This window comes from Neltuma alba, unplaced genomic scaffold (assembly GCF_004799145.2).
Source record: "Neltuma alba isolate B1F8T4 unplaced genomic scaffold, ASM479914v2 tig00010183_pilon, whole genome shotgun sequence".
In the NCBI taxonomy this organism is placed as follows: Eukaryota; Viridiplantae; Streptophyta; class Magnoliopsida; order Fabales; family Fabaceae; genus Neltuma; species Neltuma alba.
This window is the reverse complement of record NW_021635124.1, coordinates 233,858-305,946: the sequence shown is the minus strand read 5'-3', so window position 1 is coordinate 305,946 and position 72,089 is coordinate 233,858. Positions and strand designations below refer to the sequence as shown.

The 72,089-nt window shown below is 35.7% G+C and overlaps 1 protein-coding gene and 1 long non-coding RNA gene across 4 annotated transcripts; one reads left to right on the top strand and one right to left on the bottom strand.

Moving 5' to 3' along the window:
- Positions 1 to 19,911: 19,911 nt before the first annotated feature.
- LOC114754696 (uncharacterized) lies at positions 19,912 to 31,805 on the top strand. The gene is made up of 3 exons (XR_003741233.1): positions 19,912 to 19,976; positions 27,928 to 27,937; positions 31,795 to 31,805. It is a non-coding gene; the product is annotated as an uncharacterized LOC114754696 (long non-coding RNA).
- LOC114754695 (magnesium-chelatase subunit ChlD, chloroplastic) lies at positions 24,429 to 49,897 on the bottom strand. 3 transcript variants are annotated; one of them, XM_028943503.1, is made up of 15 exons: positions 49,519 to 49,895; positions 48,585 to 48,763; positions 47,882 to 47,966; positions 47,430 to 47,746; positions 47,222 to 47,345; positions 46,631 to 46,723; positions 45,616 to 45,711; positions 36,606 to 36,740; positions 36,121 to 36,321; positions 34,658 to 34,813; positions 34,201 to 34,308; positions 26,254 to 26,388; positions 25,587 to 25,745; positions 25,003 to 25,123; positions 24,429 to 24,692 (listed from the first exon to the last, which is right to left on the bottom strand). In XM_028943503.1, the coding sequence occupies exons 1-15, from the start codon at positions 49,777 to 49,779 to the stop codon at positions 24,607 to 24,609; spliced, it is 2,256 nt and encodes a 751-aa protein (XP_028799336.1). In that variant the 5' UTR covers positions 49,780 to 49,895; the 3' UTR covers positions 24,429 to 24,606. The 3 variants fall into 3 exon arrangements, 2 of the variants coding, with proteins under 2 accessions (XP_028799336.1, XP_028799337.1); XM_028943504.1 differs by lacking the exon at positions 45,616 to 45,711 and having other exon boundaries at positions 49,519 to 49,896; XR_003741232.1 differs by lacking the exon at positions 24,429 to 24,692 and having other exon boundaries at positions 25,587 to 25,720; positions 49,519 to 49,897.
- Positions 49,898 to 72,089: the final 22,192 nt, after the last annotated feature.

Here is a 72,089-nt window from a genome sequence, read left to right as displayed (position 1 = left end):
TTCATAATCTCTTATAATTTCTTGGGATATCATAGGAATTTTTTGGGATTTTATTCTCCTTAAAAATATTTATTTGGAATTTTCCAAATAAAGGACCTTAAACTAGCTTAAATCGCCCTTAAATTCCTTTGTAATTTCTAAGGGCAATTTGGTCATAAAATCAGTTTTATAATCCCATATAATTCTCAAGGAACATTGTCCTTATTTTTTCCTTAATTTTTTTAGGCTTGGAAATATTTTTCTGTAATTATTCTTGACCAATTTTCCTTAATTAGTCAAACTTTTCATAATTGGCTTAAAAAATTATAATAATTATTTTCCATCAAAATTCTTCTATTTCTCCTTGTCATTTTTTACCCTTAATTATTTAGGAATATCCCTATTCCTAAATGTCATATTACTCGATGTGACAGCCACTCTATATGGACAATGCCTATGAGTCATGGACCAGTTTAAAGAAAGCATTCTTAGATAAATACTTTCCCTCTACAAAGATTTCTGTCGCCCGTAAGGAAATTTCAACAGCGAAGCAAGAGCCATTTGAGACATTTTTTGAATTTTGGAGTCGCTTTCAAGAGATGCTTACCTAGTGCCCCAACCATCAGATTCTTGAGGAGCACTTGGTGCAATATTTTTACAATGGGTTGTCAACATATGATGCACAAGTTTGGGTGCCGCTGCTAATGGGTTCATGGAAAATATGGAACCAAGGGCTGCATGGGAGTTAATAAGGACCTTTGCTCTTAATAGACAACATGTGAGCGCAAGAGATTCAAGAGACCCCAAATCTGAAAGAGACCCCCTCTTGGTCAAGTTAGCACAAGACATGTCTAAACTTGCCAATACTATTGAGAGTCTCCTTTGAAGTAATTAAATTTTTGTTGATCGAGAGGCTTTGTGAATGTGTCTACTATCTGGTACTCAGTGGAAATGAATTATACTTTAACATCTTTCTTTTGAACACAGCCCTGAATGAAATGATGTTGAACATCAATGTGCTTGGTTCAGACATGATGAACTAGATTTTTGGACAAGCTTATGGTGCTCATGTTGTCATATAGGATTGGTATCTCCTTCAAGTTGATTTCCAAATCTTGTAGTTCTTGCTTTAACCACAAAATTTGGGCACAACAACTGGTAGTGGCAACATATTCTGATTCTATAGAGGATATTGCCACAGTATTCTACTTCTTGCTTGACCACAAGACAAGGCATCCTCCGAGGAATTGACATTGTCTACTGGTACTCTTTCTATCTATCGTATAGCCTCCATGATCAGCATCTGAGTACCTATTACATATTCTACTCCTTTCTTTGGATACCATATTCTTAAATTTAGCGTTCTGACAAGATATCTAAGAATTCTCTTAACGGATTCTTCATGTAATTCCTTAGGAGCTAATTGGTATCTTGTATATATTCCTACACTGAATTGAATATCGGGTCTGCTTGCTATGAGGTAGAGTAGTGATCCAATCATTCTTCTATACTTGGTCAAATTCACGTCCTTCCCTTTCTCGTCTGCGTCTAGTGAGATGGTTGAGCTCATAGGAGTCTTTACACTTTTTGCATTCTCCAAGCCATATTTCATTAGTAACTCCTTGAGATACTTTGTCTGGGATATGAATATACCATTTTTCTTCTACTTGATTTGCAATCCAAGGAAGAAGTTTAATTCTCCCATCATTGACATCTCAAATTCTCCCTACATCAACTTAGCAAACTCTTGGTAAAGATCCTCATTAGTAGCTTTGAATATAATATCATCCACATAAATGTGAACAATTAACAAATCCTTTCTACTTCTTTTGATAAAAAGTATAGCATCTACTTTGCCTCTTACAAAACCTTTTTCTATCAGGAAATTGCTAAGTTGTTTGTACCAAGCTCTAGGAGCTTGTTTTCAGTTTGTAAACATAATCAGGGAAATTACAATCTTCAAAACCAGGAGTTGTTCGATAAAAACTTCTTCCAGAGCATAACCATTTAAAAATACACTTTTAACATCCATTTGGTATAATTGAAAATCTTTCATGCAAGCAAAGGCTAAGAGTACTTGTATGGCTTCCAATCTAGCTACTAGAGCATACGTTTCCTCATAATCAATACCTTTTTCTTGATTATAGCCCTTAGCTACTAATCTAGCTTTGTTTCTAACTATTTGTGCATATTCATCAAGCTTATTTTTGAATACCACTTGGTGCCTATGACGCGATGGTCATTAAGTCTGGGTACCAATTCCCAAACTTGATTTAGCTCTCCTCCATTGCTGCTATCTAGAATTCATCAAACAAAGCTTCGTTAATATTGGTTGGTTCAATGTGTGAAATAAATACAGAAAAGCACACTTCATTGAACACTTGTCTCTGGGTTTTGACCCCTTCATTGACTTCACCAATGACTTGTTCCAGAGGATGGTTTCTATTATGCCTCCAAGCTTTAGGTTGTTCTAAGTTTTCTTGAGAAAAGGATTCATTTAAATCATCCTTGTTTTCTAAACTTTCTTCTGGAGATACTTTGTTAGAAGGTTTGTTCAATTTAGTCTCTCAAAACTTTGAACGATCTCAGTGTCATCATCTAGAGGTTTTGAAATTGACTTAGTTTCAGCAAACACGACATGTATTGACTCTTCAATAGTAAAGGTACATTTGTTGAAAACTCTATAGGCTTTACTATGGTTAGAATAACTGAGAAATAAACCTTTATCAGCTTTAGGATCAAATTTACCAAGATTCTCTTTATTGTTGTTATGAATGTAGCACTTGCTTCTGAAGATTTTTAGATGAGCCAAGTTAGGCTTCCTTCCTTTGTATACGAAGTCTTCCCAATCAATGTTTTGATGTAGGCTCTGTTGGAGATATAGCACGTCGTGCTCATTACTTCAGCCTAGAATACTTGAGAGATACCTTTTTCATTCAACATTGCTCTTGCCATTTCTGTGAGCACTCTGTTCTTTCTTTCCACAACTCTATTCTGCTGAGGAGTTCTCGATGCTGAGAAGTTATGGTTAATCCCATGCTCATCACAATAGTCTGCTAATTCATTGTTCTCAAATTCTCCTCCATGGTCAGTCCTGACTGACACAATAGAAATACCTTTTTCATTTTGGACCTTTCTGGCAAAAATGATAAATGCACCAAATGTTTCATCTTTAGAGGAAAGAAACAAAGTCCAGATGAATCTTGAATAGTCATCAACTGTCATAAGAGTATATAAGTTTCCACCAAAACTTTTAACTCTCGACGAACCAACCAAATCCAACTGAAGCATTTAGAGTGGTCTTTCGGTTGAGATTGTCTTTTTTTATTTATTTAAACAAGGGCTTTATTTGTTTGCCCTTCTGACAAGCATCGCAAAGAATATTATGTTCAAATTGAATTTTGGGCAAACTAACAACTAAATCCCTTTTTGTTAATTTTGAAAGCTAATTCATATTAACATGAGCAAGACGTTTATGTCAAAGCCAACTTTCTTCATTTTTGCTGACAAAATAGTTTTCAAAAAGTCTTGAGTTAATTTGAATAGTATAGTAGTTACCGTCCCTTGGAGCTCTCAGCTTTACATTTAATTCTTCCTTTTTCAGTAGCAAGTCATCTTTGCTTATGACTAGACATTCCTCTAAATTGAAGATCACCCAGTTGTTTTTATTAGTACTCTGGCTAACACTGTGTAGATTGTGACATATACCTTCTACGTAGAAGACATCTTCTCCTTTCATTCCTTTATCACTTCTTATTTCTCTGATTCCAGCTATTCTTCTGAATTGATTTCCACCGAAGCTTACTTTGCCTCCTTCTTTTGGTTTGAGTGACGAGAACTTCTCGGTATCGAGCATCCACTGTCAATGTACCACTTGTTTGTCCTAGATGCTTTAAGACATACCTTCAACAGAACAATCACGGTCTAGGTACCCATACCTTCTTGGGTCCTTTTTGGTTAGTATGGTTTGTCCTCAGTACATAAGTACCTTTGGGCACCCATTTTAATGTCCAGTAAGTCCCTTTCTTCTTGTGATGACAAGAAGAGGTTGTATGACCTTTATGTTTGTAATAAGAACATAATGTAAAAGGATTAGAGGAATGAACAGTATTTCTAAAAAATGTAAGATACGGCTGACCACCACTTTTCTTCTTTCCTTTCCTCTTATCTTGAGTAGGATCATATCCTATTCCTGTTTTATCTATCAAACACCGTTGGGCTCCCAGAATTACTTTGAGCATTTCACTGCCCCTAGTGAATTTTTCCAAGGTTTTTGTGAGCTCCTCAACTTTCTTTTTGTTCTACTCACATTCTGTGCATACTGGAGGTGAGGTATCTATTTGCTTCACTTGCTATTCCTCCAGAAGTTTTATCTTTTTCTTAGAGCTTACTAACTCCTTTGGAATTCTTACTAATTATGAATGTAATGCATTGTATTCAGATTGTAATTCATCATAAGAGGGTTCAAAAGTGATTACCTCATCTGTCTCTGAATCTTTATCTTCTTGAGCCACAAGACAGATGTTAGATGTTTCTTCATCATCTCTCTTTTCTTCTTCTGAAGAACTGTCTCCCCAGATTGACATCATAAAGGCCTTCTTCTTTCTGAACTTCTCTTTCTTCTTCTCTTTATCCTTTATCTTGGACAGCTGAGGACACTCTGCTTTGATGTGTCTCGGTTTTTTGCACCCAAAGCAGATGATTAGATCCTTAGTCTCATTTTGAGACGTGGACACTTTACGTTTTGATTGAAACTTCCTTCCGGCTTAGTTTCTATAGAACCTCTTGAATCTTCTAATTATAAGACCCATTTCATCATCCTCTAAATCTTCTTCGTCGTCATCTTCACTTTCTTAAGTTCTGAGAGCGATGCCCTTATAATTTTTCTCATTCATCTCCTTCTTGTATTTCTGTTTGCTCTCATACTCTGCAAGGCTTTTGAATAGTACTACAACAGAGCCAATTGATTCTCCCTTTGTTTCCTCAATGGCTGTTACTTTTAGCTCCCATTCCTTCGTGAGGCCGCTTAAGATTTTCCTCACTTGATCTTCTTAACTGTACTTCTTGCCAACTACAGTGAGGTGATTGATGAGGTGCAAGAATCTAACCTCTATGTCTCGAATGCTTTCTCCGTCCTTTATTCTGAACAACTCAAACTCTAGAGTGAGAGCGTTGATTCTGCTTTGTTTCACATTGGTTGTTCCCTCGTGGGTGATCTCCAGTGCCTCCCACATTTTCTTTGTAGTTTCCAAACTGAAAACTCAAAAATATTCTTTTTTGACTCAAGGCATAGGTTAGTATGTCAATAGCTTTATGTTTAACGTCAGTAGCCTCTTATCTTCTTCATCAAACTCCCTAGGACTCTGATGAACTTGTTAACCGTCTATCATTTTCATTGGAATATAGTTGCCATGCTCAACTACGTCCTATAATCCATACTCAGTAGCTTTGATGAAGATCTTTATCCTCATCTTCTAGAAAGTATAGTTCTCTCCATTAAAGCCAGGTGGCTTTGATGTTGAACATCTTTCAGGTAACACATTGTCTCTGAAACCTGCCATATGATCGCTCTTTAGACTGTTAAATCTTTACTGAAGAGATCAGCTTCGATACCAAATGTTAGTGGTAGCTTCACCCAAGAGGGGGTGAATTGGGTGAGTTATAAAAAATTTTAACATAATGAAAGAATAATGTAAATAAAACAGAGAAGGTTGAGTTAGAAGGTTTCACCATAGAGCAAAGACACAAGTTATACTGGTTCAATTTCAACCACTTGACCTACGTCTAGTCTGAGAAGACCTCTAAGATTTCCACTATGATCCCAAGATTAAACGGGCTCTTGGTGAGAAGGTTGAGTTAGAAGGTCTCACCACAAAGCGAAGACACAAGAGTTATACTGGTTCAATCTCAACCACTTGACCTACGTCTAGTCTGAGAACACCTCTGAGATTTCCACTATGATCCCAAGATTAAACGGGCTCTTGACGCCTCAATACAGTAATTGATTCTCAAAATCACTCCCCCTTTACTACCCCGTAAGATTACAATTCCTCTCAAGAGTCCACACTCTTGAGTTACTCTCAGAAAATGAGTAAAAGGTATATCAGACTCTCTTACAGAGTAAATGAGTAATAAACACTGAAGCTCGGTGAGAAAAACTGAGTATTAAATGCAACAGTAAATATTTCAATAGATGGTAGCTTGCATATTCAATACTTCATTCAATGCTCTTCATACCTTTTATAGTTAGAGAGGTTTAATTAACTATTAGACTGAAGAGCTTCTAGCTGTTGGAAATTTGGTTACGTGTGTTTGGCAGTTGCAACGCAGTTCGCCATTAATATTTCTGACACGGTAAGTTAGCTGCTAAATAACTGTTGAGCTTGCTTCATAATCGATAATAATACTTGAAACAAGTAAGTTCTTTTTCAGAAGGAAACTTGTAAAGATACCTAAACAAATAATAAACATTGATATTCATATAGCAATTGCAAATGCAATGAACCAATCATCAAGTGCTTTAAATGTGAAGTGATCATACTTGATCGATGTCTTGATTGATAAGTAGTTGATCGATCAAATTATCGATTAGTTATAGAGAAAACTTTAGTCACACATATATACATTTATCGATAAGCTTATAGATCAACAGACCATGAAAAACTAAATGGCCCTAAATTCACAGTACACTTTAATAGCCAATTCATTAAGACCATGAAAAACTATTAACCTTCTTAACTCTTAAACTTGTTTTTCTTTAACCTTAAATTTCACTTTCTTTTCCTAGCCTTTAAAATCATCCCCTTAGTCTTTTCTTACACAATTTTTGATGAGGAATCAAATATGAGCTTAGATTTAACAAAATCCAACTCCTTCCCCCATTTCTTGCCTTGGCCGAATAGATGCACTTAGGGTCTAAAAATTCCATTTTAAGTTCTAATACTTCCAAACTTGTTTTCTCACTTTTACCCTACACAATTTTTCATTCTAAAGACACTGGAAGCATCAAAATCATCAAAATCCAAACCTAAAGCATAGAATTCAGCTTAGGCAAACTGTTTCATTAAGTTACACTATCATGAAATTTAACCAATTTCAACATAAAACCACTTGATTCTTGTTCCTTTCAAGCTTTTAAACAATATTCTAACATCAATTTCATCTTCCCCTATACTAAACAACTTCATGCAGTATACCCTCCAAGGTTTCAAGCTTCCAAAAACCATTAAAACCCATAACCAAACTCAACAATAACAAGGGTAGTGAAAACTACATCAAAAACTATGAAAATACCTTATTTAGAGCTTGATCTTACATGGAGTCACTTGGTCTTTCTCTTCTACTTCCTCTTTCTCTCTGTAAAATTCATTTTGCAAGAGTTTTCCCATGGTTTTCATGAGCTTAGACAAAAATAAGGGGAGGGAGGGGTATCTATAGACGTTATGAATAAATCCTAGCCATTGATCTTAAAATTGCAAGATTAAATCTTGGTCATTCATTTTGCCTCTTTGTCTTGTGATGACATGTGTCCTCATGACATCTTACTTCATCTTGATTATCTCATTCTTACATCATCAAGCCACGTGTCCTTAATCTACTAACCATACACATGTTATTCATCCAACCGTACACATATCGCTCATCCAACCGTACATGTGTCTCTTGTATGTCCCTTCATTATTATGACATTAAAATAGAGAGGAAATTAATATAAAATTCTTACAAAATACAGCCCCTAGGTATTCCTCCACTTATCTTGTTATTTTGTGTCGTATCGGGTACTTTTTCAGGTCTTGACTTACCTGGGACCACTGGGACATGTTCTAGCACCATTTTCTCATCTTAAATAAGTCCACATATGGTGCCATCTCAGAAAAGCATAAAGAAAAATAGCTAGCTGCACTGGCAGGCTACCTAGCCTCACTAAGTCATGCGATAGAGATTTCACTGTATCAGATAAACAAGGTAAAAAATCCTTCCTTTAATCCCTTAGAGTACGTGTTTGGAAGTGCTACAATTCAAGTGATTCACGAAGCAAGCCCATAGATTGAAATTTTACTATTGGTTCTCGGGTTAGTGTTCACTGGTTAAATTTCAGATTTTTGGTCTAACTTTAAAAAATCATAACTAATTGTAGAAAAATCATATTGAGGTGATTCACAATTTTATTTAAAGATCCTTTAATTCTCCATAGGAAAAAAATATAAAACTGGACTTAACCATGTCCAATTTGTACAATTTATTTGTTGAATTTATTGTTTATTTGGCCAAAACTGTGCGTTTTAGTTTCTCTGCCTTAACTTTGATCAAGCATAGCTCTTAGCACACACATCTATTTTAGGTAATCTACCACTTGTTTTATAGCTCAAGATGTGTACTTTAACCGTACCAAATTAGATGGGCAGAATCTATCGTTTGTTTTATCTCCACTTTGTCACTAATTCATGGCTTCTTTAGAGATGCTTTATCTTCCTAACTTGCATTAATAATTCATAATTAATTCTTTCCTTGCATAATACCTTTCCATTCAATCTATAAACTGCTCCCATACACTATCATAATCAATTATACATGCCATCATCATGATTTAACATCACATAATATTAATAGCATATTGATATCATACATGAACATACAATTATAAAATTTAATGTGATAACTTCAATTCTTTTCCTCTTTCCTTGCTTCCACTTCATGCATCCTTTGCTTAATCATTATCATCTATTATGGTTGGTTAAGAAAGAGTGAGATTCAAGAAAATTTCAGTAGTAAACATTACTATTTATGCATGCAAGATGGATGTAAGTGTATGACATGCTTACTTGATCTAACTCATGCTTACTTATAACATATTCTCATGTTCAATGTTTCATACTAACATGCATAGCCATGGAAAATATCATTGAAACAAAGCATCATGCTAGCATCACCGTCTCATAACATCATCCAATCACCTAATGCACACCAACACACAAACATGAATATCAAGCATACAAGAAAGGCAAGTTCTCTACCTTTTATCCTTAAGCTTTCTTGTTGCTCCCTTTTGATTCCAACCATTAAGGTTGCTTGCTCAACCTTTTCCATTTATTTTCCTTGATGTCTCATGGCCCTAAATGCACCAACACATCATTCAAGGATATGAAAAGGTGTTGTGACGGATGACGAGATTTTCAAATTTAAAACTAGAATCACATGCTCATTCGAGGACTACTTCTATTCTGATACCATTCACCAGAATTCCCTTTTACTTGCTCTCTCTGGCTTCCTTCTGTCTCATCATTTTTGTCCATTCCCTCTCCTTCTTCACCAATTTTCGTGGCTTTTCCATTGATTCTTATCATTCTTGCTATAAAACAGAGTATGAGTGGTTGAATCTTCAAGTTCTCCTAGCAATGAAGTTGACCTAAACTTGTGAAGCTGAACAAGGAGTCTTTTCAAATATGATTTTCACTTTCAATTTTAAGATTCATTTGTATCAGTTGAACATTTGATTAGATTGAGAATTTTTGGAATTTTGGATCTAATTGAACATTTGGAAGTAATTTTGTTCCTTTGATTCAGTTGGACAAAGGATTCTTCTAAATCTAGTAGAGAATTCAGGTTTACTTCTCGAGTGTTCTTATAAATTAATTTTCCTTTTCTGCAGAACAAAACAATTAATCTACTGAGATAGTTGTTCTTAATCTGTGATTAGAGAGATTTGAGTAGTAGATTGGACCAGATTGTCGCTTTCAGGTTATCAAGAAAGTGATTACACTAGATAATGCAGTATAGGGTATAACCAGTCGTTCTTCTCAAGGAGCGTTTTATTGGTAATCCTAGTTTGGATTGGTTATCAAAAACATTGTTAATTTGGTTAAGGAAAAGGGGGTTTGAATTATAAAACAATGGTACAAAAGAGACAGAATGCAAAGCAGTAGATCTTTTTAGTCTTTTAAATAAATGAAGGAATGATTTGAATTAAGTGGGAAAGTATAATGAAATAGACTGTTGTTGATGAAGGTTTTGCTATCCTTGCTCTTAAATTGATATGGGAGTTTAGAAATCTTTGAGTCTGATGAAAAACCCCAAGCAATCACTTTGGTCCAAAGTTTTAATTAATGAGAACTCATTTTAATCAAAGTTAATTAACACCATTTAAAACATTGTTGAAACCACTTAGAGTGTAAATAAATGAATGATGCAAATGCCCTCAAATTATCAATCAATCACCACAAAATACCAATTAAACAAATTAATTACTAGAGATCACTGACAATCAAATGATCACAAGGATTCAAAACTGTTATATTTATATAGATAATTCAACATTAAACAACATCCAATCCAATTACATTGCAATAGTTTAAACACAAGATTTACAAATCATAGATCAAGTCTTACATAAGTGCCAAAATTCCTAAATCTAGAAATAGTCAACATAAGTTTAAGCACATATTTAGACTAAGAAACTCCCCTATTAAGTCATTAAGCTCAAGCTTCATCCTCCCTCACTAAGAGGCTAATAGTTTAGCTTCTTATGTCTTCACACGTGTCATAATCACTCTAGGTACATTCAGCCATGAGTAATGCTAAAAAAGGGTTGGAAAAAAATGGAGAAGAAGGTGGTGGAAGTCATTTAATCAGTTCAGAGTCACAAAAAATGGTGAAGAAGTGAGAAAAAAATGGAGGTTTGAGCTGTGGGATCAATAGAGACTTGAAAGAAAATGGTTGAGGCTTCTATCTTTGCAAATCTATAGAATGGAGGCTCTCTAGTTCGTGGTGGCTGCATCCTTTAACTCTGATTGCAGAATAACCTTCTCTAAAATGCACAGCTCCACTTAACACATTCAGGTCGCGACTACAAGAATTCATGTCGCGACCTCAGAAAGTGAGGTCGCGACCTCATGAAGCCATGTTATGACCTGAGAACACAGAGGCACAATCAGTCTTGACTTGTCTCCAAAATAGGCAACTTCACTTAAAAAGCATCCACGTCGCAACCTAAGAAGTCCAAGTTGCAACCTAGGAACACAGAAACATCCCAGTCTTGTGTTTTGACTCTTATAAACTTATGGATCCATCAATGCTCCATCTTAGGTCTTAAACCTTCATCCAAATGCCTAAAAACAGTAGCAAAGAGCTTTATAAAGATTAAACTGACTAAAGATCGAGAAAATTTCAGTTTGCATGAGATAGATAACCCTTTTTACCGTTAAACAGTAGAATGTAATGCATGAATCGATATAATCAAAAGGATATAATATGCATGCATAATGAGAGCAAAGGTGTTGGAAAACATCAGCAAATACTTAAGAAAACCATGTAAATATTGGGTTTTGTTAGTAGTGGATGAATCTATCCTTTTAAATTGACTCAAAAAGATTCAAAATTACAAGTTGAACAAGGAAGGGAAGATGAATTGCTAGGGAAACTACCATCTCTTGTCTGAACTTTCATTTGCATTTTAAATCCTTACTGTCATTTCCTATTTCAAACTTACTTCTTTATTTAGATTGTCCATTCAAAAAACTCACTCTCTTACCTTGTTAATTTGATAATTAAGGTGAATTGTTAAGAATCCAGACTCAACTTAAGGCTCCTTGAGAAAAATGACCTAGGCAGTGCCTTACTTTTTGCATTTTCCTAGTTTAATTTTTGATTACCTAGCAACGAGGTCCATTAAATGGTGTCGTTGCAAGGGAGCCTTACTTGTTAAGGTTCTCAGCAATTCACTGGCTTGCCAAGAAAAGGAAAAAAGTTGAAAAACTTAAAACCAAAACAAAACATAACATTAATTTTTCTGGGTTGTTTTTGCATTCTTTCGGCTACTTTATCTGGGTGGCTGTGATTGAATTTCTCTACTGCTATCTACTGAATTCATTGGTAGGTTGTCAAGGATTTAAAATAATTTGGTTGGTTGTGAATTGCTTGGATCCTTGTGATCTGACCGTGTTGTTACTCCTTGGGATCAAATGCAAGAAATTTATAACCTGATCTAAGTGATGCAGTATAACAGTGCAATCTAGGTTGTGTTTGCATGGAGCCTTTATTGATGAACTAAGCTAGACTAAATGCTATACAATGCAACAAAAGGGGTTTGGGTTTGAAGATTAAATTGAATTGTGACTAAAGTATATGTAATGAAAATAAATCTAAGCTATTATATTTTTGGATTTTTGATAAAATGATGATGGAATGAAAATGGATGATAGTAAGCCTCTTAAAAATGGATTAATGCAATCATTGTTCATAAAAGATAATGGGAGTTTACTTTTACTAAGCTTCTTAAATGACAAACCTCAAATATCATTTGGTCCAATATCTTAATTCATGAATCCAGTCCTTAAGACATTGTGAAGTCCTCTTAGTGTGTGCTTGTGATTAGTTAATGCATTAGATTCAATTAAAACCCTTTTCTTGCAAAACAACTAACATGATCATGCTGAATGAAAGGGAAGCAAGTAGTCAAAATTGAATATATATACAATCGCATATATTAAAGAACACGAATCCTCATTAACCAATCCAAAACACAATTTAATCATCTAACAGTGATTACAATCATAATCAAAGAGTTTAACAACAAATTACTATTCCTAAGACCTAGGAAATCATAAACCTATACATAAACTAAGGATAGAAACAAGAAACTCCCCTAATGAGCTTGGAACTCAAGCACCATCTTCCATCTTCAAGATAGTGTAACCCTAGACCTCCATAGCTTCTAGAAAGCTCCAATTGAAGTAGAATCATCGGCCATAGCAGCTAGGAGTAGAGGAAGACAAGATAGAATGAAGAAAAAGTAAATGAAATGGGTAGGAAAGAAGATAGAGATGAAGAGGCAAGAAGATGAGTGAACAGAGGTCTAGGAGATGAGAGAATGGAGTGTTCCTTCAAAAATAGGGCTTTTGGATGTTTAAGGAGTCAGTTTAGGTCAAATTATATGAATGACCGCTGTATTTTTGCTTTTTAATCCAAATATGGCATTGCTGATATGAGGACTTTGTTACGGTGAAAGAAAATGTTTGTCGTGGCAAAGATATCCTGAGAGGAACTCCAATAAAACTTCTGCAAAGTTGCCGAGGTGAAGCAAAATGTTTGTCGTGGTGAGCTGTTCCTGTCACACCTTACTATTATATTGACTTAAGTTCCTTTTAAAGCCATTTTATACCACATTGGATGGTCTTGGGCTCACTTTTTACCACAAAAACGCTAAATTTCGGGTTTTTACTGTTCATAAGGTAAAAATCCAGTTTTTCTGGCCCAACTTCAAAAATTCATAACTTATTCCACAAAAATCCAATTGGGGTGGTTCAAAATTCTACTTAAATCTTTTTAAGTCCTCTTTCAAGGAAAAATAATATCATTATCCAATTTCTTATGAAAAAGCATCAGGTTTTTGAGAAATGCAACACTGTCCATTTGCCAAAAACCCTTTTTACCAGATTCTAACCTTTAATTTTGAAAAATCATTATAAATCGTATACTGGGCCATTTTTAACATATTAGCTATCAAATTGAAGCTCAGGATGTTTTCTTTCATCATGAAAAATTTCGTGACTAAATGCATTCAGGAACATAATCAAAAATTCACGTGAACCAGATAGTGTCAGTGTGCTTACAGCACTGTTAGTATAATATGTACATAATCAAAATGAGTTCACGAATTTTTGTGGCTAAACCCCACAAATTAGCCTTCAATCTACAGCTTTTCCTTGGAGGATTCAGGCCCTAAAATGTTAGGTTGCATTTGTGGAATGAGATTTCATTGAAATCCCAATAGCAATTAACCAACTATAGCACCAACAAGCATCATCAACATGCACAATTATATTAACTACTATTGGTGAACTAGCATGCTTATCATTTGGCAAACTCAAACATGCAAAAGCCAAAGCAAGAAACTACAAAGAGCAGCCACATTATAATCAAGAAAGTCCAACCACATAATAGCAATTAATCATGCAATAATCAATAATGCTAAGTTAGTATTAGTAGCTAGGTTTAACTTGCTACCTTGCTCCAAAAGCTTTAGCTTTCTTTCCTTCTCCTCTTTTCCTTTACAAATATCAAAGCCTAACAATGCAATCCATCAAAAAGGGTAGCAAGAATCATTAACCAACCAAGAAAAAGCAAGAACATAAATTAAAAATGATTATTGATCCATAAAGCTCCCTCCTTTGTTCACCATTTTTGGACTTGTTTCTCTTTAACCTTCAAAATCACTTCTTGACTTATTCCTACATGGTTTTTCATGTAGATTCCAAATATGTGCTTAGATCTAGGAAAATAAAATTTCTTCTTTCAGCTACCCTTTGACCGAACCACTAGAGGACTTGAACCAAAAATCACAACTTTGCTTTAAAGCTTCCAACACTTGTTCCTTTTAGTTTACCCTACACCATTTCTTATTTTAAGCATCATGGAAGCCTTAAAACATTAAAAAAATCATCCTAGGGTTCAATCATTAGCTTGGCCGAAAAGAATATTCAAAGAAACAATCATGAAAAGTGCTTTAAAACAACCTATAATCACTTGCAACCACTAGGAACTAGCTTGTGTTGTGTCTTAACAAGTGTGATGAACAAAACTCCCTTTCCCTTTAAATAATCAGTTCGGTCAGCATCAAAAGAGAGAGGAGACAGATTTTTCAACCATAAAAGAGAAAGAAAACAAGGCAAGAACACATCTAGAGCCAAGAACTCACCTTGAACCTTGATTGTATGACCGAAGATGCAAGCTTTCTCTTGTTTTTCTCTCAAAGCTCTCTCTTTTCTCTCCCTTTCCTCCTTGGCCGAACCAACATCTGAAAATAGGGGGAGGATGAGCTTGTTTAATGATTCAAAATATCTCAACCACCATCTTTAATGAGAGTCCAAGTGTCATTACCCCCCTTAATCTTGATTTCTTTTTCTTAATTAACAAAAATCCAAAATAATTTAATTACTAAAGTCAAAATCCTCTCCATTTGAGGAGTGACACTTGGCAAGTTCAAATCCTCTCCATCAAGAGCTTGACCCATGGCTCAATATGATCCCTTTGATTTGCAAGACATTAATCTTGCTTTATCAGTATACTTTGGCTCTGAGTTTAACTTCTTTTCTATAATTATAGTAGCTTGGCCTCTGTAATTATTTTCTGTCAGATCCTTAATTTAATCTCCTTATTTTTATCTTCCCAAATTGTCCTCTTTGCCTCAAAATTAATTTCCTAACAATTAATTTCCTTCTCTTTAGGGATTTTTCCACTTTTCATTATTATTTGGAAAATCTTGGATACTTGAGGGTCTTCATTTAATTCCATAATTCCTTGGGGTCTCATAGGAATTTTCTTGGAATTTTATTCCCCTTAAAAATATTTATTTGGAATTTTCCAAATAAAATCCCTTAATTAGCCTAAATCACCCTTAAATTCTCTTATAAATTATCTAAGGGTAATTTGGTCATAAAACTAACTTTATAATTTCATATAACTCTCAAAGGATATTATCCTCATTTTTCCTTAATTTTCCAAGGCTTGGAAATTACTGAGATTATCTTCCACCAAAATTCTCCTTATTATTTTTAATCCTCAATAATTTGAGAATATTTCTTATTTCTACTTATCATAATGGTGGATGTGACAGTTCCAAAATTAGTATTCTTAGTTCTCATGTTGTGTAATCCCTGGGTTTTCAATCTTGGCACTAATTCTCAAGTGTCCTACAATAAGAAGCAACAATTTGAAATATTAATTGTTCTAGAAATCAACTAAAAATATAATTAATAACCAAATATGATAATTTTATCCTCAAAAGGATGCTAACTCAAAGCAAGGACTCTGAATCTAAATCAAACACAATTATCATAAAAAGTGCCATTAAGTATAATAACAGCCTTGAAAATGATATAAAATAACATAAAAGAATTGGGCTTAATCAATTTTCCCACACTTAAACTTTTATACTCTTAGACAAAGGCATTGATACAAATGGGAATCTATATGAATTCAAAGTAAGAAAGCAGTAGTGCCATGAACCCAACTCTCAGTACATGTTTGAATTTAAATCACAGTTAGTTGTCGGACTGATGTTTCAAATACCAATTAAAGGAGGATTTAATTGGGGTATCAAGTTAGAAATTCCCAAAAATTCTCAGAAAATCATGAAAAATAGAAATAAAGGTCAATGAATAGTATTTGAGGTCCCAGAAGAATTATTGGAAGGAAAATAAATAAATATAGAATTTTCTATATTTACAAGAATTTTTTGTTACATCGAGTAATAGTAACCAAAAATTAATTATGAAAAATATTTAGAGGCCTTAATAATTCTAAAAAAAAAATATGAAAAATTACCTTGGAGGATTATAATAATTTATAAAATTATTCTGCATTTCAATTGATGACGAGGTTAGCTTTAATAATATTTAAAGCATATTTATCATTGGTAAAGTGCTGATTTTGGAAAAAATATAGAATTTAGAGAATTCCTGAGGGAATTAAATTTAAGAAAAATCATAAAACTTTCCTACACTAAGAGAAGGGTAACAGTGCACCGAGATGAATTTTTTGAGATAGTAAAATTAACAGGATATAGAAAAAATTCATCCAGTACTATACCAACACTTAGTGTAATGTAAGGACAACCTGGGAAGTGAAAAATTTTACAAAATTTCTGAGCCCATTAGGCCCATAATTCATGCCTAATAAGGCCCAAAAGTGGAAAATATTTAATAGAAAATGAAAGGAAAATAGAGTTTCTAGAAGGCAATTAAGAAAAAGTTAATCTTGGATTAAGAAAATTAACCAAGGTTAAGGTATGATAATCTTAGTATGACATAAGCAAGATGGCATCACATGGACAAGTGGCAAGACCATAAGCTTCCTAACTTATGATTTATCCATGTGTAAAGTCATAAAAATCAATGGCTAAGATCCTTCCATCTATACCTTGTAATTTCTTCCAATTTCAAGAGTTAAGAGTTAATTGAAACACTATAAATACCCCTCCTTCCCCTCACATTTCAGCCAAGAAGAGAAACATAAGGGAGATTTTTTGCTCGAGTTTTAAAAGAGAGAACAAGTAATTCAAGAGAGAGAAAGTCCACCTAAGTTTAAGGAATCACTAAGGTAAGCTTGGAAGGAAGCTTGAAAGGAATCATTAAAGTCCACCAAGATTTAATTTAATGGTTCCAATGTGTTTAAATGATGAAATGGTGTAGGGAAGCACTAAGAAAGGAAGCTTGGAATCATTAAAATTGAAAATGAAAATTTTGATTTCCAATGGTATACTATTCGGCCAAAATGAGATCTTTAGGGAGAAATTGGATATTCATCAATCTAAGTGGATATTTGAATTCTACATGAAAAATTATGTAGGAATGTTTCAAAGGATTTAAAGAATCAAAGTTGTAAGTAATAACCCAAAAATTTAAATAAAAAAAAGGGATTAAGGGTTATTTATATAATACCTTGGATGAAATAATAATTGGTGATACCCTATTATGTTATCAATAGGCCTAGCATCAAAAGAAAAGAGGTATTGCTTAAAAGGAAGAGCTTGAAGGAAACGAACAGCTTGAAAGAAGTAGCTAGCATTTACTTTCTAAATATTACATTGCATTGTATTTATTGCTACATGTTATGCTATGTTGCTATGCCATAAGGTGGATGAATTATGATGTTATGTGAAGTATAACTCAATGCATGTAATGCCTTGACTTATACAATGTTGAGTGTAATGAATGAGAAGTATGTTAACATGGAATGTGTATTAAGTGAAAGTACGTGTAGCTAAATTCATGTGGCATAAAATGCTTTGTTTGTGTGATATTGTAAATGTGATACTGTGCTACTAAGATTCCTATAAATCTTACCCTATGTTCAACAAAAACCTAGGATCTTTATCATCACAAGGAAAGGGCAAGGAAGTGACCATTGCATGTGGAATTAAGGAATGAATTATGGCTTTAAACCTCTCTTTCTTTTTATGGAAGAATGTAAATTAATATATTGCAGATGACTTTATGTGACCACTTTATGCAATTACATGTGAAAGTACATTGTTGAAATCAATTATGTGGTTGATTGATTAGTATGCCAAGCTAGAGATTTATTTATGGATTGATAGCTAGGGATAAAATTTAACCGTTTGAGAGGAAACTTTGACCAATGAGAATCTAAGCAATTGATTGAGATAAATCACAAAACTTTCTAGATCAAAAGATATTATTTTTCTCTTTAAAATGAGTGGTGATATGTCTTGCATGAATAATCATGCAAAAAGTTATGTCTGTCCAAAGTTAGACAAAAATACTGAAAAATTAGAAAATGACCAAATAAATAGTACTTTTTGAAATTAAAACTGGGTTTGAATTTGAAAATAATTCATCTAGAACTTATTTTTACTCAAAATGTAATGCAAATGGCTTCCAATAAAACTTGGAATAACTCAATTTTAATTTTTTTTTTTAGAGTTAGTTATGAATTTTTAAAGTTTGGCCAAATTATGGGTTGCTATGAATAGTAACCCGAGAACAAAATTTTTCAAAGTCCAAATTTTTAAATTTTTAGCCATCAAATGTGATTTCATTTACTTCTAATTGGTTGGTTGTTTGGTGAAAAGTTAAGGTGTTACATTTTTGGTAATAGAGAAAAGTTCTAGCATTGGTTAGAAAGCTCTGATTTGAGGAAAAATACTAATGTTCATTCAATGGATAGTTTTTGTCATTATTGCATAAGGAAGTAGATGTGGTACATAGTGGACATAATAATGATTTAGAGGTCATTGAGATATCGAGAGGATACCCCTTTGGCTAAGAATAGGCACTAGCCTTTTTTGGAGATCTTTGTAAGGGAAACCTTTTTGGATTTATGCCAGGGAGATCCACATCGGAAGCAATCTATTTACTAAGGGGGTTAATGGAGAGATATAGAAGTAAAAGAAGAGATTTACATATGGTTTTTATTGACTTGGAAAAGGCTTATGATCGTGTGCTAAGAGAAGTATTGTGGAAGGCTTTGGAAAAGAAAGGTGTACAGGTTGCGTATATCAAAGTCATACAAGATATGTATGAGACGGTAACTACCAGTGTAAGGACGCCTGGAGGGGAGACAAAGGACTTCCCTATTAAGATTGGCCTACATCAGGGATCCTCTCTGAGTCCGTACTTGTTCAACATTGTTCTGGATGTTCTAACTGAACCTGTTCAAGAAAGAATCCCTAAGTCCATGCTCTTCGCGGATGATATAGTTCTTATGGCGGAATCAAAAGAAGAGATTAACACTAGTTTGGAGTTATAGAGAAGGACTTTGGAGTCGAAAGGTTTCCGTTTGAGCAGGAACAAAATAGAATATATGCATTGTGATTTTGGAGGGAGGCAAGGTAATAGGGATTTGGAGGTGAGGATGGGAGAGCAAATTATTCCTCAAGTATCAAAGTTTAAATACCTAGGATCCATTATACAGGAGGATGGGGAAATTGATGGAGACATTTCTCATAGAATACAAGCTGGCTGGTTAAAGTGGAGGAAAGCTACCGAAGTTATTTGCGATAAGAAGGTACCTGAGAAACTTAAAGGAAAATTTTATCGGACTGCTATAAGACCAGCTATGATGTATGGTAGTGAATGTTGGGCAATAAAGGGAAAACAAGAGCACAAAGTCGGAGTAGCAGAAATGAGGATGTTGAGATGGATGTGTGGTCATACAAGAAAAGATAGGATTCGAAATGAAAAGATCAGGACAAGAGTCGGTGTGGCACCTATCCAAGAGAAAATGGTTGAAAATCGCTTAAGATGGTTTGGACATGTGCAGAGAAGGCCTTTGGAGGCCTCGGTGAGGAGGGTGGATCAAACAAGATGGAGTCCCATAAAAAGAGGCAGGGGAAGACCGAGAAGAACGCTGAATGAGGTCATTGAATGAGACCTCCTAATCAACAACATATCTAAGGATTGGGTTGTTGACAGCACGATGGCGTTGTGTGATTCATATAGCCGACCCCACCTAGTGGGATAAGGCTTGTTGTTGTTGTTGTTGTTTGTAAGGGAAACCTTTCCCTGAGTTAGATGTACTCTAACCTTAGTGATGCATAGTACTAGATCTTTTAGATTGTAAATACGTGACTGGTTATAACCTATACAACCCTTCTTGCTGTTGTATAAAGTATGGATATATGTATAAAGTGAGTCATGATTTTTTATGGTTATTGTAATTGTCATTTGTTATATTGTTGTTGTTAATTTCTTAACAAAACTTGTAATTATGCATGCAGTATTGACAAATTCTTGGAACTATCACAACAAAAGTATTTTTTATCAAGTAGCTAGATAATGTGGATAGTACTATTTGTGATGAAAATAGGGGTGACTATGTAAGAGAAGGTGGTGGGGGATCTCATGTAAGGCTAGCAAGTACAGTAGAGATTGCGCCAACACTCATGCACGAGATGAATGCTATGAAGTGGAAGGAATTATTCTTGGGAAAGAAGCAAACTTTTGCAAATGCTACAGCTTTCAAAGAGGCACTATATAAGTTTAGTATTGCAGAAAAGTTCATGTATAAATATGTCAGAAATACTCAGGACAATGTGTATGTTAAATACAAGGTTGAAGGTTGACCTTGGCGGATAATAGGAAGAATAGCTACCAGGAGAAGTCCTTTTTTTACATGTAATAAGGCTGGTCCATGCAAATGAGTATGATTTTGTGGAGGACTGCTATAAAATAACATCCTAAGAGGAGATTTATGGTGACATCATAATTCTAATAGTGATAATTGACAAGCCAAATCCTAATGATTATATTTTGGAAATCATAATAGATCAAGCATTGTTATTTCCACCTAGAACTAGTAGACCTTCGGGAAGGCCAAGCACTACTAGGCGGGAATCCCAATTTCAAAACAGGAAGATTTACCACTGTGGACAATGCCCCGAAGCTGGGCATAGGAAAAGAATATGCAAAAGTCCAAACCCAAGTTAAACTGGATGGTCTGCATATGTGGGTTTATTTTGTAAAGGTTAATTTTTATTCTACATGTAAATATTTTGCAACTTTTCATATTTTTTTGGATGAAGGGTTATGCCATATGGTAATTCCATATTTTAGGTCAGACATAGTCAGTGAAATGTGTATTTTGATGTTAGTGACAAGAAAACATTAAGTGGAGATGGAATGTTAATATTAACTTGTCATTGATTGTATGTACTGTCACCAAGGATCTGGTTTTAGGAAATTACCATTACTGAAGTTGTTATTTGCTTTAATGCAAGTTGTTAACTATAAGAGAAGCTACAAGATAAGAGTCCAGTTATTATTCATGTTTGATGTTCTTACCTTATATTTTAAGTATGACCTTTTATGAAATGAGTTTAGAAAATTGCCATTAATGATTATTTCTCTTTACGAGAGTTGTTAAAACTTATACTGGACTTGTTAACGCTTATGCTAACGTTGTTAACTGTTTTACTGAAGTTGTAATAGTGGCCATTTTAATCTTACTTGGAAATCCTATTGTTAATAGTTATACCCAAGCTGTTAATATATATAACAAACTTGTTAATCTAGTTACTGGAGTTGTAGAATTTCCTGTGGATGATTAAACAGGACATCCCTCCAAGGTGTACGCAGGTCTGAAAATAGGTGGTTAACGACTATATCAAAGTTGTTAAATACTTAGACTAAAATTGTTAACTGCTCTACTGAAATTGTAAAAATGGGTTTTTTTTTATCTTTCTTGAAAATGCTGTTGTTACCACTTATACTAAAAATGTTAATATATATATATATATAAGAACTTGTTAATCTGCTTACTGGAGTTGTAAAATTGCCTGTGGATGATTACACAAGCCATCCCTCCAAGATGTAAGCAGGTGTGAAAATAGGTGGTTAACGGCTATACTCAAGTTATTAAATACTTAGACCGAAGTTATTAACCACTTTACTGAAATTGTAAAAATGGGTTTTTTTTTATATTTCTTGAAAATGCTGTTGTTACCACTTATACTGAAGTTGTTAACATATATATAGAACTTGTTAATCCGCTTACTGGAATTGTAAAATTCAACACTACTAATGTCTCAAATGGTAAAAACCTGTTGCTAATAGCATACAATTATTAATATTGAAATGAGTCCTTCTGCCATGTACATAAATTGAAGCAAAGTTAAATAAGATGCAACTACATCAGATTGTCACATAGACATGCACAATAAACCTCTTAATAAGAACAATGGTGGTTGTTTGCTGTGCTAAAAGAAGAGTCAAGGCTTCTTCTTGACTTGAATTCAGTGAATGATTAACTAGCCACCACATTTGATCATGCCTAAATTTAGCTACATGGTTCTACATATAAGACAAGTGCACAAGCATAATTACAAGTTTTGTTAAGAAATTAACAACAACAATATAACAAATAACAACTATAATAACCATCAAAAATTGTGACTCACATTTATGGATCATCCATTAATTTTGGTGTACCCTCCTTTGATGCTATATACATATGTGCACTACAATTATCGTACTGAAAAAGATTATCAACTTAACTTCACTATCATCAACCAAATCTACTAATGCCTTATCATCAAAGCTCATTGTATGTTTCTTGTCACAACTATTAACATCTATATCAAACCATTTCAATATCATTGACCTCAAGTCTTCATGCTTTATCCCTTATTTTATCATTTTAACTTTCACACTCCCATCGTTGTATTTTATTTCACCTTCAATATTGTTAACAAAGTTTCCACTAATATGAAAAATCAAAGCAAGTACCTTTGATGATATTGACCCAATATTATATGTCATTTTGCATTTGCAGGGAGAAATTTTATCACAATGTAATTTCTCTAGCAAAGATATTTCATAAACCCAACACAGCCACTTCCAGCATTAACAACTTCAATATATCATTTCACAACTCCACTTTATCTATTAACAAACACTTCACAATATCATTAATGTTAATATTCAACCTTCCTATCTACGTGATCATCACAGAGCTTCTTCAAATTTCCCTAAACTACTATCTGCTATCCCCACAAACAGATCATTCTAAACACTATCCCATACTAACTCTATCCCTCACTAACTAACTCGTACGTTGCAATATCTAACCATTCGCATAAGTTAAAAACAACAATACCCCAAGATGAATCGGATTACGTATTATTGCACCATCATCTCCCTTTTAAGCTGAAAAAATTAGCTTGCCCAAAACCCTAACCTTATCCAATACTAACCAACTCAATATGTTCAAATTTCTGACCATCCCCATACCTAAAAAAGGAAGAACTAACACCCCAATATGAACAATGTACGCCTTACATAATGTCGCACCTCATCTCCTCTAAACCTTCGATTTATGCAGAATCGAGAACCACCAAAATGAAAAAAATAGCCCACCACAATGATGCTAGGAGGATGAAAAGAGTCCTGATTTCAAAAAATACTTGCACTTTCAAACCACCACCTTCTCCTCACTTTGGAGCCTCAACTATCACACGTTTTCTCTCTTTCCCTTCTCGATGCGGATTAATGTGGTGCCCGCATTTTGTGTTTTATGAGGGCAATTTGGTCATTGCATTTAACATAAAAATCCCAATTTGGTCTAAAATGATCAAAACGAGATTTCCCTTATTCAGATGATGTTTTTGGGATTATAAAGTTTACCTGTCATTTTTGTCATTTTCCCAATAATATTTATAAGTTGTAGGGTTAATTTTATTCTATAACTATGAAAATGTAAAAGAAAATTTCAATTTAATTTATAGGAATTTATAATTTAATTTGAAAATTTTAAAAAAATTGACAATATTAAAAAAGAATTTGAAAATATCTTGGATTGACAAAATTTAACTTGCCATCCACTATGCTCATTAATCAGCTGATAATTTGTATATTCTCTCATTTATCTTTTATGTAATTTAGATTTGATATGGTTGGCAAAATTTATTTAGTTTTGATATGATTAGAGGTCTAGAGTTTAAATTTCAGATGTTTGATTCTAACAGCCCTATATTTTACTCAATATGTACACAACGATATCCTCGATCATGAGACAAGCAAGTTCTTTCTGTCTTTTTTTTTTTTTAATGGGGTCAACCTCGGGACAAATTTATTTGATAAGAGTTTAGTACTCATCCAGAGCTATTAGAGATTAAATTCGTTGTCCAACCCTATATGTGCAGCTATGTGAAATGGTTGTGTTTTTCCTGTCGCTTGCGGGTTCATGTCTTGATGCCTGTGGTATTTTCAATCAATAATCTAGTGCGGTTGTCACATTGTAAATGGTTGTCAATGGCTGTGGTTGCACAGCATGCTTTATAAATTTGCTGTTCTCTAAATTAGGACTTAACCTCAAAGAAAGGTCAAATTCAAACCTCATAAATTGGGGGGGGGGGGGGATACAGTAGAAGAGCCATTCTTGATTGGTATTCTCGAAATCTAACTTGGTAACACCAACCCAGAGAGAGAGAGAACGGGAGGGAAAAAGAAGCTTTAAGAAGCATAATATGTACAGTAGATTGGGCATAGCAGAACTCGGCATTATAATATGCTTCCTTCCTACAAAAGTGAACACAGATTTTCGCAACATCTACACTAGGATTATGTGAGGGAAAAATTGAGCCTGCACTAGGCACATTATTTTCAGGAATTTTTATGAATTCTTCAAGGCTAATAAAGCATCCTTTGTTGTTGCTGAGATAACAGCATCCGAAGCATTTGGCAAATAATAATACTTCCCTGCAGTAATAAGAATTTGATAAATGTCACTGTTTTCCTTGAATCAGTGTAACTTGACAGGTATATAAAGGCAAAACCCTTTTTTGATTCTCAAAAGATAGTATCATCAATAGTTCGATGCTTCACAATCTTTTTGCTTCAATATGACAAAACCCTTTATGATTTGGTCCCAACTATGGAGATTTCTCCTAATCTCAAATAATATAGTTTAAAAAAAAAATTCTAACCAATGTGATATCCAATTGACAATGGCAGCATATTTCAAGAATGAACAGATATTTTGTTTCAAACGATGTTTTATTACACAAACCTTGTGCTACTCTCGCAATCTCCTTGGCAAAACCTGTTGAGACAAACTTATTTTCTGTGTCGATGACTAGCAGTGACATTCCAGCTTTATATATCTTACCAGCCACCTCAAGGATTTCATCCTTCAATGAAGCAAACAATCAGTTCACAATGAAGATATGATTTAGACCTAAAGAGGTACACAGATTTCAGAATAAGCTACAGATTGGATAGTTTAAGAGTTCATTGAACATTTTACATATAAAATTATGCACAGAAATATCGCAAAATGTTTGGTTTTATAAGAATCAAGGAAACAGGAAATAGTCCAACGATTTACGTCAAACTAGTTGTTCATCCTCTATTGAGTATATGGGACAACTGGGGGTTGACACGATTAATGTGATTCCAATAATCGGAAAGGGAAATAGCAGTCTTAAACCTGCATAGTGAGCAGAATAAAATGATTGCTTAAAACATTTTAGATGTCAGTAAATTTCCCTCGGGAAAATAAATTTAAAAAGATTCTAGATATACAATGACAGTTGGGAAGCCTAAAGGACTTGCCATTGGCTACAAGTATCCAATTATAGAGGTGAACAGTACCTTCAATTCCTGAGCTGAAGGTCTAGGAGCATCAGCATCAGAAGCTTCAGGGTTAGTTGACCTTTTTAATGATATATTGGCTCTACCATCAGTTATCGCAACAATCATCACACGTCCAACGTCACCACTTTTCTCTGCATTTAAACCGACCCGGACAGCCTGATTTAGTTATTAAACATAGTTAGCTTAAGAATTTCAATTAACCATTATGATAAACTCTACATCCAGATATCATTTAGAGGCAATAGTCCATATCCGACAAAGCACACAAATGTAAGGTGGGCAGGTATTAAATTCAAAAAACATTATACTCTACAAAACACTACGTGACCAAAAATGAAACTTCCAACTCCTTTCTCTTCTACAAAAGACACGGCCATTCTTTCACATAGCTGCAAAAGTTTTCCATTACAGGCTCATTTGGAATAGCTTATAAGTAGCTTCTCAATTGTAATTTACGTAATACGAGGTAAATATATGACAAGAGTTGTCTCACCTTACGTGAAACATGCTTATAAATGATTTCAATCGTGATGGCAAATAGGGCCACAATGCAATTAGAAGCTGTTAACATTACTGACAAACAGTTTTAGATTGAAACACATAAGTTCAACTCCTTGTCTTTAAAATAGATGACTGTTCTAAGAAAGAGAAACAATCTGCTTACCGTGGTAAGACCATGAGCCAGGGGTGACCCTCCACCACAAGGAAGTCTCTCAAGACGTTTCCTTGCCATTGCAATTGATCTAGAAGGAGGCAGAAGAACTTCTGCAGAGTCCCCCCGGAAGGGAATAATAGACACCTGCTCAACATTACCAGTAATTATTGAAAGTGAAATTATTATTTCATCATAAGGGATTACCTACAATCAGAAACATTACATTTTTATTTGCGATATGGCACATCATCAATTGAGCCCTTGTGAATATAAATACATTATTAAGAAAACCAATTCTCATCCACAAAGGGCGCAAAAAAACCAAAAGCCAAAATAGAAGAAAACCCCATTCTCTTTTCTCAGAAAAATTCAGGTAATAAAAATTTGCCATTGTACATGCTCTGGTTGTAAATAAAGATGGCTATGCAACCCCTGAAGATTATCAAGTACCTAGGTTTACAAATCTGACCAAGAAATGAATAATTATACATTCTTGAGATCTCATTATAACAGAAATAAAGTGGAATCAGCTCAACATTATTTGGCCTACTTGCACCTGTCCATGAGTCACTCACTAATTTTGTTATCCAAATTATAGAACATACAAATTACCTTGTATATCACATGAGTTGATAACTAATTTCTCATTATTGCCGTCACTATTTCAATCTAACAGAGTTAGGTAGGAGCCTATGAATCGCAGCAGAAGGATTTTAGGCTTGAAAAATGGGCAAAGCGAGGCCCAAACTACCTTGTGCTAAGAATTCTTCACTACTTGATCATACAAGTTTAGATTCTATTCAACTTCGATTTATACTTATTAAGGATCATAAACAAATTTCTTATAATCTGATAGCTGTCACTATATCCTTCATGTTATCTTCGTTCTCTTAAGGCATTCATGATGTTATGTAGCTCTCCAACTATAGGGCAGCTTAGTTCCCCCTTGGTCCTAGAGATCCCTTGCTGCAACTAAATTCCTTAACATGTATAATGAACTATAACTAGTATTGAGAAATGAGACAACCAGAAACCAGTATTCAATTGTAAATTCCAGAAAGGGGTAGGGGTGGGCGTCAGGGGGGCGGGGGCAATTTCTATAGCATTTTAACTAGAATAGAACAGTTCCATAGACTCGTCAAACATCTCCCAGAAGAAACCAAAAGGGTGGACAGGCAAATACAAATGCTCCCACAATATGAGGCGTAAATTTCACAAGGCATATATTGTTATATAATCATAAATATTGGGCTAGAGTGATATTACTAACTCTATGAGCCACAGGGATTTATTAAATAAAGTCTTACTAAGTCCATAAGGCCTCAAGGTTAGTTAGGTAATTAGCCTTAGGATTAGTTAGTTAGTACATTACATGGCTGGCACCTATATATATTAGTCAGAAAGCTTAATGTTGTTATTGACTAATGATTGATGAATGATATCTAGGAAATTCTTCTCTCTCCCATGTCCGCGACTCTACATTGTCCCTTCTCTCTTCTCCTACTCCCTTCCTCTATTCTCTAAGACATCTACAGCATTGTATCTGTGGTATCTAGAGCCAGTTTTTCCTTGGCTCTTATGCCCACAATCGGTTCACAGTCCAGCGGTTTGAAGATGTCCAAAGCTTCGAATGATCGCTTGCAAGCCATTGAGGTAGAATTACAAGAACTACGTTAATTAAAGGTTTTACACGGTGCCGTTAAAGCTTTGACGACTCAACCTGCCAACCTCCAGCAAGATTGTGAATCTAGTACGCAACAAGGGTAGACATGAGGATCATCCTCACTATGAATGCCCAAGAACAGGTGACCAAGACTATCACCCACCCACGCGATTCACCAAAATGGATTTTCCCCATCTTCAACACAGCGATGTCATCAAGTGGTTTGCCAAATATGAGTGTTGCTTCCAACTTGATGAAACTCCAGAAGAATGGAAGGTTACCATTGCTAGCTTGCACTTGGACAACAAAGCCTATGTATGGCACTTGACGATGGAAGAAGGCTTCGAGAGTGAGCTATTGACTTGGCCAGAGTATCATGTCGTGATCAAGAAATGCTTCAGTGCAGTCTCTGAAGAACTTATGGCCAAATTAAAACGTTTAAAACAAATGAGCTCCTTGGACGACTACAACAACGCCTTCGATAACTTTTTCTACAAGCTACAGCTTCCAGTGACATGTGATTTAAGCCTTTGTTGAAGGTCTGCGACTCGACAGGTGAGAATCTTGCAACCCCAGACCATAGCTGAAGCATGAAGTAAAGCGAAGATACACAAGGTGAATTTACGCCACAACACAGAGTGGAAGCCAGCTTCCAAGAAGCCTTCTTGGGATGTGGCTGCATCAGGGGACAGGTAGTGGTCCTCGAAAGCTTCCTCTTTTATTAATGGGTCACTCTCTAATGGGCCCATGATTACTCCTTCAGCCCAAAACCATCCTGCAGTGTTCACAAAGGAGTACATCTCGAAACAAACTCAACACTCACAGAAAATGACCCCTGAAGAGGTCGACAAACATTGTGCTCAAGGTCTCTATTTTTATTGTCACCAAAAATTTACAAAAAGACATAATTGTCCCCAAAGGCAGAAACTTGAGCTACATTTGATGGAACTGGAACCTGATGGAGAAGAAGGCGTTGCTGAAGAAGAGATTGTGGGAACTTCAGAAGAAGACTCTAAGTGTTTGCAGATTTTTCTACATGCCATTCAAGGCACTGAGAGTCTTTCTGCCATGAGACTGCAAGGTTAAGTGGGTAAGCGTCCTATTTAGATCTTAATCGATGATAGAGCAACTCACGATTATCCTGACTTGCAACTAGCCAGGAAACTGGGATGGAAGGGTGGTCTAACCTTTATAGCAAAAGTTGGTGTAGCTGGAAGGAGTAGGTTGAAGGTTTATGGTTAGTGGAGAAACTTCAAATGGAGTATGAAACGTAAGGAATTTGAACAGGATCTAAGGATAATGGGCATTAAAACATATGACATTGTTCTAGGGATCAAATGGTTGAAGGGGATAGTTCATCATGCTTCATGGGACTATGACAACATGGCTATGACCTTTTGGTACAAGGATGACTTGTGTACCCTACAACCCACTTGTCAAGAAAATTGTCAATTGGGTGAATACATTAGACAACTAATTAGAAGAAGACAGCCAGCTCCTCCTATTGCAAGCTTTTGAAGGAGGAGGGGATCAAGTCTTAAAATTGCTGCATGATGAGAAGAATGATGCCAGGAATGGTGTGAGACAGTTATTAAAGGAGTTTAGGGATGTGTTTCCTGAACCTAAACCACTTCCACCATTAAGGGAAGGTCATAACCACCTTATGATTTTACAAGAAGGGTCTAACCCAGTTAATCTAAGGTCGTATTAGTACCTGGCTATCCAAAAAGACAAAATAGAAAGGCAAGTAAATGAGCTTCTGAAAAATGGAGTTATTTAAGAAAGTGCTTCTCCATTTGCCTCTCCAATATTCCTAGTAAAGAAGAAAGATGGCTCATAGAGAATGTGCATTGATTTTTGTGAGCTCAATAAGAGAACTGTCAAGAATACATGTCCTACTCCTTTAGTGGAAGAATTGTTGGATGAGCTTAAGGAGGCTAGATGGTATACAAAATTAGATTTGAGAGCAGGGGAACACCAAATTCAAATGGAGCCTAATGACACTTACAACACAGCTTTTAAGACTCATTTTGTTGGAAATTGTGCCCTAGGGACTAATCATTGTGCTATGAACATTGTTGATTTATGAATTTCTTAATTATGTTATTATATTATTTGCATGTTTACTGTGATGACTATCCTTAGATAACTCATGATTTTATCCTAAATGTCCTTGGTCGGTCATCTATATGGGAGCAGAGATGAAATAAGACCAGTATGACTTTGAAGATGTATGAGATATAAATCAAAGTCATAGGCACATGTAAGAGTACAAAGTGTTGGACCGACCCGCTATGAGAGAGCTGCATGGGTTAAGTCATAAACTTCTCTCATATACAAACCATGTCACTATACCATTTGACCTGAGATCATCATCGATTCCTATATGAGAAACGCTCAGTTTTAACCTAGTCAAAAGTCACTTTTGACCGAGTGATCATAAAGACTATGTTCAGGCTTAGTGGTTTTTCATATGGAGGAATGTGAATGGTCAAGATGGAATTTGTCCCTCACATTCGTGGAGAGATATTACTGGGCCCCTCGATGAGTGAGTCTGAGAAATGTATGGCCATACTGTAATGGAAAGGTAGTTCCATTTCTATACTCAGACTACTCAGGGATCGAGAAAGTAACGGTCAGGAATAGAAGGATGACGTTCTCCATGCCTCATACATGACCAAAATGTCGTGTGACAAAAGGGACGTGATATGGTTGTCTGAAAGGTTCATCGTTCATCGATCCTCATATGATTTGGGTAGTCGTGATGTCTTGCTAGAGACCGCTTATGACTGTGAGTCATTATAGTAAATGGCCCACTGCCAACTTCATATGGGCCTATAGGGTCGCACACAAAATAGCCCAACACGAGCTATGATGTCCAGATTCATTGAATCTAAGATATGTCCAGATTTAATGAATAATCTAGGGTGGATGTATATATATATAAATTCACGTATATATATATTATATGATATAAGAGATATTTATAAGATTTGATTTATAAGAATAAATTAAATCTATATCATTTTTTAATTGATAAGGTATAATATCTCAAATTTGATTTATTAGAATAAATCAAATATAATTCCGTCATATACAAACCGTATTTATTTAATTGATTTCTTATCAGATTACGCAATATATGATAATGTATTAATTTCGGAATTAATTTAGGATTAATTCTGAAATCCAATGTCCTTCATAAGACCGATAGCATCTTATATATTTGATATGAGGAGCTAGGGTTTCGTGTGGATGAGTGCAAAAGGTTTGCAAATAGGAAACGGCCAAAAGAGAGACGGTGAGGATGGATTCTCAAAAACCTTAGAAGGACAAGAGGCACTAGCACGTCGTTCGTGATTGAAAGCTGTTCGTGTGGATACCGGTAGAGGAAGCCGATCTGAGTTGTCGACTTCTCACGTTGAAACGGAGAGCATAGGCATCCCGAACGTCGGAATCCCCGAGCCACCAACGATTTGAATACCGCAGGTAGCACCTCTTACCACTTGACTTAAACACAATCGGTAGATCCGGGCAAGAAATTGAAAAATTTTAAAGTTATTTTTCGCTGCGTGTCTTTTAATTCCTTACATGTTTCGGTCACTATATGAATGGCTAGTGATGCCCTTTGGGCTCACCGTAACTTTATAGGCATGAACAGCATTTTCAGAAATTTTTTAAGAAAATTTGTGCTGGTCTTTTTTGATAACATTTTGGTTTACAGTTCCAGCATCTATCTTCAACTCCAACACTTGCGGAAGGTGTCACAAATATTAAGGGAGGACCACTATTTTGTTAAGGAGAACAAATGTACCTTTGCTGCAACTCAAGTGGAGTATTTGGGTGACATTATCAAAGAGGGAGGGGTCTCTACAGACCCTAAGAAGATCAAGGCAGTGCTGTATTGGCCTGAACCACAGTTAGTTAAGCAACTCCAAGCCTTTTTGGGGCTGGCTGGATATTATAGAAGGTTTATTACGGGTTATAGTGAGTTGGTGAGGCCCCTAACCAATTTATTAAAGAAGCACAACTTTAAATAGACACCTGAAACAACTACCACCTTCAAGAAATTAAAGGAAACATTAGTGGCAGCACCTGTTCTTACTCTTCAGATTTTCCAAAGGCTTTTGTAGTGGAAACTGATGCTTGTGGTACATGGATTGGTGCAGTCTTGATGCAAGGAGGACAACCACTTGCATTTTTCAGCAAAGCTTTGGCTCCTAGACACCAAAATCTCTCAATCTATGAAAAGGACTTACTAGCGGCAGTGCAAGCAGTAGAACATTGGCATCAATAACTGGAAGGAAGGCTTTTTGTTATTAGAATGGACCAGCAAAGTTTGAAATATTTGCTGGACCAGAAGTTGAAAACCTCTTTTCAAATGCATTGGGTGTCTAAATTGATGGAGTACAACTATGAGATCCACTATAAGAAGGGGAACAACAATAATGTTGCTGATGCTCTCTCTAGAATGCCTAAGATGGAACTTTTCCAAATTACATTGTCTACCTATTCTGATCAGCTTTTGCAAGATATTAAAGCAAGTTGGGAAGAAGATCCTACTTTAAATAAGGCCGTTATTAACCTCCAACAACAAGGTACAGCGGCCAAATTCTCTTATGAAGGAGAATTATTGAGGAAAAATGGCACTGGTGGTGGGAAATAACACAGCTGTTAAGACTAAAATTCTAGAATGCCTTCACTCAAAACTTATCAAAGGGTCAAGACACTTTTTTGGTGGAAGAATTTGTTTGAAGAGGTCAAGAAATTTATTAAGCATTGTGACACACGCAAGGTGTAAATATGATACAGCAGCCTATCCGAGGTTATTGCAGCCTCTTCCTATTCCTAGCAAGGTTTGGGAGAGTATAACTATGGATTTTATTAAGGGATTGCCAAGATCTAATGGGAAGGATACTATTTGGGCGATGACAGATAGATTAAGCAAGTATGCTGATTTTTTCCCCCCTTATCTCACCCATTTTCAGCTTCAAGTTTGGCTCAACACTTTTTAGATTACGTGTATAGGTTGCATGGTGCTCCTGTTGAGGTTGTTAAGTGACCGTGATCCCTTGTTTGTTAGTAACTTTCGACAAGAGTTCTTAAAAACTTTGGAGTGGACCAAAAGCTTACTTCTTCATACCATCCACAATCTGATGGGCAATCAGAGGTATTAAATAGGTGCTTAGAAACCTATTTGAGATGTATGTGGTGGGAAAAACCAAAGGAACAGAGCAAATGGCTATCTTTGGCTGAATGGTGATACAATACTACTTATCATTCTTCTACTAAAGTAACTCCCTATGAGCTTCTCTATGGAGAAAAACCTCCTTTACATGTGCCTTATTTACCAGGAAGTGCAGCTGTGAGAGCTTTAGACAGGTCTTTTACAGCAAGGGAGGAGGCTTTATTAATTGCCTAACATCATTTGCATCATGCTGTGAACCTTATGAAGCAAAAGGCGGATGCCCACAGAACAGATAAGGAATTTCAAGGGGGGCAGTGGGTTTTCCTAAAGTTACAGTCCTATAAACAGATTTTCCTAGCCTCCAGGAGCTCACGAAAATTGGCCCCAAGATTTTTTGGTCCTTATAGGGTGCTGCAAAGAATTGGTCCTGTGGAGTATATGTTGGAATTACCTCCAAATTCTAGGATACACTCTACTTTTCATCTCTCCCTACTTAAATTGTATGCTCATCCTAATGTGAAACAGCGCCATCCTCCTCTAGACTGGCCAGAACCACCTCCTACTCGTGAGCCAGAAATAATATTGAACAAGAGAATTGGTAGGAAGGGAAGAATTGTTACAGAAGTATTGGTACAGTGGAAGCTAGTAGGGTTCTGCTATATCAACTACAGGCACAGTTTCCCTCTTTCCTGATTCAAGACCCTTGAAGCCAAGGGCAGTTTTTTTTTTTTTTTTTTTTGGGGGGGGGGGGGGGGTTGGATATTGTTATATAATCATAAATATTGGGCTAGGAGTGTTATTACTAACTCTATGAGCCACAGGGATTTGTTAAATAAAGGCTTACTAAGTCCACAAGGCCTTAAGGGTGGTTGGGTAACTAGCCTTAGGATTAGTTAGTTAACAGTCAGATCGCCTAATGTTGTTATTGACTGATGATTAATGAATGATATCCAGGAAATCCTTTTCTCTCTCATGTCTCTGACTCTGGATTCTCCCTTCTCTTTTCTTCTGCTCCCTTCCTCTATTCTCTAAGACTTCTACGGCATTGTATCATATATAATTATAGATATTCCTCAGATACTGAATAAATGGGTGGCCTAATCACCTGATCTCTGCTTGTATAGCTTTCTGCCAGTAACTTAAGTGCGGCACCTTTGGCATTCTGCATCCTGTTCAATGCCATGCTTCCACTTGCGTCAACCACAAATATAACCTGAGATTATTGATATTTCAATTCAAAGACACTGGCATATAAACACAAACAACATAGCTAATAGGAAACATAAAAACAATCTGAATTTTGAAGAATAAATCAAATTTGAGGTTCAATTTGTATTCTGGGCCAACGTCATCAAGTACTAAGAACTCCATCGTTAGGTTGTTAGCTCTGGTTGGATACTGTCATCGTAATACAAATATTATTGTCAAAACTGGTTCCATGGAAAAGAAAATTATATTGACCCAGTTACTCCTAACAATTTGCAGATCAGTGACATCAGTAATGTGCTGTTTTCAGATTGATGAATTTCCAAATAAAGTAATGATTGAGAGCGCATGCATACCAAAGCTCCTGCTTTTCGTGCCATTCTCTTTGCTCTCATATCAGTTTTCTCAACAAATACTTTCCTACTATTTTGGGAGTCCCTCGCCCTCCGTAACTTCTGATATGGTGCAGCTGCTCTAAGGGTAGCATCAACTGCTAATCTCTTTACAGGGCCCTGCAAAAAATGATGGTACTTGGATACAGTAGCAAGTAGAATTTGTACTTGTATTTGAAACAAACTTTTTTATACAGAGACCTAACTTATCACTCAGGGATGTGAATATAATCAAATTGAAGTATAATGGTTAATGAAGGAAATAAGTACAAACTAATCAAGAAATTTAACTCTGGATTGGAGATATAGGGAGAGCAAAGGCTAGGAAGAAGGGGAAAGGAAAATTAAAAATGAATATATATATATATAATATAAAAACACTTAATGACAATGTGTATAAAAAACTAAAAAAGAATGCCAAGTAGTTAGTCTGATACTACAAACACAAACTTTGAACGCGCTACAGATAACTATTTCCTTAGCCTCATTCTTAATAGAACTTCATAGGCAAGTCTTTCTTACCCTCTGAGAATTTTGTGAAATCTTAATCCATATGAACATTTCAGCCTGTCATAATTGCAAGGGCTTTTATGGTAAAGTATATATTATTTTCTGCTAGAACCTGTAGGATATCCAATGTGTATCTCACTCAATCAATCTATATGCAAGATAGTTCAGGTGGCTGACTGAGTAAACCAAAGATCCCATTCAGATTACCTTTTTCTTCTTACTATTTCATTAGACGGTCATCAAGTCTCTTTGAATGGAACATTGTTGCATAACGATAGAAGGAATAAAGAAAATTGGGAAACAGGAAGAAGAAGAATGAAATAAGAGAAGAAGAGTGAACACAGAAGTGAGGGAGAGAGACGGGAGAGCCAGAGAAAATAGGGGACCACTGTCCGTTAGCCAAATCATATTACATTTAGCCCCTAATCCCTTTATTTATAGCCATTGGCTACCTAACTAACCTGACTACTCTTGTATCTTTTACAAATCAGAAACCACGTGGTAAAGGAAACAATGAAGCAAAAGTTAGTCATAACCAAGAGTGGTAAAGAAACTAAACATATCATGGATGAATTGAGGATGGCGTCAACATTGTGGGCTCCCAAACTCTGTATATTTATTACTAACACAAATATAATTTACTTTACTTTTGTCTGTGCCACGAGGAATTATTTCACAACTTAAAAGATTTTTCTAAATTTCTAATACCTCTAAATAGGCCAAGTTTTTTCAAGATTTTTCTAAATTTTTAATAACTCCAAATAGGCCAAGTTTTTTCAACCTACACCCTACTAATTTCTTAATATTTCATAACGTGAGTATATGACTGAATGGTACTTGTCACGATTTAGAAGCCAATGAGACATACTTGAGCTTATATCTAAAAATATTTACATGTGAGAAGTACCACTACCAACCTTTGGAAGCATTGGCTTAATGTATCGACCTCTATCCTCTGAAAATATGACATTTTTTGCTCTTCCAGCCCTCCCACGTCGTCTCTGTGCTTGTTGGGCAAAAAAGAGAAGTTTTTCATCCGCCAAGCCCCCTTCCGCATCAAAGATAAACTCCTCAGGAATTTGCTCTTGCTGCTGTTCATTCTCTTCATCATTTTCATCCTGTTTGGAGAAAATAGACCAAAATTAAAAAGGCATAGAGATTATAATAGATGTGAAAGCATCATTTTCATGAGGAAAAAAGAGATTTCTTAGAAACCAAAATATGTTATAAACACATTCATATGCACACATTCCTTTTGAAATACAGGAGATACAGTGGACTTGACATAACCAACATTTGGAGTTAAAGGTGAACTATACTATGCATTGACAACAACGGTTCCATACCAAAGAGGAAATTACAGTCAATATGAACATTAACTTGAAATAAAATACAGTTGAACCTCTTGTTCTTCCTCTTCATTCTGCTCCTCCCCAGATTCCTGGTTTTGTGGAGGAGGAGGAGGGGGAGGCGGCTGATTTTGTTGCTCTGGAGGGTTCTCATTAAGAATTGAACGAGGCAGAATTACCAGCTCTACCTGTATCAGAAAATATATGATGCACAAATAATCAGATAGGATGTTTATCAACAAATGATGAACAAAAATGTAGCTTATATTTTATGATCAATAAGATTTTGCAGAGGAAGACTGGTGCTAATAATTTGATTTTTCATTATGAAGAAACTAATCTGATAATGGAACTTAGCACTTGTTTCTGAAATTCAATTCAATCCACGATCCCAAGATATTAGACACTATCTAGAGAAGCACAATTGCTAAGAACTTTTCGTTTGCAAACCTATAAATGGAGCCCTTCATTTTGCTTTAGATGAAATTTATGAACAATTTTTTTTTTTGGGGGGGGGGGGGGGAACCAATGCTCCTTGTCTTGGTATCATGGTGATAAATCCAATCATGGAATACAGAACATTACAGTGGACTCAGTGACATTCAAAGTTAGGTCAACCCATGATTCTATTATATGCATTATCTAGGACACGAACAACTAATTAATACTTTTATACAAATGCAAAAAGGACCGTTCAGCTGTTGTTCTTTACACAGAAAGTTGAATAAAAGAACACCTTAGAATTTTCATTTTTCTATAAGAATTAGATCATATAAATATATATGTATCATGTATCAATTTAAAGCATAAAAGTATTATCGGCCCAATGAAGGAAAGAAATCAGATAAAATGAAGATGTAAAAGGATTAAAGAATAAAATAAATTCTAAAGTATTTATCAAGAGGTTTGAGTTTTTCATGCAACGTCCATAAATAGTACAAGTGGAGACCATAAACAGCTTAGCAAGTACCAAAGAACATTCTCTATAGCCTTACCCTAAAACTTATTGAGATGCAGTGAGCACAAATAGCCATTTTAATGTGGTAATAAGTCCCTGCAATTTGGTCTTTGACTTTACATTCACTTTCTTTTCTTTTTTTTTGGGTCCAGGACGGGCGTCCTCTTATCTTGATGGGGAGTCAGGAGCATTAATCCTTTACAGTTAGGATTGATTATTGTTGGTCAATACATAGAAGGCTGATTAATTGAAAACCCTACAAACTAATGTCTTAGTCCCTTTCGTCAGTCTGCCTTAAACCATTTTTTAGCATCACCACTTATGTTTTAGATAATTAATTTCATTGGAAATCACGTTTAACTCATGACTAGTGTTAAAAACCAAACCAAACCAGTCAGATAATTGATAAACTAGTCACAAGTCCATCCGAAATAATAGCCAAACTACAGAAATATTGAATTGGTGTTGAACCAGTAAAACCGATGGGTCAATTGGCTGAACAGATCATGTATTTTATATATATATATATATATATATATATTATTCATTATAAACTATGATTTATGCATATCTATACCTAATAAGCATTGGAAAAAGAAAAAATGAGCAAATAGGCAAGACATATGCGTGTGCGTGCACACACATGTATTCTAAGATTATAAATTAAAAACAACATACAATATTGAAACCTTGCATCATATAATTATGTATTTTAAATTTTAAAAACATGACAAATTCACTCAATTTTTAAATTATAATTTTACTTCTTATTTTTCCTCACTTTATTTTCTTTTACTTTTAACATATTTTTATTGTTTTCTTTTATTTTTATTATTTATAATAGTTGGTATATATTTAAAAATACATTAATTTAATTAGGACTTATTCAACTACGGTCAAACATTGAACCTTTACTCAATGCCTTGAGCAGTTTGTTCTTCAGTATCTAGCACATGACCATTCTCGGGCTTTACTATCTTCCCCATTTTGAGGCATTAATTCCTTTATTTGTTTGTATTGGTGACCATGCTTTCATGAGCTTAATCTTGTGTTTTGTTGCAAGTCTTTCTCCTGCTCCTTTTCTTTTGTCAGCTGTTCTAGAGCTGGTTTCACTATCTTTCTAGTCTTATTGTCTGCTTTGTTGCATTAAGTTAGGAGGCTAAAAGACTTGCTTTATTGTACCCCATTCTATTGTATAAACTAGGATAAAGCCCAGGAACTCACTAGTCTGATATTTTTATCCAAATTGCACAAGGTATTTGTAGTTAATATGAAAATAATTATTTTCCCTCATTAATAGGCAGATTTTAGGGGATTAGAGTAGATTTAAATCTTCCTGCTATCTCTCCCTATCCCGAATATCTCTCTCTGTATAATCACATCCAAATCTCCTAGATACACCTTAGTCGTATACAAATTCTGTATAACGCCTACAAAATAAAGCAATCAAATTATAAAGTTCATTAAACTTCTAGATGGTGTCAAAGCCCTATTGGTTCTGACCTAATAATTCTCCAAATTCATATTTGCCCGTTCTGTTCCCATACTCGAACGAGTCAACAATGATGGAATCTCTAAAGTCATCCTCCACGTCACACCCATCTAATGTTGCACTTCCTTCAAGTTTGACTGCTAGCAATGACCTATCACCAATCATGATCGTCTCTGAGAAACTTACTGTTACCAGAAAGAGAGAAAAAGGACAAAGTATATTCATTCGACAATTTGAGACTGAGTATGGGTACAGCATATAATCCCCTTTTTCCCGGCCACGTCATCCACACACTCTCTTTCCTCTAACTAACTCACAGGCAGTGCACACCTGAATAGTATTATTTACCGTAGTACCCTCTATAGGAATTAACATATATCAAATACTCCCCCCCTTAGAGAAGATCCTTGTCCACAAGGATGGTGTTGGAAGGAGGTGCCGAGGTGTCAAAGTCTGGGAATTGTTGCTGGATAGCAGAGAGATCTTCCCATGTAGCGTCCTCTGGTTGAGAATATTTCCAGCGCACCAGAACTTGCGTGACAGGAAGGTTATGCCTCTTGACGATTTTCCTCCCTAAGAGCTCCTCAGGTTCCAACATGAAGTGACCATCAGCATCCATTGGAGGAAGGGATGGAGCTAAAGTACCAGAAGGCCCCACATGTTTCTTAAGAAGGGAGACATGAAATACCGGATGCACCCTAGTCTCTGGTGGTAAATTCAATTCATAAGCAACATTCCCTATTCTCTTCAGAACCTTAAATGGTCCAAAATAGCGAGTAGCAAGTTTATGAAGAGAAGAGTTGTTCAGCAATTTCTTCTAAAGGGGTGTAACTTGAGATAAACCATATCTCCCACAGAAAAATGGCATTCAGTTCTGTGTTTATTAGCCTGCTGTATCATTCTATGTTGTGCCTTGAGCAAATGCTGTTTGAGAAGTTGTAGAACCAGCTCACGTGACAAACAAGTTCGATCAACCAACTCATTGGAAGAGTCGCCAGCTATGTAAGGTAAATGCACAGGAGGTGCCACCCCATAAACGGCTTCAAAAGGAGACATACCAATTGCAGAATGATATGTAGTGTTGTACCATAATTCAGCTAAAGGAAGCCATTTGACCCACTGTTTGGGAAAATCGCCAATCATACAACGAAGATAACACTCCAAGCAACGATTGAGGACTTCTGTTTGCCCATCCATTTGAGGATGATATGCAGAAGAATAGTGGAGTTTAACTCCATACAGTTTAAAAAGTTCCTTCCAGAATTTCCCACAAAAAATAGGATCCCCGTCCGAAACAATAGATTTTGGGAACCCATGTAATTTAACAATATTATCCATGAATACCCGGGCCACATCTACTGCTGTGAAGGGATGTTTAAGAGCTACGAAATGGGCTGCCTTAGAGAGCCGGTCCACTACCACCAATATAACAGTTTTAGAGTAAGATTTTGGAAGGCCCCCAATGAAATCCATGGATAATTCAGACCAGATGTGATCAGGGATAGGAAGAGGTTGAAGAAGTCCCGGGGAGGCTATCAATTCTAGTTTGAAACGCTGACACACAGTACATGCACGAACAAAATTACGGACGTCCTTCTCCATTCCTTTCCAATAGAAAAAAGAAGCAAGTCTTTTGAAGGTAGGATGAATGCCAGAATGCCCCCCAATGCTGTCAGCATGAAAAAATTGCAACAATTGAGTCCTAAGCTCACAATCAGACCCCACAACCAGTTTGCCATTGCGCTTAAGTAACTGATGCTGCCAAGTATACTTCGAATGAGTTGCTGGATCTTGTTCCAGTGTTTTAATCAAGTTCTGTAACTTATCATCAGTCAACCAGGAGTCACGGACTCTTTCATAGAGAGGAGAAACAGGAATAGACAAGGCCAAGCAGGAACCCTCGGAGCGTCGAGAGAGGGCATCTGCAGCTACATTGTCACTGCCCTTCCTATATACTATCTCATAGTGCAAGCCCCATAATTTATGGAGCCATTTAAATTGCTCCTGGCTAAGATCCCGCTGCTCCAGTAGATGTTTCAAGGGCAAGTGATCGGTCTTAATAGTGAATTTGCGTCCCCATAAATAGGACCTCCATTGTTTAACAGCAAATATAATTGCAAGGATTTCTCGCTCATAAGCTGAAAGGGGTTTCTTGTTGGAAGGAAGAGCCTTGCTAGCATAAGCCAAAGGGTGGCCATTTTGTGAGAGGATAGCACCTAACCCATAACCTGAGGCATCTGTTTCAATGACAAAAGTATCATCAAAATTGGGTAAAGCAAGGACCGGAGGGGACATCATAGCCTTCTTAAGAGTGTGGAAAGCCTGATTAGCAACCTCTGACCAGGCAAATTTCTCATTTTTCTTCAACAGTTCAGTTAAGGGCCTACAAATGGACCCGTAGTGTCTAATAAAACGCCTATAGTATCCTGTAAGCCCAAGGAAGCCACGTAACTCTCGAATAGAAGTAGGCACTGGCCATGAAGAAATGGCATCCAGCTTACGTGGATCAGCTTGAACACCCTGGGCAGAAATAAGATGACCCAAATAGTGAATTTGCGTGGCAGCAAAGGTGCACTTAGATGATTTAGCGAATAGTTTATGTTGTCGCAAGGTCAGTAGAGTGATTTCCAAGTGCTGTAAGTGAGTGGTCCAATCCTTGCTATACACTAGTATGTCATCAAAGAAAACCAGTATGAACTTGCGCAAGTAGACTTTGAAAACAGAATTCATGAGCCCCTGAAAAGTGGCCGGAGCATTAGTCAACCCAAAAGGCATGACCAAAAATTCATAAAGCCCCTCATGAGTCCTAAAAGCAGTTTTTGGAATATCCTCCTCCCTCATTCGTATCTGATGATACCCAGCCCTTAAATCCAATTTAGAAAAATAGGCAGCCCCTGTCAACTCATCTAATAATTCATCAATAATAGGGATGGGAAATTTATTCTTTACTGTAGCCTCATTCAGTTTCCTGTAATCAACACAGAATCTCCATGTTCCCTCCTTCTTTTGCACCAATACTACTGGGGCTGCAAAAGCACTAGAGCTCTCTCGGATAATGCCATTTTCTAGCATTTGTTGAATCTGATTCTCAATCTCAGTTTTCTGAATGGGTCCGTACCTATAAGGTCGACAACTAATTGGTCTGTCAATGACAAGTGGAATAGAATGATCGAATTTACGGGAAGGAGGCAAGCAATTAGGCTCTTCAAAGACATCAGCAAAATTATCTAAAAGCTGTTGTAGAGCCGACTGTTGCTCTGCAGAGAGTGGAGAGGCTGAATCTAATCCAACTTGCAATTGAGATGGAATATGTATAAGGTAGAGATGGCTGGCCACAACCATTTCCTTAATAGTCATAACTTCTGTTGTCATCTTCTGTTCTGTAGACCCAAGACCTCGTAAGGTAAGTAGTTGACCATTCCATTTGAATTCAAATAATTTTAACTCCATATCCATTGAAAAACGGCCCAAAGTCCTCAGCCACTGAGTTCCCAAAATAGCATCATAACCCCCAATTTTCATCACTAGAAAATCAGAGGTGAAGGACGAACCCCCCATCTCCCAATTCAAATCAGTACATTGTTTAGTGAGGCAAACCTGTCGAGAATCAGCCACGGTGAGTCTGACAGCAGGGCGTTCTTGAATTCTAAGCTTAAGCCGTTTAGCAACAGATGCGTCAACTATATTGTGGGTGCTGCCAGTGTCGATGAGTATAATGATCTGCTGATTTTTTATGCGACCCAGCAATTTCACTGTGGAAGTGTTCTCTCGGCCTTCAATAGCATTAATCGTGCCATCAGCTTCACCTTGTGCATCGCCGATTGCGTCTTCAAAATGGTCCTCGTCTTCATCAATAATGAGAGTAAAAACATGGGAGTCCTTGCAGCGGTGGGTGCTAGTGTAACGCTCAGGGCACCAGTAACATAGCCCTTTGCGTCGCCGATCGTCCATTTCTTTCTTCGAGAGCTGTCTGTCTGGTGGGCTTAGTGTGGGACGCAGCCGATGAATATGGTGCCGGAGAAGAGGCATTGAGCGAGGTCGAAGTGTTGGGTCTAATGGTCAACTGGGCCGAAGGTGGGCCTGCCGCTGAGCCCAACGCTGGAGGAGGACGCGAGCCAACTTCTCCGAAGCGTGCAGCTAATCCCGTCGGCGGAAGAGATGACTTGCGATCACGGCTCAGGGCGTTAGCATGTAGAGCACGGATGGACGCTTCTTGCAGTCGCGCAGAACTCATCGCACTGGCTAAGGTGGGAGGCTCAAAATTAAGAACGAACTGATGAATATCAGGACGTAACCCGCCGATGAATAGTTTAATGGCGATTTCCTCTGGAATATCAACTTCAGATAACAACTCATCAAATTTCTTTTCATATTCAGCGACGAGACCATCAGCTTGTTGAAGCTTTTTAAGAGCAATGAGAGGATGCTCTTCCAGCACGTCCGTAAACTTAAGCTCCATTTGCTTAAAGTAGTCATCCCAGCGGACTTCCGAGAACGAACGGTGGCGCATAAACGTTTGATGCCAACGCAGAGCATGGCCCTCCAGGTGGATGCTTAGAAGACGGAGTCGGTGTTCTAGAGGTGTGGCATCAACTTCGAAGAACTGGAGACAGCGATATGCCCACCCCTTAAAATCAGTACCGTCGAATTTCGGAAACTCCACACGACTCTGTTTAGTGGGAACCGAATAAGAAGAAGCAGAGGCTTGCAGTTCGTGGAAGGAGCCGAAGTTGGTAACACGAGGGGGAGTAATGGGGTGGGAGCTTCGGTCAGGACCGTTAGGATCAGCTGAAGGTTGTTTACCCGAGGAGCACAGGGACGAAATCTTCGTGGACATCTCCTTAATGAGGTCCTTGAGACGAGACGTTGTCTGCTCCAGGCGAGAAGTAGTGAGGCGGAGGTCGTCGATCGACTGGGAGTTGTGATCCAGGCGAGTCGACACTGAGGCAATGGAAGCTTGGTGCAACTCCAGACGGTGTTCTAGATCGCCAATGCGTTCTGAAGATCGCGTGTCCGGCGGTGGCGATATTGGCCGGACAAGAAGCTCTGATACCTTATTGTTACCAAAAAGAGAGAAAAAGGACAAAGTATATTCATTCGACAATTTGAGACTGAGTATGGGTACAGCATATAATCCCCTTTTTCCCGGCCACGTCATCCACACACTCTCTTTCCTCTAACTAACTCACAGGCAGTGCACACCTGAATAGTATTATTTACCGTAGTACCCTCTATAGGAATTAACATATATCACTTACAGGTAGCAACTATCGGGAACAGGCTCAGGCGGTACGCTTGGCCGTTAGCAAGCATAGGAAGCTGGGTTATCTTACCAGTGCATCGAAAGCTCCATCTGACCCCACATCCCCTACTACGACTAAGTGCGTCAGGGAAAACTCCATGGTGTCCTCTTAGTTGATCAACGCCATGTCTCCACATCTCAAACAGAGCTCCACTACGAAGGATATTTGGGAAGTTGTACGAGACTCTTACGCTGATGGTGAAGACCTCTCTCGTCTATATGCTCTTAAAACCAAAATTTGGACTATTAAACAAGGTGCTCGGAGTGTGGCCTTTGGTAAGAACTAGACTTGTGGTCTTCTTCTATTGATGCTGCACTTTACCATCAAGGTGTTGAAAAAGAACGTGTCTTAGTTTCTTGCGGGTGTTAGTCCAAAGTTCGATGATGTTCGCAGCCACATCTTGCGTCGCCCATCCCTTCCTTCTACCCGTGAAGCTTTCTCCGACATTTGGAGGGAGGCAACTCCTCACCAGGTGATGTTACCTAATCCTACTCCTTCTATTTCCAGTATAGCATAGCAAAACCAAGCACATTGATGTTGACCAACACTTCATTCGTGAAAAAGTGGAAGATGGGATTATATGCTTATCCTACATAACCTCAAAACAGCAACTAGCAGACATCCTCCCCAAAGGGCTACTAAAAGATCTTTTTGAAATTTTCATAAGCAAGTGAACATAATTAGTATCTATGACCCAACTTGAGGGGAAGTGTAGTTAATATGAAAATAATTATTTTCCCTCATTAATAGGCAGATTTTGGGGAATTAGAGTAGATTTAAATCTTCCTATTATCTCTCCCTATCCCGAATATCTCTCTCTGTATAATCATATCCAAATCTCCTGGATACAACTCAGATATGTATAAATTCTGTACAGTACATATGAAATAAAGCAATCCGATTATGAAGTTTATTAAACTTCTAGAGTATTATAACCAAACCATGGGCAAACTCTCTTCCATTCAATTCAACCAAGTGGAAGGTATAACTCGTGACAGCCATTAAGACCAGAATGCTCCCTTGAGCATGAGTCAATATTTTACTATTTCACCATCTCAATCTCAATCACCCATTCTTCTCACAATCCCATTCCTTTAGTCATTATGAGATACTAACTAAAGTGACTCTTAGAATTGTCATTTCATTAGGCCATAAAATCCCTAATTCTAATTTTGCAACCAAGATAATCCCTATTGTGTCTATAAATACCAATGTAGTCTGCCTCATTGAACACAATAGAAGAATTCTGATTACTTTGTCTCGGTATCAAAGCATTGAACCAAACTGCAGGATATAAAATTTGAACATACAGCTTTTTTCAGGTCCTCGATGTTAACTTGTTCACGTCCCTCTAAAGCAGCCAAGCACTTTGCAACACGGGCAGCATATAGCTCAGCTCTGTGTCCCTGTAGTCCAAACATAAGTTCAACTGTACGTGAAAGAAATCCACAGAATAAGGCTTTCAAGCTGGCTTGGTCCCTACTAATGCAATGATAAATCACTTGTTACGTATCCTGAATATAGAATATGGATAATGACTAAACAAACAGGTCATAATCTTTTAAGCAGTAAATCAAACTTTCCTTGGTATCATCCTTCTTAAATTACACGTTACAACAGCAGGTCACTAACTTCTGTCTTTGTTATGCTGCCTAGTTTCCATTTAGTGCTCCATCTGCCTCACTCCTCTCCAACTACAGGTTTACCGTTTATGTTATGTGGCAGGCATGAATGTTATGACATTATATATGTATTTCTATATAATTTGCTCAAAGAACCGCCCCGTTAAAGATGCAAAACATAGGACGCATTCTATTCATGCATATACATCATAAAGAGGGGAAGAGGGCATATCTGGAAATGGCATCTTTTCTCACATTGAATATTCTTGCCCAAGAACACTATGCATGAGAAGACGTCTGTTGGGATCCCAAAATTACAAGTGTTTCAAACAAGGGTGTCTCATCCTATACTTAGATGAAGTTTAAATTTCAGAATTACTACTGCAACTAAAACTTGGGAGGACTTTTACATCTGCATAAGTACACAATAATGAAGCATTGGTCAGTTTAATTATCTTTTTTTAATGCAAAGCATTTGTGAGTTTAATAACTTGATAAAACGGAGTAGAACTAGTTTTGCCACAGTTAAAAAGAATAATAAGAGAACAACAAAATGCATGCAATATATTTTAGATTTTAATAGCAGCTATAACTTGAGGTTCTCTGCAGCGGCAGATCATGTGCATCAGAATAAAAGAATCAGTACATATACATGCATGCACAAGTGCACAATGAAATTTATGCAAAGTTGTAGGGTAATAACCTGGCAACCACCTCGTAGAGCTTCCATAACAAGGTACTTTAATTGGTCTCTCCCAATAGTAACATCCTTTAGATACTCTCTAGCCAAAATGATCTGCACCATGAAATATTAACCAAATGAAACGTTTATCAGGTTATTCTGTCCAGCAAGGCTATAACTGAACATAAAATACACCTCAGAAACATCTGAAACAAGAGAAAGCAAGAGAGGAAAAGAATGCACACAGGACTTAGGTTGAAGCACACTTTGCTTGTGGTCCACTACTCTATTACATACAAGATGAGAGGAACAAATTAACAATTTCAGATTTGGATCCCAGCATGCAATATTTATCAAACTCCCTACTATATCATATCCAAGATGAGAGAATCAAATTAACAATTTCAGATTTGGGTCCCAGCATGCAATATTTATCAATGTCATTATGACCTTCCCCATTTGCCTAGTGCACTACTTCTGTCATGCCATATACAAGTGAAAATCTCTCCTACTTGGGTAGACAAGAACTCTAAAGGGTGTTTACACCTAATAATGAAAACAGATAAGTCCTAACTTTCTTCTCTTCATTTTACCTCCCAAAGGAAGAGGTACCTGAGTTTTTGCATTTTCTGTTTCTTCTTCTACCATTTTAAATATCTCATTACTGTTTTCCTGAAACTGTGTAGCAATCCCAACAGCTGCAACACGGTCTTCAAAGCTCATTGGAAGACTTGCACTGCAGAGAGGTTCACAATTTCGAATAAGAAAGATAATCAATTATTTTATAACTCATTATATTAGCAAGACATAAGGCCATTACTTCAAGTTAATTGCAATGCGATCTAGTAAATGTTCCCGCACATCACCCTCTTCTGGGTTGTAAGTGGCAATCAAAAGTGGCCTGCACGGGTGTCGGAAACTTACTCCCTCTCTTTCAACAGCATTAACTCCTTCAGTCAATGCATTGAGGAGCAAATTACTAATACCCTCGTCCAAAAGATTAATTTCATCAACGTATAAAACACCTCTATGAGCTTCTGCCAACAGGCCAGGTTGGAAAACGGTTGTTCCTGTTTTCACAGACTCCTCAACATCAACTGATCCAATGAGTCTGTCTTCTGTGACTCCAAGAGGAATCTGCAGCATGAATGAATCATGGATTTCATTTTAGGAAAAGAAGAATTTCATTAGTGATAAGAACAAGAAGAAAAGTCTTTGAATTTTTATCTATTATTTGCAATTGCAGTGGAAGGCTTCTTCCCAGAATAGTACCTGAACAAAGGGAGACTTGACAATCTGAGTTTTAATATTACCAGCAGAATCATATTCCACACGTTGAGAAAGTCCATTTTCCCATCTACAATTAGTAACCTCTTCATTAGCATCACATGCTTTCTAAACAATTTTTTGGTAACTTGGAAAATAAAAAAATGTTAGATTTACACAAAAAGTTAAAAATAGATTGAAAAAAAAAAACAAATTGAATTGCCAGTCAGGTCACGTATGCTTTAATCTCACCCAAAACTAAAAATTCTATCAAGATTTTCCAAAATACTCAGTCAGTATTGAATTGTCCACCCTAAACAAGTCATTGAGGTTCTTTCTGGCCACAATATCAACCTTTCTGAGGCCGATTTGAAACACATTAATTTTCAAGAAAGGATTGCAGGAGAATCAGCTTGGATTGCAAGCTGGGTTTCTATCTTGGAACTAACTTATTTGGGAGTCTCTTTGGGTAGGCAGGGCCATATCAGCTGCTTCATCTTTTTACGACCTTGGACTACAAAAGACTATGAAAAGACTTGAGAAATGGAAACTGATTAGCTTCCTCTAAGTGGGAAAGTCAATTTTTAACAAGTGCCCTTGTATAATAAGATGGAGAATATATGTAGGATTTCATGCAATGGAGATTTGAACAACTCTCCTTGGATTTCTCTCTCTCTCTCTCAAGATGTATGTACACCAGCGGTCTTACTCTTCTGGGTAGGATGGATCTGCATTTGCTATTGATCCAGCTACTACTTCAATGGGCGGTAGTATTGCGTGCAATCCACGTGCCATTACAGTTTTGGCAGTTCCTCGCCTTCCTGATATGGCAATACCTCCAATCCCACGGTCAATGGCTCCAAGCAAAAGAGCAGTCTTTATAGCATCCTGCAAACTTATTGGAATTAGTAGATTTCATTCTTCAAGAAAATAATAATTGATGTCAAAGAGAAGACAGGAATAGCACAATACTTATGTATTGATAATTAAACTTGAATTTATAACAAAAAATAATTAAACTCAAATATCATGCTTATATCATATCAATGTTTGATAGATTAATCATGTTTATTAGAAGTTATAAGGATTTTAGGTGTGATGAAAATAACAAACAGGGAAAAAAAGAAAAAACAATCCAATATCTGAATAATTACCACTAAAACTTTTTTCTCCCCCCGCCCCCAACTATTATTTCCTACAAAAAAATTTTTTTTTTTTGGGGAAAATCATACAGCTAGATACCATTTGATGCACCATGTATCTCTTAAAAAAATACAACTTATAAGAGTATGAGATTCAAGCGGTCGAGTAACAAAACGACTAAAGGGAAATAACATAACAAGTGAGAGCAGGAAAAGCTGTTAGTTGAAGAGTAACAGATTCAATGAGAGTTCTTAGGAAATTAGAGCCAGCAGAAAGTAGGAGGATACTATATAGATGTATTATGATCAATGTACTAGTGGATTGAAATAATAGACACTTTAGACAATTTCTTGATACCAAGGAACTCTTAAAAAGAACGCGTTTTATTAGAATCAATAAGCATAAACTATTTTCCCGAATAAAACATGCAAATTATGAACCGACACTTACAAAAAAAATTTCAAGTAAGCACACAACAGATAAAGAATCAAATCTAATACTTGGCCCACAACAGCAGCGAGGGGGAAGTACTGTTTTCCATAAGTGCTATCTGGCTTCTCAGAGGTCATTACAGCTCCATTACCAGATTCAACAACTGAATTCGACAAAGCATTGATGAATGACGAATGTTTTCTATTTCGTTTAGGTCTGAGAGGAGCAAAACATGAAGAGAAATTCGGATGCGCTCTAAATGTGACAAGCAGAGAAAAGGATTGAAGGTGAGGGAAGTTCACACAAGTCGAAGTGAAAGTGAAAGCCATTTCAGGGTCAGAGGACCATGGGAGGGTCAGGTTCTTCTTTTCTTATCCGTTGCTGGATTTCAAAGATCAGCAAGGAACATTGTCGCCTACTCGGCTCCCAAATTCTCACATATTGCTGGCCGAAGAAATTGTCCCGCATCCGGGGTATAGCACATTCACGCGCGAAATAGGCGCGTACAGCACAAGCCATGACAAAGGAAGAACGGCTCACCATCGAAGGATAAGGGTGTGCGATATTTTTAATATTTACAAATTTTTTGATTCCTATAATAGTATTTGTCAGGCCAAAATGATTGGTTTTAAATTTTAAAGATCAAAACCAAAAATAAAATCAAGTTTTAGAAATTAAAGATAATATTATAACTGGAGGTGAGCAAAACCAAACCGAAACCAAAAACTGAACCGAACCGAACCCAATTCGATTTTTTCCGTTCAGTTTTTTCATTTTTTTCAGTTTTTATTGGTTTTTATTTTCAGTTATTTTCGGTGTTCGATTTTTGGTTCGGTATGTATAAAAAAATTTTGGTTTAAACCGAATAACCGAAATAATTCAAAACGATATTGTATTTGCATAAGATGTTGCTCCCCAATCCTCATATTGTGCGGTGCGTGCAATGGAAAGAGATAGGCTTGTCTTCTTTGCTTTGGGCTTGGGCCCTCTTTGCAAACCCAAAAAAAAAAAAAAGATAATGAGAGCTTCATGAGAAAAAATTGACGGACATTTTTTGACCAATGAATGGACATGGACCGTGGACGGATGGGTCATGAACGGATTCATAAAATTGAAATAAGAACTTTTTTAAAATAATTCTTTTTGACTTGGTTTTTTAAAATAATTGAAAGTTCACAAAATTGAAAATCCCCAATTCATTCGATCAGATCAAGAAACTCAGCCCTAACCCTTCTCTGATTTCTGAGTCATTCTCAAGTCTCCACCCTCGGTCTCTCACCTCCTCACACCTTCTCCGTTCGATAGACTACACTGAACCCTTATCTCCTCACCTTCTGTTCACGTTGTGCTCTCTTCGCCGTTCAGTCCTGTCTTCCGTTTAGTCAAGGTTGAGCTTCTTTAGTTCCTATTCAGTCTTGTTGTCCAGTGTTCAATCAAGGTTGAGCATCTCCACTCGATCTACTACTCCATTCTAGTAAGTAAACTTGTATATTACTCACAGATTAAAGATTTTATTATTGTTCTTTATGATTTTACAGTTGTGACTCTGTCGACACTTCTTGTGGCTTTGTCTTTTTTTTTTTTAATGAAAGGTATGTATATATTAATCGAAATCATATAACTTTACAAAAGCCGAATAGATTTCCTTTTTGTAGCAAGGTTATCCTCCTTGTAATGATTCCTTTATTTGGAGTTCAAACATTTTTTTTATGCCCAAAATAATAGGAAATACTATGTCAAATTTGTCTTGAGCTTCAATTTTTCCAGTGGACAGGTTTGCAACAAAAAGGCCCAATAAAAGCGCCCAATAACCGAACAGTACCGAATAATCGAACCGAAATAATTTGGTTTGTTCGATTCGATTATTTAATGCATTTCGGTTTCAGTTCAGTCTTTAAAATATACAATGTTTGGTTTTTCAGTTTTTTTGATGTTCACCGAAAACCGTTTGCTCACCCCTAATTATGCTCACCCCTAATTATAACCGTTGTTATATTTAATAAAAAGGTTTTTGAGTTTCAAATTAACAATTATCATGTAATAATTCTTAATAAACTAGTAAGAAGTCTGAGATAGAAAAAATTAAATATAAACATATTTTGAAAATGAGTTAAGGTGTAAATTTATTTAGAAAGGTTTTACTCAAAAGTGCTAAGCACTTGAGAGCTTTTTTAGGTGTAAATTTTTCTCAAAAATTTAAAATCACAGCAATATTGTCTATTAGGTATTATTTGGTATGAGGAAAATAGAGGGGAGAGAAGGGGAAGCAAAATTTTAAAGAGCTCTATTTTAAAAATTAGAGAAGTAGAGTTTTAAAATTTTAATAAAGAGAAAAAATAATATAAAGGAATAATAAAAATTAATTAAAAAATTTTAACCCTACTTCTTTAATTTTTTAAATTGAGCTTATTAAAATTTTCCTCCCTCCCCTCCTCTCATTTTCCCTCATACCAAACGGACTTAGCGTCAAAAATATTAACAATCGATATCACTATTTTAACAATTAATGTTAATTTTTCAATAATAAGGAGCAGTATTGCTACAATTTTAAATTTCAAAAGCAAATTCACACCTAAAAAAATTTCCAACTGTTCAATGTTCCTAAATGAAAATTTATGAGGCAAGTTTGGATTATAAGCCTTTACAAATTTCATGTTTATAAGCTTTTTTTAAGAAAAAGCAAAAATTAATGTTTATAAGTCAAGTTTGCGTTAATACAAGCCTAAAATATCAATATTTATATATTAAATTTACTATATGAAGTTCAAAGGTCATCATGTCATGTCACTATCTATTAAACTCCAAACTCAACTCTTCTTGTCCATCATTTTCTTGGAAAGTTGCTATCTTCCTCCTCCTAATCATGGTGAAGCGCTAGAGGATAACCCCGATGGGTCCTCCTATTCCTCTCCCTCTTGAGTTACTCAACAAAGTAGCAAATATTGAACATCACATCTGAAGGATTGCCTCTTATATGTAAATGCTTAACAACGAGCTTAACCTCATACTCTATGCACAAGACGTCAAGAATGACTTGATAGAGGATCTTTCTTCTTCCTCCTCCTTTCCCACTTACCCTCTCCCTAGTCTTCCTTCTCCTCCTTCAAAAATTTGCAGTACCTATTTAAGCTACCATAATTATTTCTAGAATTGAATCCTGATTAGCTCATTATTTAGCCATTAAAATACTAGAATTAAATTCCTATATTGTAGTGGAGTCAACTTTGGTCCCCACCTTTTAGAAATTCCAATTAATGAAGGTATGATACCAATTACGAAGACAAAATAGTGATTTAAAGTCTCTATTTCTAATTGCTACACTTATATTTATTTATAGTTTTTTGGTTATGTATATGAGACGTAAATGCAAGTGTATGAATGTGATTATATGCAATGAGATCCTCCTAAGAGTTATGACTTCTCCATCATTGCCAAATAAATTTAAGGAGTTATAAGTGTTCAGATAGGAATATGCATTGGATCAACAATAGATAAACCAAAAATCCTTAAGATATTATCAACCAAAAAATATCATGAATTAATCAAAACAACTACAACACCAAGTCTACTAGAATTGGAGATACAATCAGATCTACTCAAAATCAAAGGATACATTAACCGATTACTACAATCTAATTTAGTTACTATAAGAAAATGGGTCAGTCCACTCTTGGTGGATTGGACCCAAATTTATTAAGCTTTGGGGTTCTGATGTAAATTGCAAAACTTGTGGGTCCTGACTGTAATTTTTGCCTTTTTATATGATTTGCAAAAAGGAGAGAACAGTTAATTAACTTGATTAATTATGGTTTAGTGATAGCTAAGATTAATCATGTTATTTGATTAAAGATTAATAAGTAATTAAGGTTAGTTACCTTGATTAATTAATGACTAGTGATTAGTTATGTTAATTAAAGGATGATTAATTATGATTAATCATGTTGATTAAGGAATGATTAAGGGTTAATCATGTTGATTAGAGAATGATTAATGGTTAATCCATAAGGGATTAGTGACTTAATCTTAGAGGATTATGTTGTATTAATGACTATGTGACTTGAGGACCTTAATTAAATATTGGATTAAGGATTAAGGGTTAGTGATTAACCAAGAAAGCATGATTAATCATAGATTAAGGAAGAATTCCAAGACCTTAATTGAGGATTAAGGCTTGGTCAAACCAAAGTCAAAGGATTAGGAAAGGTATACAGAAGTTATAAATTGAAAGGCACAAGGATAGTATTTTATTGAGAAAGAATTGTATACTGGATATGGAATTTACCATACCCTTACTGTATGGTTGATAGGCAATTTTCTGGAAACCTAGGAGGACCTCAAGCAAAGAAAACAAGGAGGAAACATTGAGCGTGGAACCGAGGTAGCGTGAACTTACAATTATTCTGTTGACTTGCATTTGGTGTTTCTGCTATATGTGTTTATGTGCCATGAGAATGTTTATGCACTGATGATGTGAACTCCTTGCAATGTATGCCTTGGCTCTTACATGATTGAGTTTTGACTGGGATGATTATATGCTCCATGATGATGACATGGATACAGAATGGTTATGGCATGGCATAATGACTAGCAATGTTATTTTACTGCATGTAGTATGACATCCTATGCATGTTAACTTGATGGTTGTATGTTCAATGCTACTGGAATTTCTATGAAATCTCATTCCTCCTATAACATGATATCCTAAGTGCCACTACCTCCAAGGCGAAGAGAAAAGAAGTAATCATGGCTTGAGGAAATTATGATCTATGTATTGTATTATATGGATTTAAACCTTTCTTTTCCAAGCCATGTAAGCATATTCTGAGCATGAACACATGACATGATAACCTTTTTGGATGTATATTAATGGTAGAGTAGCTTTATATGTGATTATGGTTTGCTTATGGTGAAAAACGAAATAGTGCTAGAATTAGTGAAAAGGGGAGATAAAAAATGGTCTCAATTTGACCAAACTTTGACCAATTAAGACCCTGGTCAAATGGTTGAATTTTCCCCTGAAATTTGGCATGCAAATAGATCTTATTTTTCCCTTTAAAATGAGTGGTAAAGCATCAAAATTGGAGCTTTGTGCAAGAAGTTATGCCTTTCCAAAATTAGGCAAAAATCCTGGAAAATAGAAAAATGACCAAATGAACAGTACTTTTTGAAATTAAAATTGGATGCGTTTCTGATTAAATTGGAACCTGAGGTCATTTTTCCTTAATAGATGATGTTAAGAGCTTCGAGTGAGACTTGGAACGACCTTATTTCAATTTTTCTAGAATTAGTTGTGATTTTTCAAAGTTATATCAAGTTTAAGGTTACAGTGAATAGTAACGCGGGAGAAGAAATTTTCAAACTCAGATTTTTCAACCCAGTAACCTGTAAATGCGCTTCCGAATATCTTAACTTGGCAAAATATAAGGATGCAAACGTAAGGTGTTACAGTCTGCAGGAAGTGCAACCCTAAACTTTTTTCTCAAAAATGAAATATTTGAAAATAAAATGTTTTCTAGAGCTATGTAAGGTTTTCAGAACCTCTGCAGGTTTGAATGATTATTCTTCCATGTGAGATTATGAGAATGTCTGCAGGAAGTGTAATCCAAAATTTTTCTTAAAAAATAAATATTTTCAAATAAAAATACAAAAATTGTTTTCATAAATTAAAAAATGACAACCCACAAAAAATCCTTTTTAAGTAATCAAATAAATATTTTTTAAAAGATATCAACCAAATGACATGCATTTCTACCCCTGAACTATGTGGGCTTTGATCTCTCTAAAGGGTACGTAGGCCTTAGGTTTTTATCCTAGGTCAAGTCCAACTTTATAAATAAATTTTTCATTTTGTAATAAAAAAACTTTTTCTTTGTTTCTATTTTTTTCTTTAGGGTAATTAAAATATAATTAAAAAGGCCATATTAATTTTGAGTAGTCGACTTAGGGTAACCGTTTTCTTGAACAGGTGTTGTGGGGTGCCTAACACCTTCCTCACATGCAATTGACTCCCGAACCCTATCCAGTTTTCGTAGACCACTCTGGGTTCCTAAAATTAACTTTTTAAAATTTTAGTGGCGAATCCTCTTTCTTTTCTTTTTACGGGATAGCCAAGATTCAGGCGTGATAGTTTGGCGACTCCACTAGGGATAGATATGGATGAGATATTTAGACAATTTTTTCCACTTCACTCTTAAGGGAAAAGCAAAGGAATGGTTTCTCATGGTGTCACACCATACAGAAAATGCATTGACATCTTGGACCAATTTAAGGAATGCTTTCTCAAAGAGATCTTTTCTACCTTCAAGGATTGCATCTTTAAGGAAGGAGATGTAGAGTACTAAACAAATGGTTCAAGAGTCTTTCTATGAATATTGAAGCAAATTTCAAGAATTTTTATCTAAGTGTCCTCATCACCAAATTTCAAAGGCACATCTAATCCAATATTGTCATAATGGACTAATTCCTCAATATAGAAAAAGCTTGGATATAGCTGCTAGAGGCACTATACAAGATTTAACCACTAAAGAAGCATGGACTCTAATTGAAAAGATAGCTAATAACACACAACAATTTGAAGGTGTTGACACAAGAAAAGTTTATGAGGTTTCTTACTTTGCAAAATCTGATAAAGCTATTGAAAATTTATCTTCACAAATAGGATCGATGAGTGCTTAAATTCAACAACTTATGTTTAGATCTCATGGACAAACTTCTCAAGCGTTAGTGATAGCACTATTCGCAATTCAAAATAAAACTTCAATGATTATGAAAAAATAAATATAAGATTTCATCAAAAAGTTTTTTTTTATTGGATGGTTTGATTTCTTCATGAAGCGTAAAATAATAATCGGTATCGATCAAACCCTAAAAATGCACTTTATTTCTAAGGCCAAAATTCAGAATTCTCCAATCAAAACACTTTCTATCCAAATTTTTTTCCATATCTATAATAGAATCCTCTACTATATAATTCTTGAGAGGAATATCATCCGTCATATCCTTTTTTTTTTACACATGTTGGAATTATAAGAAATCGCTTGGTTATTATTTGCTTGGAATGACGATCTATATCCATAAATATACGAGTCCTTCTTATTTGCATAATTAAGAGATTTATATGATAAAAGATCATACCCATATTGTTTTTTCTTTTTTTTTTTATTTGTTAATGAATCTATTTCGTGTTTTTTGTAAAGAATTAATCCGCTTTGTTCATATGAATGATTGTCACATCTAGTACTATGATAATTAGGAATAAAAAATATTCCTAAATATTTAAGGGTCAAAAATGACAAAGGGAAATAGAAAATTTTGGTGGAAAATAATTATTAAAATTTTTCAAGCCAATTATGAAAAGTTTGACTAATTAAGGAAAATTGGTCAAGAATAATTATGAAAAAATATTTTCAAGTTTCAGAAAATTAAGGAAAAATAAGGACAATGTTCCTTGAGAATTATATGGGATTATAAAATTGGTTTTATAACCAAATTGCCCTTAGAGAAATTACAAAGGAATTTAAGGGTGATTTAAGCTAGTTTAAGGTCTTTTATTTGGAAAATTCCAAATAAATATTTTTAAGGAGAATAAAATCCCAAGAAAATTCCTATGATATCCAAGAAATTATAAGAGATTATGAAATTAAAAGAAAACCCTCAAGTATACAAGATTTTTCCCAATTTCTTTGAAAAGAGAAAAAATCACTAAAGAGAAGGAAAATAGTTTTCCTTTTTATTTAATTATTGGAAAATTAAATTTGACACAAAGAGGTCAAAGTTGGGAAGATAAAAATGAGGAGAATAATTTATGGATCTGACAAAAAATAATTACAGAGGCCAGAGTATTGTAATTATAGAAAAGAAGTTAAACTCGGAATAAAAGTGCACCGATAAAGTGTTAATTAGAGTCTTGCACTTTGCTTGGCCCATAAGTTGCCACTTGTCAAGCCTTCAATGGATGGTAATTAAAGCTTTCCAAGTGTCAAGCTACCAATGGAGAGGATCTTGACTTTGGAATTTAATTACATTATGATTTAAGTTAATTAAGAGAGAGGATTAAGACTAAATAAGCAATTGACACTTGGCAAATCATTAATGATGGTTGGTAGGATATTTTGTGAACATTAATGAGCTTTTCCTCCCCTTGAATCAGATCATATTTGGTCCAAGGCATGAAGAGAGGGAAAAAGAGAGAGCTTGAAGGAAAATCAAGCAAAAAGCAAGCATATTTGATCTTCCAACTAAGATCCAAGTATGGTTGAAATTTCAGGTTTTCCATCTTCATTTGGAGCTGGCTGAAATGCTTATGGGATAGGGGAGGAAGTTTTATGGTTCAATCTTGCTAGAACACTTCAAAATATGGTAGATCCTAGTGGTTACAAGTGGTTGTAGGTTGATTTTGGAGTATTTCCTTGGTTGTGTTGCTTGAGACCCATTTCGGCCAAGGCAAGATCTGAACCCTAGGATGCATTTTTCAAAGTTTTGAGGCTTCCATTGTGTTCAAAATGGAAAATAGTGTAGGGTAAACCTAAAGAACAAGTGTTGGAAGCCATAGAATCAAAGTTGAAATTTTTGGATAAGGAACCCTAATGGTTCGTCAAGCTGAAATTGAAAGAAAAAAATTTATTTTGTTAAATCCAAGTAGATATTTGGAATCTATATGAAAAATTATGTAGGAATGAGTCAAGAGGGAATTTTTAGGGTTAAAGGAAATAAACTCTAAAAATTCAAGAATAAAGATTGAAACTTTAAGGGGTGTAGAAATTACTTGAGTTATGTTATTGATTCTTATGTGGAATGGTTGATGATTCTTGCTGCCCTTTTTGTGGATTGCCATGTTAGGGTTTGACACTTGTGGAAGCAAGAAATAAGAACAAGAAAATCAAAGAGCATTGGATTAAGGTAGTAAGATTTAATTAACCTTAATGTTGAGTGTTGCATTGATTGCTACGCAATTTCATGTGCTATTATGTTGTTGAACTAAATGATGATGATGATGATGATGATGATTGTGTAGCTATACTCCTTGCTTTATGTGCCTTGGCTATTGCATGTTAGAGTGCTACATGTATGAGGTAAAGTAGTTCCCTATTAATAGCAAAAGGTGGAAATGCTTGTAATTGATGCATGTTAATGTTTTGATTGATTGATCTTGCTACTGGGATTTCTTAAAATCTCATCCCCCAAATATAATCTAAATTATATTTAGGGCCTGAAATTGCCAAGAGCAAGCTGCAGATTGGAGGCTAAATTATGGTGTCACACCATAAAAATTTGTGGACATTTGGTTATGTATAAATATCAATGGTTGGTACTGTAATCTCTAAGTAGGACGTCAGTTTAGAGCCACGTTTTATTAAGTTACCAAACAAATTTCCACATGAAATTTGGTATGCTTGAACGTCATGTCTTGAGCTTCAAATTGATGGGTAGCACGTTAAAATTGGCCAACTACACGATTTTTAATGACTTTTCAAAGTTAAGGTTCAGAACCTGGAAAAAGGATTTTTACCAAATAGACAGAGGTGAATTTCACAAAAGCCTGACACTTTTTCGAATGGAATTGATTCATAAGCTTATTTTTCCTTAAAAGAGGATTCAAAGAGCTTTTTATAGAATTTTGAACCACTCCATTTCGATTTTTCTAGATTAAGTTATGAATTTTTGAAATTGGGTCGGAAAACTGAATTTTTACCCGATGAACAGTAAAAATCCAAAAATCAGCATTTTTCATGGATTTTTAGAGCCCAAGACCATCCAATGTGGTCTAAAATAGTTTTAATTAAACCCTAAGTGGATTCGATAGTAAGTTGTGACAATGATATTTGGTTAAATCTCTATTTTGAGCCACATGGCGTTCATTTATTTTATTTTACCATTTGTAGGATACTAATCTAAACCATCCATTTTGAGATAAATCGTATTGATAATGATCTTTTAACCAATTTGTCCATTGATTCATTATAGAATTGGGAGCGCTCTTATGTTTTAATTTGGAATGAGATATTCCTTGTACTCCAAAAAAATAATCCTTTAGTTCATTCTTAAGAAAAAGAGGTGCTCCATGATATTCAAAAACGAAAAGTTATGAGATATGCAACTCTCCTATGCATCTCACCTCAAACTGTTGAAGCTATTATGAAGATGTTTCTGTCATGTTTCAAGGAAAACAAGGTCAATCTCAAAGGTAATGGAACCCTTTCTCTAACACCTATATAGTTGGAGGAATAACAAAGCTTAGGGTATGATAAACTCCTATTTTGCTATAGAATTTGATGTTGTTTTTGGGGGTTTTATCATTATTATTATGCATTAATTGAATATTTTGAGTAGAATTAGAAAGGAAAATAATTTCTGGAAATTGTGGATAAATTACCTTAATATGCTTATATTTTCTAGACTTTTATTATTGAAATATTAATACCTCTCATTTAAAATTCCATTTTCAGGTTAGGGACCAAAGAAGAATAAAGGAAGCATCGGAGGGTAATTTGGCCAGCACATGAACAAAGGGCAAAAACGCACCATTTTGACTACAGATCCAGAGGACCTCCAGAGCACACCGAACTTCACTATCTCATACCCGATCCCTCTTATTTGCTCCGTCTTCATCTTGCTATCTCTATCACTCTCATGATTTCCATCTCCTTCCACCTCACGATATCTCCATCCCTCCTCGTCTCATACTCTCCGCCAGATTCACTTCATCCATGGACGTCATGCTCCCAATAAGAGTCGTAAAGCTCAATCGAAGCATGGGTGGCTAATCAGTCCGTGTTCACCTAGGGATGAGCTGATGCCTGAGTCCTAGATTTGATTGAAAGGGAGTTTCTCTGATTCATTTGTCCTATTCTGATTCTGTAATGTAAGTAGTCGAGTTGATTCACTCATCTTGTAGCTTCAGATTTGATGTTGAGTTGTATGTTATGCAAACTTGTGAATTTGACTAAGTTTAGAAGATTGGCTCATCATTCGTAAGCTCGAGTTGAGATTGCTCCTTCTGTTTCTTCTATTGTTTTGCATTATGAATCTTGAATCGAGTTGATTTAGTATTCATAATCAATTCACTATTTTTTGAGATAGTGCACAGTCGTGGCTGACAGTAAAAGGATTGATTGTTAAGCTTCTTCTCTTAGGCCTAAGAACTATTTGCTTGCTATTAGGTTCTACGGTAGTAGGTCCTGATAGTTAAGAGAGCCAGCGTGTTACTGGTCAACATCCTTGCTTCGGTTTCTTAACTCCTAATATTAATTGGACTAGGAAGGCAAAGGTTATCTCTAGCGGAACACTGTCGGTTCATTATTCATCACTGTCATCACTCTTTTCTACTTTCATCCATATTATTTTGCAAATTAAAACCGAAACTTAAAAAGAAGTAAAGTTAGGCTATAAAACCAGAAAATCAATTAACCAAATCCTTCATTCCTTCCATTTATTAATTTGTTAATCTGAGGTTTAGTGGATTAGCTAAGGAATTGAAATATATAAAAAGGCTGCTTTGTGAATCAACCTAGGTTAGGCTACTATTTTATATAGTTTAAATCTAGTTTCTTTGAAGAGCCCCTACAGCAAGGCTTTTTCAAGTGGCACTGTTGCTGGGGAGCCTTACTTGTTTAGGTTCCCTAAGCAGTCCTTTGAACCAGTGATATATATATATATATATATATAAAGAAAAAGAAAAGTATAAATACAAACAAACACCCATTTGGTGGTTCAACCTTACTGTCAATTCTCTTGGTGTACTGTACTGCATTTGAACCCTCACAAAGAAAGATTTATTCATGATTGCTGATGCTAAATTGGATCAGTCCTAAGAGCTGCTGTAGCTATTGATTGGCTTTTGCATTTAATTCTCTTCAATTTCAGTGAAGGTAAGCTAATTTCTGCTATTATTCCTTATCTTCAAGTGAACTCACATTTATTGGTTGCTCAAGAGTCAAGTGAAATTACTCTTGCTAAAGGCAACGAATGTGGTCCTTATCTGTATGCTTGGTATCACTCCTCACTAAATTTGACTTTGCTCTTAAGGAAGAAGGAACTAGCATGCAAGTTGCCAAGTTTTTTAGTTGACTTGGTTTTCTGAGAATTAACTAAACTCTTACTAGTACCAACTTATTTTCAATTGTATAGTATTGGTGGTACTAAAAGTTTGCTTGGAATTGAGCAATTTGGTTGCTAAAAATTCATTTTTGGAATTTGCATTTTGTGTTGCTACTGTTCTGTTCTGTTGGCTGTAGCAAAGAAAGCTTAGGCTGCGGCAAATTCTTCTCTGGATCATTCTTGGCTATAGCCAACAAATTTTCTTGGCTGTAGTGAATTTGCTTCGGGATCTCTATTGGCCGCAGCCAACAAATTTTCTTGGCTGTAGCCAAATTGTTTTTTTGATTGTTGAGGATTTGTATTTTCAAGTTGGTTGTATGACCAAGGACCAAAAATTGCTTCCTTTGGATATACAAATAAATAAACACTTAGGCAAATTAGAAAAGAAGCTAAGCAAGCAAAGAAGGTGGTTGAACAATCTGTGCCACTTGAACCTTTTCTTATTGTTGAACTGATTGCTCAACTTCTTCTAATTCTAATTCTGCAATTGGTGAGTTTTTATTAAATTTTACACATTTTTCATGAACTAAACACTTTGTAGCTGAATAAGGATATTTGGTTGGTTAATTGACTCTTTAATTTGTTTTAGCTGTGCTATTATGTGAATTGTTGAATTTTTCCTAGAATATCTGTGTGGCTTTGACAGTGACTGCATTTGCATTGGAAATACTCACATTTAAGTTAAATTGAAATTCCAAAACAACTTTTGCATTTTTTTTCCTTTTTCCTCTGTGATTGTGCTGACTTCCTATTGCTTCTTGTTAATTCATGTTACTGGAGTGCTTGAACTGACTGGGATCTGTCCCTATTTACATAATCCATGGCTTGGTTAAACTCTTTTAGTACTGTTGATTGTACCTCACCTTTTGCCATTCCAAACTTTGAATAGATTGATATTCTTAGAAGACTCTATGACCATTTGGGCTCACATAGCCTAAAATTACTTAGAGAAGCAGGGCTTTATGGACTATTAGATGAGCTCGAAGAGGAACTAGAGGAGAATGTTAGCATCATGGAGAAGATTAGGAACCACATAACTTGGATTGAATATGAAGGAAGAGAAGACAAATCAATGTATGAAGAAGGGCATACTCTAAATACATAAACTGCATCCCCTGTTCTTGGTAATAACTCTTCATCTACTCTTGGAGTTGATATTTCTTTAGTCACTTCTACTCTTAGTGAAGCATGTGTTTTAAGTGATGAAGAGGCGGATGAAGAAATTAATGTTGAATCCCCTCACATCTTTGAGCCTAATAATGATGTATCTATTACTTCTGATGGTTGTAGCTTAAAGGAGCATGAGCATGATAGCAATTTTGTACCTTTAGATGCAGATTTGAGTGAGAATTTTCTTAATGATCTATGTTCTGGTGCTAGAATTAATGAGGGTACCATATTTACCAATTCTTTAACATGCTCATGTGATGAATTTACCATATGTGTGGATTGTTATGAGGATAAACAGTAGCTGCTTATGAAAATGCCTAGGATAAGACTAAAAGAGCTGCATAATTCCAATGTTAATCATGATACATCCTCACATGCTGACAATAGTACCACCCAAGTTCATGAGAACTATGCTAACCTTAATCCTTTGAGTAATAATTCTTGCCAAGATATTGAGCAGCTTTCTACTTGTATGAACTTAGATAATCATTATGATTCATGTTTTCATGAGTTTGATTCACCTATTCTTAACTATTGTGTTGACTTGAGCATGCTTGCTACTTTTATTGATAGCGCACTCCATGTAACATCCCAACTTTTAGGCCTAGAAGTACCAAAAATAGCTTGAATTGGATAGGCTACTAGACCCCTTTTGAGCAGAAGTCCCAAAGATGAGAAATGAAGTCAAAGCAGTTTTAGGGACTAAACTACAAAGTAAAAGTTTTCAGGGGCTCAAGCATAATCAAGGCTAGAGGCTCCAGTAAAGTCTCAAAGGCCCGGAGAGAGAAAAGAGGCTAGATACAGGCTAAAGATTAAGTTAGAAGCCTCAGAGAGAGGATTGTATGAAGTTAAGTCCAAGCAAGGACTAAACCGTAAATTCAGAAAGTTATGACCAACAGGGGTAAAAATGAAAAAGTATACAGAGAATTCCAAGAAAATCCTAAAAAATGGAAAATAATATTCTAAGGCTCTTCTGTGATGAGAAAAGACGAAAATACTCCTGAGGCAGCTTAAATAAAATTTACAAGGTTGTGGCCAGTAAAAAGTATACCGTTTGAGATAATTATTTGAAATAGCAAGAGACCTAAAAAATGTACACAAAAATGAGATTAAATGGTTAAAAGGTCATACTAATTTATAAAATTAGTCCCGCAACCAAAAGGCCAGTGGAGTGGCTTTAATAAATTAAAACGCTGATTATGTCAATAAAAGGGCATTCCAGTAAATGAATTTTTATGCACGGCTTAAAGGAAATATTATGGCCTAAGAAAATTTATAGATACTCTCTAGAATAAAGGGAATTTATGGAGTAGATAGAAGAATTTTTTGAGCTCTGGAAGGCCATAAAAAAGGTCGGAGAAATGTGGGCCAAGTAAATTCTGAGGAAACTTAGAGAACAAGTTTGATCCAATGGCTAGGATCTAATCTCCCTTCTTCTCCACCACATTTGTGACACTTGGCATCTTCTAGAAGGATGAGGTAAGGATGATGCAAGAAGATGATGCAATGATGATGTAAAAGTCAACTTAAAGTTCAAAATTACCCTTACTCTTTCTATTAGCCACCAAGGGCATTTTGGTCCATTTAAGCTAAAGTTTTGGCTATAAATACCCCATCTTAGAAGAGCATTTTGGCCGCCATTTGTAGAGGGAAAGATCTACCAAAATTTAGAGAGAAAAACGTAGGGGTGAAGGCCAAGAAGAAGGAACAAGATTCAAGCTTCAAGATCAAGGTATATGATGGTTGTAGCATCTGATTTGATGCCTATTTTGAATAAGTTACTCTTTGTATCTGATTATGAAATTTGACATGATTAAAGTACACTTTGTAAAATTTAAATCCATGGATAGAACACTTCATTTGGATATGTGTACAATTTATGGTGATTTTTCAAAGTTAGGGTTTGAAATCTGGAAATAGTGTTTAACCTTTGGAAGAGTGTCGAATTCCGTACAATTATGGTACTGTTCAGCATAGAATTGGTTCCTGAAACTATTTTTGATTTAAAGAGAACTTAAGAAGCTTTTAGTGAGACTTGGAACCACTCAGGTTTGATTTTTCTAGAATTCATTATGAATTTTCAAAATTGAGCAAAAATTTTGGAATTTCTGTGTGAACAGTACCCTCGAAGCAAAATTTTCAGATTTGATCTTCTTGAATCTAAGGCCATCTAAAGTGGTCCTAATTAACAATAAATGGATTATAAGGATGGTAAATAATGAGATTTATGTTAGAAAAGCTAGAAAGAAAACCCTAAAACCAAGAGAAAGGGTTGAGATTCAAGAAAGCTAGTCTTAAACTTTATGTAATCTAGTGGTTCTAATGGATTGTATGATCAATGCGACTATGTTTAGGACCTTTGGAACATCCAAGAGGATGTTTGGTGATGTTAACCAAATACCCACATGGTTGGAAAGTCAAGGGAGTTAAAGGAAAAGTAAGAGGAAAGCTTGAGGTGTAGGGTAGTGAACTTACCTATTGTCATTGCTTGATGTTGTATGGTTGTGTGTTGCTTTGTACATGTTATTTGAATATTATTGTGACATGTTTTAGCTGCTGTAATTGCTCTTCATGATGACTAGATTATGTCTCCATGACCATGTATCAAGAAGTTAGCTTTGAGCATGCTAATATGTCACTAATTAACAAGAGCATAAACAAGTTACGTGTAGTGCATTAGCATCCATCTAGCATGATTAATATGGTATTGTTTGCTACTGAGATTTTCCAAAATCTCACCCCCTCCCTAACCAACCATTTAGGTTAATCAATGATGAGCAATAATAGCCTGAGAAACAAGGAGAAGAAAGTGGAGAATTGTTCATATTAATGAATGATATTAGTATTCAATATCTAATTCTCCTATTATGTAATTTATGTTATGGATGCCTATGATGCCATGTAATTAATTATAATATTTATGGAATGAATGAAAGTGTATGAGCATGAATGGGAAAGAGTAAGCCCATGTTATGTATGCCAAAGAAATAAAAATAATTAAAGTAAAGAGATGTTAAGGGATAAAACGTAGGTCCTGGAGCAGTGATTTTGTAGCTCCAGTTTGACCTATCAGACAAATGAGTTAAATCATGAGACTTGGCAGACTCATAGTACACATCCCAAGATTTAAAATGAGAGGTAGATAACCTCAATTGGATGTGTACATAAGGAGATACGAATTTTCAAAGTTGAGCCATAGAATCTGGAAGTTTCAGATTTTTTAAAATGAACAATAATATTTATTGATTAAACTGTACAAGTTGGGCAAGAATAAGTCCAATTAGATATTTTTTCCTTAAATATCATCAAAATATCTTTTAGTAGAATTTCATAACACCTCAATACAATTTTTAATGAATTAGTTATGAATTTTTGAAGTTAGACTTGTAATCTGAAAGTTAAACAGTGAATAGTAACCCGAGTAATTATATTGAAATTTTAAATCCATGGGTTTGTGTCATGATCTGCTTGAACCATAACGCTTACGAATGCGTACTCTAAGAGGTTAAAGGTAGGGCGTTTCACTCCACATTACTGGTCACACATCTTTAAAATCATTTGAATTCCTTGAGCATGATTGTGTACCCATTGATCACACACTTATGCTAGATGATGTCAAGCATGTTTACCACTCTTACTCTCAAGTCTTATCATGTGACTTGGCCCCTGATATACTAGGATTGGACATTGATTTTGATTGTATTGACTTGGCTGATGTTATTTATAAAAGAGTATTTCTTGACTGTGATACTTCCATTGATGATAACCAAGTCAATTGTATGATGCCTAAAGTTACATGCTATATGCCAATAGATGACTTGATTGATTTTATTGGGTGTGAGAAGCACCTATCTTCTTTTGAATCTCATTTTAGACTTCTCACATCATATGCTTTGAAGTGTAATTCCATACACATGAACTCCTTCCATAGATTTAAGCATTTTGATTCATACATTGTACTTGGTGAAGGACCAGATACTGCTACCTTCTTATTGAATTCTTTACAGGATAATCACTTTAGGAGTTTTCATGATGATCACTCTCCACCATACATCTTGGAGCCTTTATCGATTGATTTGGAACCACCACCTAAGGTGCTTGAGCTGAAAAACATCTTGGATACTTACATGTTCATCATTAGAGATGCTACCTTCTCATTCAAGAACTTGAAGAGATTTAAAGCACACGATTGTCCCTTTCTTCTCCTTAGCTTCTTAATTTGCTTAAGATATTATATGGAGATTGATTGTTTAACATGAGTGGGGGAGGGGACAAGTCTATTAGTGAAAGTTAGTTGGTGTGACTTGGGTTGGGCTCATTACTCTTGATTATTTCTGCTATGCAATTTTGTTCTTCCCTATTCTGTAATTTCTTTCACATTGAGGACAATGTTTGTCTCAAGTGTGGGGAAGTGTGTCCTCTGGCCGTGCTGTGATCAATATTAACTCTGTTTCTGTAATTTCCTAGTATAAAGTCATTTTTCCTTTGTTTTTTGTCATGGAATTAAATTGAAATTTGAACACATTCTTTTGAATTTTGTTAAAGCTTGTTCAGGTGTGAATTACTTGTTTAATCAACTAATTCTAGAAAATGTGCATCATGAATTAATTGTCTTGTGCATTAAATTTAATCCACATGCAATTTATCCTTGGTGAGTGAATGAGGATGAGTAAACCAATTGGAAGGATTTTGGGCCTTAATTCATTCCTAAGTTATGTGTGATGCCATGTAGATTGGTAACTTCCTAGAACTTGTCTCAATCCTTATTCAAGACCACATGAGTTCTTGGAATTGTGAACATGACAAGGGCATTTCATTCAAAACCGTTTTGACCCAAACAACAACCTATACACATTAAATCCATTGCTTAAACCCTCTGAGCCTTCACTATTCTTTCAATTTCATCCATGATTGATGAACCCTGCACATAAGTGAGTGAAGGATTTACAAACAGGATGAGTTGAATTGAATCTAAGTTTGTTGTTTTCCTTTTAATAGTTGTATATTCGTTAATACTGATCTGTGCATGACTAGACTGATTATGATCCCTTTCACTCTTGCTACTAGATTGCTACCATATAGGAAAAAACAATATATTTGGAAAAAAAAGAGAACAGAACCAGAAAAAAATGAACAAGAAAGGATCCTGATTTAGAAAAAAAAAACAGGAAGAAATAAGATAGAAAAAATAAAGAAAAAAGAAGAAGAAGCATAATTGAAAAAAAATGTTGATCAAGTGGCAAAAGTGAAGGAGTCCATCCATATTAATTCTTATATTCATTTAGCTGTATTGAACAATAAATCTAATTTGTGCATAAGCTTCTGAGCCTTAGACAGAGCCATGATGCATGTCTAGTGTTCTATTACTCATTGGCATTTATTTCATTCCATCATTTGGACTTTCCGATATCATAACCCTTACAAAGACCCTTTGATTCACAAGACCTTGTAGTATGTGAGTGGTGGAGATGTAGGATGGTTACAAGCTTATGGTGAAGCCCAAACTAAATGGTCTTGAGACAAATAACCTTGATCAATGAGAGTGAGAGAAACACTTTGTCTTGTGAGGAATTTCATCTTCTATTTGCTTCCCTTGGTTGAATTGCATGATTGTGATTGATCTTTTAGCATGTGACTGTTTTGGATTGATGGCATTTGGATGGAATGATTGATAAACACAAGTAGTTCATTCTTCAACTTGATTTAGCATTATTCATTAGCAATGCATTTGAGATTCAATTTTATTCTATTATTTTGCCCAGAATGCAAAAAAGCTAGTGTGGGGGAATTTGATAAACTCCTATTTTGCTATAGAATTTGATGTTTTTTTAGGGGTTTTATCGTTATTATCATGCATTAATTGAATATTTTGAGTGGAATTAGAAAGGAAAATAATTTCTGGAATTTATGGATAAATTACCTTAATATGCTTATATTTTCAAGAATTTGATTATTGAAATTGTGAATGCCTTCCATTTTCAGGTTAAGGACTAAAGAAGAATAAAGGAAGCATTGGAGGGCAATTTGGGCAGCATATGAACAAAGGGCAAAAACGCACCGTTTTGACTACAGATCCAAAGGACCTCTAGGGCACACTGGACTTTACCATCTCATACCTGATCCCTCTCATTCGCTCCATCTTCATCTTGCTATCTCTGTCACTCTCGTGATTTCTATCTCTTTCCACCTCACGATATCTCCATCCCTCCTCGTCTCATACTCTCCGCCAAATTCACTTCATCTATGGATGTCGTGCTCCCAAGAAGAGTCACAAAGCTTAATCAAAGCATGGGTTGCTAATCAGTCCGTGTTCACCTAGGGATGAGCCGATGCTTGAGTCTTGGATTTGATTGAAAGGGAGTTTCTTTGATTCATTTGTCCTGTTATGATTCTATAATGTGAGTAGTCGAGTTGATTCACTCATCTTGTAGCTTCAGATTTGATGTCCAATTGTATGTTGTGCAAACTTGTGAATCTAACTAAGTTTAGAAGATTGGCTCATCATTCGTAAGCTCAAGTTGAGATTGCTCCTTCTGTTTCTTCTATTGTTTTGCATTATGAATCTTGAATCGAGTTGATTTAGTATTCATAATCAATTCAATATTTTCTGAGATAGTGCACAGTCGTGGCTGACAGTAGAAGGATTGATTGTTAAGCTTCTTCTCTTAGGCCCAAGAACTATTTGCTTGCTATTAGGTTCTACAGTAGTAGGTCCTGATAGTTAAGAGAGCCAGCGTGTTACTGGTCAACATCCTTGCTTCGGTTTCTTAACTCCTAATATTAATTGGACTAGGAAGGCAAAGGTTATCTCTAGGGGAACACTGTCGGTTCATTATTCATCACTGTTATCACTCTTTTCTACTTTCATCCATATTATTCTGGAAATTAAAACCGAAACTTAAAAAGAAGTAAATTTAGGCTATAAAACCAGAAATCAATTAACCAAATCCTTCATTCCTTCTATTCATTAATTTGTTAATCTGAGGTTTAGTGGATTAGCTAAGAAATTGAAGTATATAATTGTGAATCGACCTAGGTTAGGATACTATTCTATATAGTTTAAATCTGGTTTCTTCGAAGAGCCCCTACGGCAAGGCTTTTTCAAGGTACTCGACCTCCCTTTCAAGGTGGAAATTCAAGCAAAATGCAAGTTTCAGCACCCTAAACCAATATGGTTTTGCTAAAGTTATAGTGCCTATTTCAAATGCAAATACTACTTGACAAATCCATATTTTTATGTATATTTTCATGTCAATTCTTGAGGATTTTGTGTATTTAGTTAACCAAATTTATTGTTCTTGTGCTTAAAGTTTGTATGAAGTGTCAGAAATAATTGTTTAAGCATTGAATAAATGCATAAAGTCTTGAGTAGATTTGATTCTTTAAATTTCCTATTATTTGCTAAAAAATATTACCCAAAACAATTTTATTTATGCAAGAATTTTGGGAGGAATTAATCATCAAAAGTTAGAAACAGAATGGCAAGAAAAGTACTTAGGTTCATAATTTGAAGCTTGGAAGAGTGATGCAAAATGCATAGCACATGATGCTGTAATTTGAGGACCCAAAATGCACAGTTTAGTGGAGGGAATGGTTGGCCAAAATGCAAGGTTTAATGACTGAAGGAAGCAGATCAAAACGCACAAGATTTGCTACCCAAGAAGCACCTAGAAGTGATGACAAAATGCACAGTTTGGTGCTGGAATTGATTGGACCAAAAAGTAGTGTTTCTGGACTGAAATTTAAGTGAAACATGTATAGCTTTTTAAGTGAAAAATGCACAGCTTTGGACACCCAAAGTTTAAGTGATGTTGTGTGGTTTGGAGGCTTCATTTTGGCTGAAAAAGAGGTGCAAAAAACTAGTTCAAATTGCTCTCTTTCTTCCTTCCAAAAACCGTGAAAGCTGGATTGTATTGAAGCTTTCCATTACTACATATTTGAAGCTTGATCCAGCTGGCATTTCACTTTGTAATCTCCGTCCAAATACTTCCAAATTGAAGGGGAATAAGTTCTAGATTGATTCAGCACTTAAAAACACTCTTCCTGTTTCATTTTTTGCACCTTTCTTCTCCTTATCTCTCTCTCTACATTTTTTGCATATTTCCTGTGTTTCTTTACATTTCCCCCCACTATTTTTACATCCTCTCTTAAATCTACCGTGGAAGGACATCCATTTGAAATCGCCTTGACTTGTCTTACTTACACCTTTGGGCCAATTTCAAAATTAATCCAAGGATTGTACTATAGGCACAAACCTCGGGTCGTTTCACTTGTGGAGCCGAAATTATGATCCTAGATTAACTAAATGCCATGGTAATGCAAATTGAGCTGGAAAAGGTTGGGGGTTTTCATTGAGACTTGTAATTAAGATAAAATGCAATAGAATGTAAATGTATTTTTGGATTTTTGGGAGATTAAGATGAAATGGATGAAAATCAAGTACTGAATCAATTGATAAAATCTCTTGAAAATGGATTCTTGGCAATCATAGTTCTCTAAAGATTTAGGAGTTTTATAAATTCATTTGGTTTTCTTGATAACAACCTCAATAACTCATTGAGTCCAATGCTTATATTAATGAACTCATTCATGAAAACATTGTTAAGCTTCCCTAATGTGTAATTAAGAATGATTAATGCAAATGGTTCAATGCAACAGAAAATCAACTTATCATCAAAACATGACCATGCAAGATGAAGAGAATCAAGAGAGCTACAAAGAACATATATGTGACCACATATATTGAAGCATGAAATTCAACATTAACCAATCCAACTACAAATGTAAATCATCAACTAATGATTATAGATCAATCAAAGTCTTTCACTAAGGATTTACAAACCCTAGACCTACACTACTAGAAAAAAGACTTTTAACGTCGCAAAATAACGGCGGTTAAGCAGAAAAACGACGGGGAAAAAAAGGCGGTGGCATTTTTGTAAATAAAACGAAGAATGGCTGAACTTTCCACGGCGGATTTTAAGAAAACCGCCGTGGAAAGTGTGTTCTTCAAACCCCGTGGCCGCTCGACTCTCTTCACTTTCTTTCTTATTTCTTCAGTGCGCCGTGGTCCCCCTCTGCCCCATCACCGAAAAACTACCATTACCGGCCATTCCTGCCACTATCCCACCGTTTAAAGTCCTCCATTGAGCTTGTGGTGCCTTGCCGCCGTCCGCCGTCGTTCGAACGCATCTCATTTTGCCTCATTCTTGCTCAGCCGCAGTCCCCTCCATCCCACCACCGAAAACCGGTCATACCCCACACTATCCCACCATTGAAACTCCTGCATTGAGCTTGTGGTGCGTCTGCCGCCGTCCGCCGCCGTCGCCGCCGTTCGAAGCCCTCACTTCGCATTTGAGTCTTCTCTGCTCTT

Excerpts from the sequence above, each read along its gene's own strand:
- LOC114754695 (XM_028943503.1), bottom strand. The coding sequence starts at position 49,779 with ATGGCTTTCACTTTCACTTCGACTTGTGTGAACTTCCCTCACCTTCAA. Across the intron at positions 34,309-34,657 it reads CACGAAAAGCAGGAGCTTTG|GTTATATTTGTGGTTGACGC; the intron begins GTATGCATGCGC and ends CAATAATCTCAG. Across the intron at positions 26,389-34,200 it reads GCTATACAAGCAGAGATCAG|GTGTCTATTATTCCCTTCCG; the intron begins GTGATTAGGCCA and ends AATGTTGAGCAG.